The sequence below is a fragment of the Benincasa hispida genome, chromosome 2, assembly GCF_009727055.1.
Source record: "Benincasa hispida cultivar B227 chromosome 2, ASM972705v1, whole genome shotgun sequence".
Taxonomy (NCBI): domain Eukaryota; kingdom Viridiplantae; phylum Streptophyta; class Magnoliopsida; order Cucurbitales; family Cucurbitaceae; genus Benincasa; species Benincasa hispida.
In genome coordinates, this window is record NC_052350.1 from 31,666,365 (window position 1) to 31,738,453 (window position 72,089).

The 72,089-nt window shown below is 35.0% G+C and overlaps 2 protein-coding genes across 5 annotated transcripts; both read left to right on the forward strand.

The window, feature by feature from the left end:
* Nucleotides 1-18,729: 18,729 nt before the first annotated feature.
* LOC120071509 lies at nt 18,730-19,885 on the forward strand. The gene has a single exon (XM_039023832.1). The coding sequence runs from the start codon at nt 18,785-18,787 to the stop codon at nt 19,751-19,753; it is 969 nt and encodes a 322-aa protein (XP_038879760.1). The 5' UTR covers nt 18,730-18,784; the 3' UTR covers nt 19,754-19,885.
* Nucleotides 19,886-42,494: 22,609 nt separating this feature from the next.
* LOC120071350 (GDP-mannose transporter GONST3) lies at nt 42,495-46,734 on the forward strand. 4 transcript variants are annotated; one of them, XM_039023574.1, is made up of 3 exons: nt 42,495-42,646; nt 44,659-44,717; nt 45,370-46,734. In XM_039023574.1, exon 3 carries the CDS (start codon nt 45,370-45,372, stop codon nt 46,513-46,515), a length of 1,146 nt encoding a protein of 381 aa, XP_038879502.1. In that variant the 5' UTR covers nt 42,495-42,646; nt 44,659-44,717; the 3' UTR covers nt 46,516-46,734. The 4 variants fall into 4 exon arrangements, with proteins under 4 accessions (XP_038879502.1, XP_038879504.1, XP_038879503.1 ...); XM_039023576.1 differs by lacking the exon at nt 44,659-44,717 and having other exon boundaries at nt 45,370-45,880; nt 46,004-46,734; XM_039023575.1 differs by lacking the exon at nt 44,659-44,717 and having other exon boundaries at nt 42,495-42,658.
* Nucleotides 46,735-72,089: the final 25,355 nt, after the last annotated feature.

Sequence of the window (72,089 nt, forward strand, 5' to 3'; positions counted from 1 at the left end):
TAACATAACATGATCAAAAGCAACCACCACACGAACAACACAAACACACAACGAACGGCCTCCAAAACCTCGAACTCAATCAAGTTGAGTGAGGAAACCACCACAAGTGCTACCTTGGTATTCTCGGTGTGAGAATCCAAAAGTGTGGGCTCTGTGTGGACTTGGTTAGAGGACGAGACCAAAGGAATAACAATCCTGTAGACGATTGAGCAAGTGGGAGATGAGAAGTGTCTATCATATAGACGAATGTTCAACCGTTTAGAATACAGCAACCTATCGTATAGATAATGCTCAGCGATCGTTTAGCTACGACCAGCTGAATGAACTATCATATAGTAATACTCCACGATCGTTTAGTCTCTCTTTCAGCTATTGTTTAGTGAAACAATTCACTTGATAGAACTGTGAGTTCTTTTCTGAAAATAGCAACTCTACCAAATTTAGGAAAACCTTTTTCCTCTTATCTCACGGTTACCATAAAACCACCAATAACCTCTCACTCAATTGGTTATTAGAGAAAAAGAAATAATTATCCAATAATTAATATTATTATAAATATACATGATAACCAACTTACCATATTATATTTATAACCTATAGTTTTAATATTTCATCTCATGAAACATATAAGCCATAGTTCTTTTTCTATTTCATGGTACTTAATGTAAATCTCACTTACATTAATCCTCCACTTGATGTATCTCATACATCACACCGGGAATATCATATATAATCAAATTTTCTCTTGTCAATTTGAACATTTCAAATCCACTCCAAGAACTAATTCTCAACTTGAATCCATTGAGCTACCAAAGGGACTTATGGACCTGTAGCTTAAAGCTTCAACAGTACGTGAATAACTGATTAGACTCTTTAGTTAGAGGATCCACCATCCGTTAATTGCCAGGAACTTCACTAAATACTGATAGCTGCACTCTCCTTACTTCAAATATATTTTGTGCCCATATCAACCAATCAACAGTGCGATAACCCTACACAGATCGCTCGTAAGTACAACTGGGCCAATAATCGTTATACCCATATAGTTACATTCAAAGAGATTATCATCGTCTTATACCCCATCTTTTTTAAGTAGTATTTCCATTTATTTGTTCAAACGTTTATCATTCATATTGATTAATTTTACTACGTGAAAATAATTAGGACCAATTTTAGTTTATTGATTTAAAATCCCTGAGTTCGACTGTGGTACTCATCAGGATATTCTAATCAAGCTTATACTTTGTACTTGGTTATGAAAAACTTGTGTTAATTCAAGTTAATCTAAGTAATCAATAGTTGTTATGTTGCTCAATCATGTGCAATTCTTCCGTGATAAAACACAAGTTTTCTCTTAAAGAGTCCAAATATAATTGCATTGAGATCTCCTATTGTATCATTTATAAAACCTCTAACTCTATCATTTATAGAATTAGATTAAAAAAAAAAAAAAACTGAGATGGGGCCCATGCACCTTGGGCCCCATTTCCGATTACTACAGCATCTTTGAAAAGATGTCGGTATATGGGGGAGATTCCTTGATAATCATATATACTTTTAGTAAAAAAAATTGGTTCTTTTATAAACAAAAAAAAAAAAGAATTAAATAAATATACTTTTAGTAACAAAACTGGTTTTTAATTAAAAAGGGAAAAAAAAGAAAAAAATGACTACTTAGAGATTCGAATTCTAATTGTTGGTTTTATCAAGGCCATAGTACGACTATTGGATGGAGACACATTTTCTATATATATCTACTTTTTAAATAAATATATTTTTTTATATCTAATAAAAAACTATATATATGTAAAACAACACGAGGTAGGTGCCATCGGCCTCTTTATATACTCGTCCCTACATATATGCATGTAATCATTTACCAGTATTTGAAAAAGTAAACAAACATTTATAATGGGCCGATCTTACATGGGCAAAGCCTAAGATTTTCTGTAGGTTTGGTTGTGTTCCAATAAAAATTGTTAACATCTCGCTTCAAGCAATAAGGAACTATGCACTTCAAACCAACTATCTATCGAAGATTGATGTGCACTCTTAAACATATTTTTAAAGTATTGAAAACGTTAGATCCAAACAATGTGACCAATTGGCCAATGAGAGTGTACAATGGAACTACGTTGACTATCTTGTCACAAGGTAAACTTATTAAATCACACACTTTCTATCAAAATACTAATTTCTTTTCTAACCTAATGTTTTATCCATCTCTTCATTAGGAAAAAAAACTTTTATCCATTTTATTTTGATGCTAAGAAAAGAAAAATCCCTTTAAATTTTCCTAAATGAATAGACAATAATATAATTGATTTGAATCTCACTTTACATAACTGAAAAAAAAAAAAAAATTCACCTCAACAGTTTTGTGGTTTGTTGTTCATGGGCATTGCAACTCTCTCTCTCTCTCTTCCTTTTTTTTTTTTATTTTAAAAATCATATACAAACACATATATTATTTCAATTTTAGGCCACTACAAACGTAATATTAAATTTTCGTCGATATATCGATATTTTCGCGTTTCCATGGATTTGACATTGAATGATTGGTGAGTCGATATTTTCATTACATCGTAGAAGAAATCCACGAAACACAAAAAAATAAGCATCAAAATACCACTAATATAAATATAATATAATTAATAGACATGTTAGCTTATTTGAAAATCATATGTTTATTTAGTAATTTAGATTTATTTTTAAATTTTTTTATAATTTTTTCCAGAAATATCCATCAAAATCGATATTTTATCAATATTTTCATCGAAATTTCCATAGAATTAAGATTTTGATATTTTCATCAAAATTGACATTTAAATGGTTAAAGTTTAGTTTATTTTTCAATTGTCTCATATATACGTATATAAACCTGTTTTTATTTAATATAAAATGCTAATAAATTTCTCTTAAAAAAGGTTTAATTAAGTGTATAAAAGCGCTAACTTATTCCAACAGGGGAAAAAATACTAAAAATCTACCTTTAAAAATTTTGGTAGATGTTTTAAGTTTCATTTTCTTTTGTTTATATTTTTAGGCTGATAGTTTTTCTTTTTCTTCTTTTGAGTATAAGTTATAACAAAATTTGAATGTGAGGCTTTGAATCTCCTTTTGAAGGAGAGAGGTCATCGACTGAGTAATCTTACTAAAGTCTTTTATGAACCTGCGATAGAAACCTGTGTGACCAAGAAACGAACGAACCTCCCTCACATTTGTGGGGTAAGGGAGCTTAGAAATAACATCAATTTTGGCAGGGTCTACCTCTATGCCATGCTCAGCTACTATATGTCCTAATACAATGCCACGTGAGGCCATGGAATGACATTTTTCAAAATTACGAACCAGGTTAGACTCAATGCATATTTCTAACACCTTAGACAAATTAGACAGACAATCAACAAACTAGTCTCCATACACAGTGAAGTCATCCATAAAAACCTCCATGCATTTTTCAATAAACTCAGAAAATATGGACATCATCCAATGTTGAAAGGTGTCAGGAGCATTACATAGTTCAAATGGCATTCTTCTAAAAGCGAAGGTGCCATAGGGACATGTAAAGGTCGTCTTCTGTTGGTCCTCCTGGTTAATTGGGATCTGATAGAAACTCGAAAATCCATCAAGAAAACAGAAGAAAGACTTACAAGCTAACCTTTCGAGCATTTGATCGATAAAGGGAATGGGGAAGTGGTCCTTTCTAGTTACAGCATTTAATTTTCTAAAATCTATACACATCCTCCACCCATTCTGAACCCTAATAGGAATTAGACTGCCCTCATCATTTTTTTACCACAGTAATACTCGTTTTCTTAGGCACTATATGAATAGGACTGATCCACTCACTATCAGGAATAAGATAGATAATATCTGCATCCAAGAGTTTGAAGATCTCTTTCATTACTACCTCCTTCAAGATAGGATTTAGACATCGTTGAGGCTGTCGACAAGGCTTGGCTCCATTTTCCAAAGAAATTCGATGCATGCACACAGTGAGGCTAATACCTTTTATGTCGACCAACGTCCATCCAATGGCCAGCTTGTATTTATGCAATACCTCAACCAACTGCTTCTCTTGTTCCTCAGTCAGGTTCTTTGAAATTATAACAGGCAAGGTCTCAGCTTCCCCCAGATAGGCTTATTTCAGGTGGTTTGGAAGCTCTTTCAACTCCAATTTAGGTGTCTGCAAAATAGAAGGAAGCACCTTGTCTGAAGATTCATCATCAGAATATGAAGACATACCTACCATCTCAATCATAGATAAGGTGGAAAGCTCTCCAAGTGGGATCAAATCAATTGAGTCATCCTCATAGACATCCCATATAACCTCCTACTCAAGAGAGTCAAACACATCAATTTGGCACAAAGAATGCATTTACCCTATGGTGGAAGATTTCATAGCATCGAAAATATTAAACTTAAACAACTCACCATCGAACTCCACAGGCGAAGTGCCCTCATCCACATCAATCTTAGTCTTGGTCGTCTTCATAAAAGGCCACAGACGAGCTTTTTTAAATGTCAAGTGTCACTTTTCTTGATGTTTTAAAAAAAGGTCAAGGAAGCCAGTGTCAAGAATGTTGATTTTCTTGACGTTTAAGTGACACTTGATATTTAAAAACCGTCAAGAAACATTGACACTTGATATGTTTGAAATGTCAAGAATATGAACATTCTTGACAAGAAAAAAAATGTCAAAAAAAAAAATCTTAACTTGATAATGAAAAAGCGTCAAGATATATCCTACTTGACATGTTAGAAATGTCAAGAATATGAGAGTTTTTGACCTGTTAAACATGTCAAGAATATCTATAATCTTGACACGTTCAACATGTCAAGTCTGCTTGTGATTTTTTTTTTTTTAGAAAAATCTGTAATGTTGACATTTTTACTTATAATTGCTTCTGTATTTTGATCCAACAACCACGTTTGGTACATATATGACATACATTCATCAACAAATAAACAATACACGCATTTTCAATCTTATATATCAACTTTTTGTGATTTTTTTTTTTTTTAGAAAAATCTGTAATGTTGACATTTTTACTTATAATTGCTTCTGTATTTTGATCCAACAACCACCTTTGGTACATATATGACATACATTCATCAACAAATAAACAATACACGCATTTTCAATCTTATATATCAACCAAATTTCTACCAATATCTCTTTATAAAAACTTCACTTCTTTAACATTATCAATATTACAATCTCATAAAATGTATTTCTAAGCTAAAAGAATATGAAAATCCCCATATGAACAATTCCAACATTATAATTAACCCCATATGAACAATTTCAAAAGTATAACAACTACCAACCCCCATATGAACACATTTCCTATTGCACAATCAACCCCCATCCCCTCTATGAACGATCGAAAAAAATTACAGCTATCAATCCCGTACGAAGTAATCCTAGCCAAGTCTCGCTTATTATAGCTCTATTCAATTCTCTTGTCGTTCACTTTGCATGTTTGTTATTTTTCAGGCAATGAAACCAAGCATGGAATGATAAGGGGTGTCCTTGAACCAAAAACTTATAGCTATGGATGTAATGGTCAACAAGTTAAATGGTCCTATGTATTTGTTTTTTCAACTTGTGGTGGTTGTTATTTTGTGGAGGATTATTAAGTTGGAAAGGTTCAATCAAATATTTTTGTTTTCAAAGCTTGTTATCTTGATTCTTTACTTCTTAAATTTACATGGAGTTGTCTGCTTTTGTTACTACTCAGTTTATGATGTCTCTCTTTCTCTCCATTTGATTAAAGACTCATGGTTAGTCATGCATTCTTTTGTATTCCTATTGAATGTAAGTTTTTCTTTTGGTACATGTAGCTATGGTATGTGCAACATCCAGAGGAAGGCCCATGGTATGAGCTTTCGGTTATCTCTCTTCGGTAGGAGCTTTTTTGTTTAATATGATACCTATTTCAATAACGGTATGTTGAGGATTTAGTGCATAGTATCGAGCTTATTCCACTTTTATTATCATACTTTCCCATGCATATGTTTAGTAAGGTAATTGGAAGTATTACAAACAAATGATCTAGAAGGTATGTTGAGCTTTTGAAATGTTGATTGCTAGTTGTGCATTCTTTTGTTTAATATGATACCTATTTCAATTAAAGTATGTTGAGCTTTTGAAATGTCGAGCATGTTTTTGGTGTTGTTCTAGAAGATGGTTGTGCTTTTGACCTACTGATAACTTGTAGAAATACAAGTTATTTATGCTGTTTTATTTAGATATTGTGGTTAAAAGAGATAAAAGTTGTGTCGAATGTATGAAAATTGGCTAAGAAATACAAGAATTATAAATTATCGTAAATACACCCACTGACACCATTGCGATGGTAGAAAAGGATGTTTCTATTCTATTTTGTAGATAATCAAGTCACTATATGTGTTCATGGCTCAAGATAAACTAACAACGCATCTACGTCGCATTGCGCCCATCATTCAGGAATGGATAGACGATCAACGCAATGACGGCGCATGCGACAGTCGATCCAGAGCTTAACTTCAACCGCATGCGGTAATAAAAAACAATACCGCATGCGGGCAAACGATCGAAGATGCAAAAGAGCAACGCAATTGCGGAGGATTCAGAGTGTACAGCTGACCATTGTGCATTTCTGACGGGATTGATTGCGTAACAGAAGGAATATTCACTCCACCATTTCCGGAGCTGCCTTAACAATAAAGTGGGGTCCACACTGCAAAGAGTCAAAGCTGAGCCTATAAATAGCCTCTTCAATTCCATTGCAAGATATACTTGATACGGGCATATTTTGATACTTATATATTGAGAGAGAGACTGGTCTGGGTGCTGATCGGAGAAGATCCGGAAAGAATTAAGATACAAAGCCAAGAGGTGAGTCTCAGGGTAAATCCTTTCAATCCTCGCCGTTGAAGCTCTATACCAAGATCAACTCTACCGAACGAACAAACCTGAGAGTGAAGCTCTTCTTTCCATTCATTCCATACGCCGGCAAGCAAATCCACCGTCCAGGTCTGTGTCAAGACATTGACACTCTTCTGTATTTGTTTCTATCTCTTTATCATCAATTGTAGTCATCTTCTTAATATTTATCATTCACAACATGTATCAGATGCTAAATTTAAGTATTGAATGTCATGATCATGTACATCTTCATATTTCTGTGTATTTCCGTTCATCCATGAACCACTTTCTCTACGATGTTTTCTTAATCCCCTGGTAATTAGTATGAATTAAGAAAGTAAATGAATTTGTGCTAAGGAAATAAATATATTTAGCTAAAGCATGCTAGACGGTATCTTCAGAGATGGAAGTGAAGATGTCATTCTGCCTGTCGAGAGAAGGTTAGAAGAATGTGTTAACTAAAGCGAGAAGTACTTCCAGAGATGGAAGCAACCTTGCATTCATTACGTTCATCCCTGTTTCACCACAGAGATGTGGGAATGCGGCCGATCACCGAGAGGTGTACGCCAAGGGAAAGCAGAACCGTAGTTATATCTTTAATGCAATTAATGAACTTGCGATGTTTTTATTAGTTATCTTTTCTATTTCTGACTCATATATAAAGACTTGCCACCATATAACACGACTCTTTGTATAATCTTCACAGTCTATCTCAAACTCAGTATAATATATCAATATCCTGTATCTTGTATCATAATAGCTTAGGTTTACTTTTATCGTACTTTTACTTTATTATCGCAACTTTATTTTACCACACAATTTTACTTTACCGCACTTTAATTTCATGTACAAACCACTCTTTTATTAACTGTAAAACCGGTCGCATATATCACGAATGTAACACATTAACAGAACAATCCCTGTGTTCGACCTCGGATCACTTCGAGAAACTTGTGTTGGAATTATACTTGGTTTCAACGCAAGGAAACTTGTGACAACGCATAGCATACTACAAGATTTTCATTAATAATGCATATCTAGAAGTGAATTAGTTAGGGCATAAAGTATGAATAAGCATAACACATCATCCACATTCCATTTCCGTCCCAAGTCATCAAGTTTAGGGCAACATGAGTTTGCATGATCCATCATTCATCACTATCCATCTGCTTATTTAAGAACATCAAATCACAAGCGTTACACCTACCCCCATCATATTTAGGATAGTTTTTTTTTACGGTCTCTTTAACATGAAATTAAGAGGTCATGATTATATGACATTAATTTATCATGAAAATAGTTATATAGTTGGTAAGTTTTCCAAGTGAATTTGTTATGAAGTTTGTTTATGGTTTCCACTAAGTTGTATGTGTTTATAAGTTTTTTTGTTTAAGTTTATATATTTTGCCAAATGAAAATGGTTGTTATTAGTTCTTTTTTTTTTTTAGTTTGATATGCTTGTTTGGATTGTTAAGTAGTTTCTATTGAGTTGTGTATGGTTTCTATTGAATTCATTTTATTACTTTCATCTTAAAATTCTAGCTTGTTCTTTTCGATCAAAAAATTCTAGTTTGTTCTAAAGTATTGGATTAGATTAAGTGTGGAAAATATATGACTAATTTTAAATAGTGTTTTCCTTCTTTCGGGGACTAAGAACAAACTATTGTAGGTATGAAGCAAGTTACCAAAAGGCTAAAGAATCAGAGGCTCAAGTTGCTTGCTTGAGTTCAAGTTAGGTTTGGTGATATCGATGACTTCATTAGAAAAAAAAACTAGGTGTGGTGAAATTGATAATGAGACTTCATGAAGTATTTAAGCTCAAAAAGACAATTATTTTGGGTCAACAAGTAATTTTAAGGTTGTAGAGTCTTGTACTTATTATGATTACTGATTTTGTTTACCTTTGTAAGTTGAATATAGCTTCTGGAGGAACAAATGATTATATTACTTTTTTCGAAGTGAATTAGTTATTTGTTATGTTTGTTGAAAGTTGTGTATACAAATAGCTTATTACTTTTATTATATCAATATAAATATTTGTTAGTCAACCTTCTTCGATGTCGGTCAATACCCCTATAATTTCGATTTTCGACTGACATTATAGCATGGTTTTGTACTAGTGATAACATGTTTATATATTAAACTGAATATTATTTTTTTAATTATTGAAATATTTTTATCGACGCTCACATATGTTGCAAAAGATACTTGCAATGACCAATGATCCATATTTAGCAACAATCTTATATGTTGCTAAAACTTAACTTTTAGAGACGAATTTTCAACGTCACTGTATAACACAAACAACGACAAAACATGTGTTGCTAAAACAGGTTTTAACGGTGCACAATGAGTATGTCACTAAAACTTTTGATTATGTGGCTACCATGACATTCATAGTGACACGCCTCTACGCGTTACTAATACTTTTAGTGGCTTTTTATTTCCTTTTAGAAACACGTTTTACACGTCACTAAAAGCTATTTTTCTTGTAGTGTAAATGGGGGGTTTTGGTGTGGAAAAGATAAAATACGTGAAATTGAAATAAAAGGGTAAATGTAATCTAGGAAAGGAGTCTATCTAATTTCTAGAGAAAGAGAGAATTTCCTATGCAATTTCTATTATGGAAGTTGATAATTAAACGAATGTTCAATTCTATGCATGCACGACTAGTAAATTGATTTGACTTAACTAATCTTTACAAAGGCCAACAATCAATTAAATAAAAATCAACCTAGCGTCCTAATTATTAATTAAGGTCAGAGAGACCATGCCATAATTAAATTATATGCTCTCAATTCTACTAGGTTCTTAGCAATCATATAGAATTGGAAAATATATGCATAAAGAACTAGGATTCAACTGCGTTGATTAGATGTCAAGAAAAACCTTTTTCAAATAACTGATTTATTCTTAGAATCTGGATTAAACATGCAATACCAAAATTCAAGGACAACCTATAAATCTTAAGCATACACTTTCAACCATTGCTATCAGTGTAAAATCAAGCATAGACAAACTACGAGGAAACGTGTGAGCTCAAATTTAACTAGCGGAGACATGCAATTATAATAGGGTCGTCAGTCCAACACATAGATGCAAATCTAAATTCACCAAGATTCAAAGAAAAACATAGAGTTGAAGAACATAACATTTAATCACAGAATTCTCAAGAAATTAAACATAAGGCTCTTGCTCGAAGAAACTAGATAGAAGTTACCTCTTAATTCATGGAAAAATCAGAGATATGCATCTGTTCCATCGATTACAATATGAAACAAAAAAAAAACTAATCTAAAGACACTAAATTCTGAAGGGAATAGAAGAAGGAACAAGGTTAACCTCGACCTCCATTAATTCGACCCCCAAAAGTTAGCATATTTTGACCAAAAGATGAAGGGTAGTATTTATAGAACAAATCGCAATGTCGCGACGCTAGGAGCAACTTGCAACACTCAATAAATAAGCCATCAACATCAGGAGAAATGTTGCAACGCTGGCGTTATGCCAAACCCGGAGCTTCGCGACGCTAGGGATAGTGTTGCAATGCTCCCCTACATCCTAGCTGTTGCGAAATTGACAATTAAAGAACATAAAAAGGAACGTAGAGTAGGGGAGATCAACACACAGATATACGTGGTTCACTAATAGTGTGTTAGCTATGTCTACGGGAAGAGGGAGTACAATATTATTTCGAGAGAATGTTTTCAGAATTACATCAAGAATGGCGCCTCTAGGTTAGAGAGTTTATATATCACACTTCTCTAAACCCTAGGGTCAAAATCGTAAATAACTGCAAATAAATAAATATGCTGAATATAAAATCTGAATAGGTTGTTCGAGACCCCCGTACTAGGTTGTTCGAAGTGCCAGCAAACAGATTCAAGGCATTTTAACAAATCTCCACCTTGACTTGAATTCTCTCCCAGATAACAGATGTACCAAATGCAACATAAATCAATATCGCCAGACGTACTCAGACTTCTCCCTCATGCCTCAAAGTGTCCTACAAAGGGGACCACTAACAATTCAAAACATTCAGCAAGTCCAAACAATGTTGGAACTTGCCTTGTGGAACCGGTTTGGTGAACATATCAGCAGGGTTATCAGCAGTACTAATTTTCATCATTTTAACTCTCTACTCACCTCTTAAGAAGTGATATCTTACATCTATGTGCTTAGTTCTCTCATGATGAACTTAATCCTTGGCTAGGCATATTGCACTCAAACTATCACAATATACAATAGCTTGATCATGATGCAAACCAAGATCACCAACTAACCCCCTTAGCTATATTCCCTCTTTAGCAACTTCTGTCAAGGCCATGTACTCTGCTTCAGTAGTAGACAAAGTAACTGTTGGCTATAAGATTGCCTTCCAACTAACAACAGAACCACCTAGAGTGAACACATAGCCTGTTATAGACCTTCTACTGTCAACATCTCCAGCATAGTCAGAAGCAGAATAACCAGTCACCAAACACTCTGTGCAACTCCCATAAACAAGACCAACATCAGATGTACCTCTAAGTTAACGAAAAGTCCTCTTAACGGCTTGCCAATGCTCCTTCCCAGGTTGACCCATGAAGTTGCTGACTGTTGACATAATTTTTAATCAAAGCTATAAATCCATGCCATAGACTTATAACGCAAATTTTATGCAATGATATGTGATACTACTTTTAGATATGAGTTATTAATGAATGTTCTTGTAGTATGTTGTGCATTGTCACAAGTTTCCTTGTGTTGAAACCAAGTATAATTTCATCGCAAGTTTCTCGGTGTGATCTGAGGTCGAACACAGGGACCGTTTGAGGTTATTGCATTGTCACAAGTTTCCTTGCGTTGAAACCAAGTATAATTTCACTGCAAGTTTCTCAATGTGATCCGAGGTCGAACACAGGGACCGTTTGAGGTTATTGCATTATGTTTGTGATACATGCGACCAGGGGTTTTTCAATTTATAAAAGAGTTTTGTGTACAAGTAATGTAACATGCGATAAAGTAAAGTAAAGCGGTAAAAATACGATAATAAAGTAAATTGCGATAAAATAAACCTAAGCTAAGATGATACAAGATACAGGTTTCATGATACAAGATACTGAGGTCAAGGCTGGCTGTGAAGATTATACAAAGATCGTGTAATGTGGTGACAAGTCTTATGTACGAAGCAGAAAGAGAAAAGATAACTAATATAAATAACGCAAGTTCCTCAATTGCATTAAAAATATAAGTACTGTTCCACTTTTCCCTTGGCGTACACCTCTCGGTGATCGGCCGCGTTCCCACATCTCTGTGGTGAAACAAGGACGAACGTAATGAACGCAAGATTGCTTCCATCTCTGGAAGTACTCCTCACTTTAGTTAACGCATTCTTCCAACCTTCTCTCGACATATCAGAATGACATTTTCACTTCTGCTCTCACAGGTGAAGATGTCATCTAGCATGCCTTAGCTAAACGCATTTATCTCTTTAGCACAGATTAAGTTACTCGTTTAATCCATATTAATTACCAAGGGATTAAGAAAACTTCATTGAGAAAATGATTAATGGAAGAACGAAAATAGACAGAAGAGTGGAAATGTCAATGATTGAGACATTCAACAAAACTATTTAACGGCTGATACATGATTTGTGAATGAAGAGATTAAGATAATGAAATACAATTGATGAAATAGAGTTAGAAACAAATACAAATAAACGCCAACGTCTTGGCGCCGATCTAGATGGAGATTTGCTTGTCGGCGTGGATGGATCGTGCGGAAGGATGAGCTTCCCTCTCAGGCTTGCTCAACCGGTAGCAGGGATCTAAGCACAGAGCTTCGCGGCTGAGATTTGGCAGAATTGCACTGAGACTCACCTCTCGGCCTTGTCTCTTCTCTTCCCGGATTTCTTCCGATCAGTACTTAGCTCAGCCTTTCTCTCAATAATCTAGCATCAATTAGCCCTCGTATCAAGTATATTCGTATCAAGTATATATGGGGGTATTTATAGGTGAAAAGCTTTGACTCTTGCTTGTGGGGTGAAAAGCTTTGACTCTTGCTTCTGGGCCCCACTTATTGTTATGGAAATTCCGAAGATGGAGGAATAAATATTCCTTCTGTTATGCAATCAGACCGTCAAATTTGCACAACGGTTAGTTGTACACGTGTCGCAATCCTCCGCATTTGAGTTACTCAGCTGCATCTTTTGATCGGTTGCTCACATGCGGTGTTGTTTTTATTACCGCATGTGGTTGACATTCAGCTTGGGATCGACTGTCGCATTACACCGTCATTACGTTAATCGTCTCTTTATTGTTGTTTGATGGGCGCAATGTGACAGAGAATGGTTATTCAGTTTCTCGTTGAGCCTTGATCGCAAGTGATGACTTGGTTTCCTGCAAAACAGAATAGAAATATCCTCTTCTACCATCTTGATGATGTTAGTGGGTGTAATTGCAATAATTTATATTTATTGTATTTTTGAGCTAATTTTCATATTGTCGACGCATATTCCTTCTCTTTTGGCTGCAATATCTAGATAAGGTCGCATAAATAACTTGTATTTCTACAAGTTATCACTGACAATAATAACAGCATGGGTAAGATTAGGCCTAGTACAGACCATAACATACATCAAAATTCCCACTGCACTAGCATAAGGAACTCGAGATATGTACTTCTTTTTAGCTTCAGACTGTGGTGAAAACTCAGATGACAAACGAGCATTTACAGCACTAGGAGTATCCATAGGCTTAGCTGATGACATACCAAACCTGAACAATATTTTCTGAATATATCCTTTCTGTGACAAGAAGAGCTTATTCTTACCTCTGTCCCTATAAATCTCCATACCCAGAATTTTTTGGGCAGCACCCAAATCCTTCATATCAAACTCAACACTAAGAAGATTTTTCAATTACATATAAAAGTAGATAAATCATCGAACCATCATTAGCTTTGTTGTGATATACACAACAATCTTATGGACTCCTGTTATAGCCAAGTCTAATCATATAGCTGTCAAATCGTATGTACCACTACCTTGGAGACTGCTTTAACCCATACAAAGATTCTTCAACTTGCAAACATAATCTTCTTTACCTGGACACTAGAACACATTTGGTTGGTCATATATATCTTTTCCTCCAACTCTCCATGTAAGAAAGCTGTCTTCACATCTAGTTGTTCAAGTTCCAAATTTTGATGTGCTACTATAACTAGTAACACCCTGATAGAAGTATGTCTGACTACTGGTGAGAAGATCTCATTATAATCAACTCCTTCCCTTTGTGTGAACCCTCTAGCAACAACTCGAGCTTTATATTTAATGCCCTCTGAAGGTGACATTCCCTCCTTTTTCTTGAAAACCTATTTACAAGTGACAATTTTTCTCTCCTTTGGTCGTTTAACTAATTCCCAAGTCTGATTTTTGTCAAGAGATTCCATCTCATCCCCCATAGCAACAAGCCATTTAGCAGACTCACCATATGACACAGTTTCTCTATAGGTGGATGGCTCATGAGGATCTACCTCTTCAGCAACCTGCAATGCAAAAGTAACCATATCTTCAAAACCATACCTCACAGGAGGTCCAACACCAACTCTTCTAGTTCTATCACGAGCTATACTCGGTTGATCTACTCGTGATCTAGAATTCTCAGATTCAAGGCATTTCAACACTAGCAATCGCCAATTCTACCTCTTAATTGCTCGGTACCTACAAAATAGAACAATAAACACATAACATACAATAACGAGCCCAAATTAAACCAGGAAAAATAACTCTTTTTAAGAGCTCTCAATCCTTAGTTAGCTAACGAGGGGACCTTATGGAACTATAGATTAGAAGCTCAAATGATAAGAGATTAATTAATTGATCTCTTTAATTAAATTAATCAATATTCATTAACTGCTAGTCACTCTACTAAGACAGACAGTTGCACTTTTTCACACTTTAGATATATTTCTGTGTCCACGGATATAACCAATCAACAGTAAGTTGGCCCTTCACGAATTGCTCGTAACTACAGCTAGATCAAACTATCGTTTTACCCATATAGTTACAACTAACTCCTTAAGTACTATTGATCCCTCAAATGAACAAGTAGTTATAGTCCACCTATAATCTAGATCACTCTCTGGCCAGTGAGAGGGTGAGGCGTCTCATTGTTCAAGACTCAAAATCAGCCCTTAAGAGAGCAATTCATCTACTTACCCTCAAGATGGTAAGGAATGAAGTCCATCTTGTATAGTTGTGTTCTCAGCTCCCTACTCGGACAAATCTCCAAAATGGTAGGCATATTGAGTCCGCGAATCTGGTCGCTCTTACCCATATTGATCAAAAGATCGCCTTCATAGACAAGAGTTCACAACTCACTCAGTATTAAGGTCAAGTCACTTATGGTCCTTCTAATGAAATATTAATCTCTCCAATTAACGACGTTATAAAGAGAAAATAATCATTTCATGGTCCGGTCTTATACAAAAGATATAAATGAATAAAGTAACTTCACGAGACAAAAGATAGAAATGAACACTTCACAAGAGAGAAATGAACTCAACTTCACGAGAGGTACAAGTATCTGTATTGTGTCTCTCGTGAAATTGAGTTCATTGTTAAGTTTGTCTCGTGAAGTAACTTACAACAATGAACTCAATTGGAAGACATCCAATGAACACGAACAATTGGTCGTTTTTACAAAGGAACGAGAGTCTTTGCAATAAGAGATTCCAAAAATGGTGAAGAAAACTCAAGGAAGAGAAGAATAATGGAAAGCCCTAAGTTCCACAAGAAGATGAGCTAGATTTGATTTAACTCTTTGAAATGACCATTTAGTGAGGGGCAAAATTGTCATTTCACATGGTGGGTCCCTTCACTTAAACGTCTGAAAAGTTGGAAAAGAGGGAAACCTAAATCATTTTTTCTAGCCTAACCTAACAGACATTAACTTTAACGAAAAGTATATTATTAAAAAACCATAATTTATAGGCTAATAAATGTTTGACACGTGGCTGGGCTGTAAAAGATAGGAGTAGCCCAGCTTGCACCTAAGTTTTCCTCTCTAAATAATCTACTTGGACAGATTTGTTAATTTAAACAATTCTGTTAAAGAGGACCTTTTAAACTTATTATTGAAAATTTAAGGGCTAACAAGAAAAATAGTGAATTTTAACTTTTCATTTGTAAAAATTGCAAATCATTGGTTCATTCATAAAAATGGTAAAAAAATTAAAAATTAAAAATAAAGAATTTATAAAAGTCTAAACAACCTCCAACTATATAAAATGAGATTGCAATTGACTTATTAAGAAATATTCGTAATTACATTGTAATTAAAACAAACATCTAGAGACTATCAATTGGCCAGGCTCTAAGCACTGCACTAACCTCTTCTCCAACCAAGTTGCCGTCATTTTCCTCTCCGAAATGGGCTCCTCCACCAATAATGGTGTGACAAATTGGTTAATGCCAATACCTTCCATATGCTTGGTCTACCTTTTCATAATGGCTCAATAAGAATCACTTTGGAAAGAAGAGACTCTGCAACCTGAACTCTTGGCCGATGGTTGATTAAGTCGAGCCTTTTTGTCTACGCACCAATGGATTTGATTGATTAAGTCAAGCCTCCAAAGCAGACTTGTCATCGATTGAGAATAAAAAATAAAATCAGTAAGAAAAAGATGAAAATTGAAAAATTAGATAAAATAAAATTTGAAATTCTATATAAGATCAAATATGATATTTGAAAAAAATATATATGTTCGATTTTTTAAAAAGATTACATTTGATTTGAATAAGTTGCAACAGAACTGAAAATTCAGATGGGGGCATTTTAGGGTTAAAGAAAAATTAATTACACCGTAATTCGGATGAAAGTTTGTGGTCATCAAAGATCTTTTGAAAGTTTTTGGTGATGACAGGATATTTATGTGACCTACAAATATAGTTTAATTAGTTTCCAAACTACACCCAACAAATACACTAAACTTAAAAACAAATACACAACAATTGAAAATCATTTAACCAAACTATCTAGATCCCTTTTGAACTTATTCTGTACCAATACTTTTTCTTCGTTCCAGACCAAAATATTAGTTTAGAAAGTGAGGGCTGAATTGATAAAAACTTTATCTAAATTCTATACCAGTACTTCTGTACCAATACTTGTCCATCTATTACAAATCATTTAAGTTATCACTTAAACATATAACTTTGAATATTAGTTTATTAGTTTGTGATTAATGCAACTAAAATATCATATATTTTATAGACAATGAATAAAATAACATATATTTTATTAAATACACAACGAGCTTGTTCAATAATGTTTACAAACTATAGAACCTTGCGAGATTTAAGGCATTAACCCCAACAATATAGTGTTCATGTCAATCGTGGAGATATCATGAATATAAGAGAAACAAACAATATTCGACGATGGTACATCCTTCGACCTTCCTTGATCGAATCTGGGTATAAAACCTCAAGGCAAACAGGTTAATACCAATGCTATCTACATGCTTGGCCTACCTTTTCACAATGACTCGATAGAAGTCACTTTGGAAAGAAAGACTCTGCAACTTGAACTATTGGTCATGGTCGATTAAGTCAAACCTTTCCTCCTTGGATTTGATAAGTTAAGTCAAACCTCCAAAGTAGACTTGTCGTCGATTGAGAACAAAAATTAAATCAACAAGAAAAAGATGAAAATTGAAAAATTAGATAAAATAAAATTTGAAATTGAAGATAAGATCAAGTATGATAATTGAAAAGAAAAATTACATTTGATTATTAAAAAAGATTTACATTCGATTTTTAAAATTCAAAAAGTGTAGGGAGATAATTTAGGAGAAAATCAAGATTCAAACTAAAAAATTTGCAAAGGGCAGAATTAGTTACAGTGTAACTGAAAATCTAGATAAGGGCATTTTAGGGTTAGAAAAATAGGAAGTATTTGCTATAAATTTAATGAAATTTCTGTTTTGCTATTCTTCTCAATAGAATCTTTAAAACAAAAAACAATATGATTCAAGATTATAAAAAAGAATAATTAATAAAAATGAGATTTTTTTTTATATTCCACATCTAAAACAAATTTATAATAAAGATAATCAAATAAACAATTTAAAAACGTAAGATTTAATTATGATTAAGAGAAAATCTACTATAAATATAAAGTTAGTTAGGAAAACTAATATAATAAAAGATTTGAAAATCCAAAATAAGAGAATATTACAAACTATTCAAAAATAAGATAATATGATATTTTAAATTTCAAACTAAGATTTAAAAGTTAGTTGTGGTAGAAGATTCAAATATTCAAATTAACTATTAAATTTGATACAAAAATTCAAAACACGGGTTCAATGCGAGATTTATGTAAAATTATCCGATGTTAGTTAGCGTTGAAAGCTGTTAGAATATAAAGTTGAGCAATTAATTATAGTCTAATTAATAGAGATGTCGAATTAATTATATTGCAATTAAAATAGACGATAAAGACATTTTAGGATTTTACAAAGTTGGACTCATAGGATATTCATGTGTTTTGCTATATTTAAAAGTACTCTACATTTTGCTATTTTTTAAATGATAGTGTAATAATTGCTATATACCTGATTATTGAAAAATTTAGAGACTAAAATGACTCATTTAAAATTTGAGAGACGAAACACCTATTTGGAGAAGACTTCGACTCCTTAAAATGGAGTTTGAAAAAGTGACATGATAATTTAGTAAAAGAAAGATACCCAATTAAAGGCCCACTCGAAATAAATGGCCCAAGTGTTTCCCCAAATTCAGGTATTTAAATACCATGGGAAAGAGATTCACTAAAAAAAAAAAAAACCCTAATTTGTTCTCTGTAAACGTAAAAGAAAGCGATGAAGATTGTGAATTGGGGAAGAGAACTTCAAGAGGATATTGGTGAGTCAATCTTCGGTAGACTCGTTGTCTCCAATTTAGCTACTTGTAGAGTTGTTTGTAAAACTTGGAATTCTTTGATTTTAGATTATTCTTCCTCTTCTAAATTGCTTACAAACGATTTTATTCTCTTTACCCGTGATGGAAACCCCATTTGTGGATCTAGTAGTTTATACAATCCCAAAATGCATTGTTTCCGTCTTGATGATTTGGATGTGGATTCTGATATGGAATTTGAAGTGAATAAATTCGCCTCATTACGCTTTGACGGCGATTGGTCCTTTATCCTACCCATCAGATCCTGCAACGGCCTTCTACTTATTTCCAAATCTACTTTTTACTGTTCTTGTATGGGCATATTCAATCCTATGACCAATGAATTTTTTCGAGTACCTCGTGATAATTTTGATGCTAATAAATATGTTTACGGATTTGGTTTCATCCCTACGACGAAGCATTACAAATTGTTTAGAATTACCATAGAAGACGAACCTAGTTATAGTTCCAGAATGGAGGTTTTGACCTTTGGTAGAGGTGGAATCAACCCTAACCCTAAACAAAGTCAAAACCAGTGGAGACATCTTTACTCCATTCCTTCTGACATTTGCTGTAAGGGGGCTTACTTTAATGGGATCATCTATTGGTTGGGAAGAGAAAAAGATGAACAAAATGAGTATGTCATATATACTCTTGATGTTGAGTCTGAGAAAATTAAATTGAGTGCTGTCTTGAAAGTTGGCCCCTTCTCCCATTACAATAAAGTGTATATACAACAATTTAATGGCAGTGTTTATGCAATTTTTCACATCCTCCCACCAACAACTAATGAGAGGATTCAAGTGTGGAAGATGGAAGAAAAAGACTCATGGATTAGAGATTTTGTTATTGATGATGAGAATCTAAAAGATTTGGGCTCATTTACCCCATGAAAGCCTATGAAAATGGAGAGATATTGTTTATGGTCGGACAATACTTTTTTTGGTTGTATAATCCTTTAACTGGGAGGAAGAAGATCATAACAATAAAGAATAAAAATAAGGTATATATGGGCATTTTTCAAATAGAATCTTTGAATTTTGGCTCTCTTCCAAACATTTTGGCAGGTGATGAAACTAGAATGAGTTAAAGCAGAACCAGAATGATGAGAAGAAAGCAAAAACAAACCCAATGAGAAGCATTCCCCTAGCAGAACTTTGTGTTTTATCCTATTTTGATCTTTAAAATTTTAAAATGTATATTTTAGTCTCTAAATTCTTAAAATGTACTAATAATTAATAGATTTGTGATGTGGCATCTAGTTTATTTTTTTTATTTTTTTAAAGTTTATTTATTTTCTCTTTTCTCTCTTTAAAAAGTTACAAAAACTTCTCCCTTCTTTTTCTCTCTCACAAAAGTTGAAAGCACCTCAAACTCCTTCCCTTTTTATATTTTCTTCAAGATCTTGCAGAAATACAAATTACCCTCTTGAAAAACTTATCTAACAATTGATGGAAACACAAATGTGTGCTCTGTAATTTCTCTTTGAGACTCTTTTTTCTACCCCGAGAAGTCCACCTAAGTAAAATTCACATTTTCGTGGCAACAAATCATGTCCATGAATATTTTGAAAAATTGTTAAAAATAGTACGTTTAGATTATCACTCTACAAAACTAATTTTGTAAAAATAGTTTTACTCGGTCGAGATCGACCACCGATATTTTAATTAAAAAGTTAAATTTTTTTCCCAACTTATTGATTATTTCAGTCCCAAATTATTATGCAATCTTCCCAAATCTTATATCAGATCTTTTATTATTTTCAAATTTTTTCCAAATTCGTTTATGTTTACTAAATATTATATCAATTATTATGTAATTTTTCAAATCTTTAGCATAATTTATGTTTTCATAATTATACAATTTTCCAAAGTACCAAGTGTGTTTTTCAATTATCAAAATAGATTTTTCAAATTGGTTCAATATTTTTAAAATTTGAGAAAGATCAAAATATTTATAAAAAAAATCGGTAAGATTCGGGATATATATAGAAACTTGATGTTAATTATATTCGGTGTTGTTTTATTCAGGATTAACATCGAGATACATATAATCTCGAGAAAACCTCAAACAATAGATAAGTTGGAAAAATTTTATTTTTTAACTAAAATCTCGTGGTCGAGTTCGAGATGGTTGAGAAACTATTTTTACAAGTTTTAAAAAAAGAGCTAGTTTTGTAAGGTAAAAACTTAAACGCATTATTTTTTACAATTTTTTGAATATTTTGTATACATACATATTTTAAGCTATATATCACATCACCAATCTATTAACTAATTAACAAATTAACAGAGAATTAACAAGGACTAAAATGGACACATTATAGAAGTTTAGAGATATATTCTAAAAATTTAGGGATCAAAATATAAAAAAATTCAAAATTTAGAGATCAAAATAGGATTTAAACTTTCAGATTATGAAGATTTTTTTTCTTTAAACAATTTTTTTTGATAATTTTGATTATTGTTTAATCTGTGTAAATTTTGTCTCTCTATATTTATTCTCTTCTGAATTTTCAAAATTGGAATATTAATAAAAAAAAAATGTCAAATTATAATTAGTTACTAGATTATTTTTACAATTTTTTTTTAAGTAATATTTTAATTTTAATTTAAGTTTGAAATTAAATAGGGAATGAGATATATCTTAATCACAATAATTTTTTTTCAATTACTAGATAATACTAACTACTTTTTGAAATAGAAAAACATATATGAAAAATTGAGTTGGATGGCAAATATAATTGAAGAAACCAAGGCCGCCACATGCAAATATGACAAAATGTTTTTTTTTTTAATTTTCAGAATTTTTTAAATAATATTATTTTAATAATTATTAACCAAACAGTTTTGTGTTGAAATTATTGGCAAAAATAAGTTTTTAAATCGTGTATCAGGTACACGATTTCCTTCAGACTCGTGACGGCCATATAGACAGTCGTTGATCAGGTAATTGTGGACGGGGTCCATGATTGCCCTAAGTCATGTACCGGGTACACGACTTAGTGATTGATGCGTTATTTTATGCGATGAAATAATGGTGTAGAATGCGATGGTGGAATATACGTTGTGCAAGCAAGTTTTCTCAGCAAGACCCAAGTATAAATCCTACTGAGAAGCCCAAGGTCGAACGCAAGGACTAAGGAAATCAGTATGCAATGGTAATTTTAGCTCACTTTGTGGTAACAAATAAATCAAGTGTTGGTTGATTTGATGTTTAAGGTATAAAATGTATGCGGCGGATTTGAGGGAAGAGTAATTATACGACAGATACACTGAGTATGTGGAGGAACGGGTTGAGAAGGTCTTTAGCTAGCGTTTTCTGAGAATGCGTTCAAGCTATGCGATCATGCTACACTCATGCGATTGCAATTCATTTTCCAATGCAAATGTGATGACTCCTAATTTTCGGACGCATGCGATGAATGTGATAATGTCTATAGAGCTTATTCCTAAGTCTCTACTTCTTGCCTATGCGATGATGCAAGATGCACACAAGGACAAGGTGACCGCATACCATCATATCCTATCTCTAGGGTGCATGCGTTAATAGCAAATAAAACTTATTCCTAAGCTTCTATCTCTTGATTATGCATTCTAATCTGACTCTCCTGAGCCTAGTGTAAAACCCGAACCCTAATTACTTTAAGTAAGAGTAGGTAATGTGATGTCTTCTAATGAGCTATGATGGAATCATGCCTTAGGAATTATAGAAGAAAGAAGGAAGCCATGATGTGGTAGATGACCTAGATTGGCAAAGTGAATGAAGGGTGAATTGATTGGCTGAATTTCACTAAATGTTGGCTAAGGATGGAGCTCACGTAATGGACTTGGACATGAGGTATCAAACACGAGTTAGTGAGAAATTTTGAATATAGGTTAACTATACTAAGGAGAGAGATTAACTAAAATGTAAAGCAAAATTTGTTGGAATTCCCAAAATAGAGAAAGTGGGAAATTAAGAATTTGTTTCTCTTAAAAGGAAAATGTTATACCCATCAAATAAATTATTAAATACTACATTAGGATATAAAATTTGAAGGAAAAATTTGTTGAATTTCAGCCATTAATCTTCATTAGTGGGCTAAGTAGCCCAAGGAGATTTCATACAAGTAGTTTGGCGGTCGCATAGGAAGAAAGGCCAAATTCATTTGAACGGTTTGGACAGATTACTTGAGCTATTTGTGTAATTCTAGTGGCATTCGAAAGCTCTGTATGTCTACTTTCTGTAGCTGTGCTGCTGGAGGGAAGACTCGCCGAAATAAGGCCGGAGGAGCAAAATAAGGACGAAGGGTTCGTTTCTCGGGTGAATCTAGGCCATCAATAAAGAATTAAAGCTTCAGGACGAATCATGAAGATTTTTGAGCTAAAAATTTGAGGTAATATTGTTAACTCGATTATAAACAACTTTGTAGAATGAAACTTTTTAAGATGAGGCATGGAATTCGAGTTATATATTTTTGAAGTTTGAACTGGAAGTTGTTGAACAAGCAGGCAGCTGCTTGAATTGGGGCCAATGATGAAGGTTTGAATCTGCAAATCAAACGACGGGGAGTTTAAGCTGAAATTTTAAGGTAATGTTGTTAACTTGATTCTAAGCAAGTTTGTAGAAGGAAGTTCCTTGAGATGAGTTCTGGAAATTTAGTTATGAATTGTTGAAATTGAATCTAGAGTTTGATGCTCCAAAATTTTTTTGTGTGGGGAGTATAGGAGATCAAAGGGTGCATTCTTTTAGCACTCAAGCCCTCCAAATTAGCTAAGTGTCCGACCCTATAAGTGAATGGTAGGAGGCACAATGTGATGGTTTGGCATATGAGCTTGATTCATTGAGTAGGCCTAAATGGAAGGCTAATGTAGACACTAAGTAGTATGCTTATACGTGTAGGTTTAACGCCCATTGGAGAAGCCTATCAAGCCTTAAGGAAGCAAACTTGAAGGACCTGTGAGTGACTATAAATGATTTATAAATGGTTTATAAATATTTTAATAATCCATGTTTCATTGACAGTTACTTTTATGCTAGTTATTTTACAAGAAGTTCCAAGTAACCCATTTCCCTAAAGTTTATAAACGCATGCTAGTTACAAAGTTTATGAAATATGCTTTGGTACAATGGTGGAACCATGGTAGTTTTCAAAAGAAGATTCTATGACATATTTAAGTTACAAGTATTTGTATTATGTTTTAAAGTATATGTGCTCTTAATGTTGTTGAGCATGCGTTAGCAAATGATATTTTTACGAAAGCTATGTTTTATGAGATCAAGCTTTCAGTAAGCTTGTTTTATGAAAATGTTTTCCTATCAGGTATTTTCAGGTCAATACTGAAGTACAAGGAGAAGATATCTGAGTTGTACTACCTGGTTTCAGTTATGTTATGATTCTGATACTGAAGTACATAGAGAAGGTATCAGAATAATTCACTCAATTCAGTAATAAGCAGTGCTATCCTGCTTCAGTTATGATCCTTGACGTCAGAATCCAGTTTGCTTTACGTGCACGTATGACAGTTAATCAGTTCATTAGGATTGAACCACGAGGGTTCTTTCCTAGCATTGGTTGAAAGGTGTTGAACAAAAGGGTTCTCACCCCGACCCAGGTTTATGTTTGAGAGATTGAGCAAAAGGGTTCTCTCTTAAACAAGGATATCCGACGTTGAGAGATCGAGCAAAAAGGTTCTCTCTCAACTGGGAATCAGTTCAGCTATTTGTCTAGATACACTGGTTTTAAAAGTTTTATGTACACATTTGCTTGGCATGTTTTAGTTCCAGTATTCTGTTTTCTAGCTTCCAGTTTAAGCATGAGATTTATGTTTTGATTAAGTCACTCACTGGGCGTGTAGCAAATTCTTTCAAATATTTTTCTTCTCCCAGATAGTGGTTATCTCCCTAGAGGTTAGCTGTCATGCTGCTCTGCTACTCAAGGACTCCAGTTAAAAGTCCAAAAGTCTAAAGCACAGTTTTAGGTGTTTATTTTGTAAATTTCTGTACATATGTGTTGCTCATATTAAGGACTAGTAAAGTATGTTAGGACCCACTAAACTCTGTACCTATTAATATAATGTAGTTATGTTGTTGTTGATCCCTGGTGTTTTGAGGTTATTTTTAAAGTTTCATTAGTTTGGTGAATGTTATATATGCATTCCAAGGATCTAAGCAAGTTAAGGATGTTAGTTAGACAATAAGTGCCACAAAAGAGTTGGTAACTACTGTCATCACATTCACTTCTGGATTAAGAAGGGTAATCTGGGAGGGGGTGTGACACCTAGATTCTAATATGACTTTTTCAAGCCTAGATTCTATCCTTAGACTACCCTCCCGAGTATCTCTAATGGACGAATGACGCATACATAATAGAAGATAATCACATAGAATGAAGATCTCAGGTTATGCTAGCTAAGTGCTTCTCAACCCATTCGACAGATTTAGCTACTCATGTGTAATGTACAGAGAGTGAACAGATATAAAGATACGATTTCTAGTTTATAAATAGGTTCAGAGTACAAAATGACAATGGAAAATAAGGGTAGAGAGCTTGGTAGCAATATCTTATTTCCCAAGGCTTTTACACCGTGTTATCTCTACTCTGCCCAAAAGATGTTCTTGCTTCCGTAAGAGTTGGCCCTCTCTCTGATTTCGACGCTCCTTGCACTCTTCCGAGTTCACCGGGACGATCTCTCGGTGTAATCTCCCTTCACTCGCTTCCGCCTTCTAAGTAAAAGAAAAACTATGAACAAGGCTAACTTTTATCTATATGGTGAATTTTGTATCTGTGCGAACTCCTTCACTGATGGTGGCCTTTGGTATTTATAGAATTTAAGGGTGAAAAGCTTCTTCTCTCTTATGATTGCACTAATGGGATGACATTAATTCTCTGTCTGATGCGCCCAATATTTATCATCGAAAAGTTGAGTGTACTTGTTACAGTAGGTCATTAACGGCTTGTCAACTTAATTCGGAATCGATCGTCATCAGTTTTCTGTCCCATTATGGTTTATTAAGCTTTCATCCAGATGCACCCACTTTGATGTGTCGACTCTATGCGGCCACCTTCTCGAGCAGATTTTCGTGAGCGCAAACGATCGCATAGCCTTGTGGCCGCAATCTCTTAATGCGCTCGAACGTTAATTTCTTTGGATCGCATTTCTGCCTTTCGTCAATGCATTTTCTTGCATAAAATACATAAGTTAGTTGTTTTAATGCGATAGACACATGCGATCGCAATGTTGTGAACTTAATGCTTTTGGACGCAATATTGTATATTTTTACCATCGCAATCCTGCATTGTTTTATAACTTTTCACTGTAATAACGTGCATTTCTGTCCGTTATCAGTGGTCCCAATAAACTTCACGACCCCTCACCTTTCCTCCCGAACCTTTTCAACTTCCTTCCTCTATAACTGTTGTCGATCACCTTCTCCATCACTGTGAGCTGATCTACCACCTGCCTTAGGTACTATTTGCACATGACAAGTGTACTTGTCCACAACGTACATTAGATGCTTACTCTTCAGGACTTTGTTTAATGGAATTTTAATTTTTATGTAATGGAATTTTTATGTACAACGTAAAATGTAATGTAATGGAATTTTATTTAATTGAATTTTATTTTTATGCAATGTAATATAATTTTATTTGTCATGTAATATAATTTGAACTTATTAGGTAATGGAGTCTGATCCTTCTAATCTTGTGCGACTATATCAATAAAATACCTACCGTTCCCAATCAATATGGGATAGTTCTTCTACCGTAGTTTTGAGTTGTCGGAGAAGGGAGACATCTACATAACATACTATCCTATGTGATCCACGGATTACTCCTTACGTTCAATAGCTCCTTGCACGCTCCTTGCACCTCATAACTACTTTAGTATAGTATAGCGTTAGAGACCAGAAACCCATACATTTCATCTGCCTTGTGAGGAATGTACAATTACATTGCAGAATGTTGCTATTCGGTTTGGGTTATGAGTAAATGGAGAACCTTTGACAGGTTCATTACAATATGATTAGAAAACTTTTTGTGACGAGCTATTAGGCATTCTACCAGATGATCTGAAAGACTCGAGATTGAGTATCCCATGGTTAACATCCCAATTTCCAAAATTGTCTCTTGATGTCAAAGACATTAGCATACGTAGGTATGCACGAGCATATATTATGCACCTTATTGGAGCACTCTGGTACATCTTATGTTTATCCCTCTACTGTCTGATTTCGAGTGGTGGTGCTTGTCTTGCATGGCTTTATAGAGAACTTTGTCAATCTATTAATGCAAAAGCGTTGGAAATAATGTGGCCACTGATACTACTATAGGTATGGGCTTATGATAGATTTAAAATTATGGCATCACAAGCCCAATTACAAGCCTCAGGTCATCGTCCACTCAGTGCCAGGTATTATTGATTTTTATATATTTATTTCATTATTACTTTATGTAAGAATATAAATTAATTATATTTTTTTATAATTTTAGATTGAGTGGTGTATTAGTTGTCTCTTAACAGTCGACAAATATGTTGTTGTTGGGTTTTATGTCTTAAAACTCGCAGTTTGTAAAATGATAAACATTTTTTATAAATCAATATACTTATTATTGATTTCATAAATTGTATGAAAGTCTAAATCCAATCAACTAAGACCCATGACTATTGCATGAGTACTTGAACTTTATGTGGGGACATAAGAGTGGATCAGGTTTGAGTAAATAGTCAAAATGATCTATGGTACATGAATAAGGTTGGGTACCTTATTCTGGTAACACCATTGGATGCGGCCTACTCTGTAGTTGCTACAAAGAGTTGTAAAGTGCTACATACGATGTGATCCTAATTCGTACATGTTATGACATGAGGAGTGCGGGCATCCTATGCAATGAGTTTGCATAAGATCGGACCAAGAAATAAGTTACTCTTACTTTATAACGTTGTTTACTGTATAAGACTGACTATTTCACCTAGATGACCTAGGTAACTCGATCTTAAACTTGAGCTAACTATGAACTCCTGTTTATTTGGGATTGTCCCTAGATTTGCATAGGTGAGGGTTGGCTCAATAAGATTCCCATTTCAAGGGTAAGACCTAATAGATATCTGGGGACATAGGGTACAAGATGGAGTTCACGCCTACCCGATTTAGGGATAGGAGAAAGGTTGTTCTTTCAAATACTGAACCAGGTCTTGAACAAGGGGCCCCACCCTCTCACTTGGCTAAGAGAGTTTGGTTTGGTGATTGGATCACAAACCAATTGTTCATTAGAGGATCAGTAGGAACTTGAGGAGTAAGACGTAATCTCGGGGAATATTTGACCCAACCATTATTACGAACAACCGGTCGACTTGCTGATTATGGTTAAATCATGTGGACATAATATATCTATAGTGAGGGGAGTGCAACTATGGGCTTTAGTGGAGTGACCCATTAGTTAACAAATGAGGATTAATCTGGTCTAATGAGTTTAGCCAATTAATCTCGGATTGTTGGAGCCCATGATCTGTAGGTCCGCGAGGTCCCTCTACTAGCTCGTAACAGACTAGCTCTAGAATAATGTGTTAAGTTAATTTGAAACGTTCAAATTATAATAACGGAATTAGTATTTATATGAAATATAATTGCGTGTTTAATTTGAGAATTAAATGGAATAAGAGAATTTATATTTAAATATGATTTAAATATATAAAGATGGATGTATGTAAAAATTAATTTAATATTTGATATTAAATTAATTAAATTTTGTTTAAAAATTAATTTATGAAATTAATTTTTATTTTAGTTTTTAAAATCAAAATGGATTTTAAATCAAGGTTTGATTTTTGGTAAAATTGGAAAATTAGAAAATGCAAAATACAAAATGAAAAAATTGGTTTTCCATTATCCATCTTCTACTTGCTCACACAAAAGGCATCAACTTTGCCTTGTCTTACTCCAAACATGAGCTGCAATTCATGCAACTCTCTCCCTTGTATGTTGATCTGCAATATAATGAAGAGGTTTGGAGATAAAATTCGAGATGCAATTAGCAAGAGGAATTTTAGAGAAATTCGTGCTGAAGAAAGTTTCTTTACAAATTGCTGCTGTGGATTTTATCCGTCATCCCTTGATTTCAAGCTTGTTTGAGTCCCACAACTCAATCTAGAGCACCAAGAGAATAGTGGGAAGATCTTGAGGTGATCTACAACAAGATTTGGAGAAGATTGCAGTTGGAAACAAACTTTGAAGAAGTTCTACAGGCTATGTGTACTCACTTGTTCTATCTTTTTTTTTGCCAAATTAGTGAATTAAGTGCTTAAAAGATCCTTGTGCTTCGTTTGTTGTGATACACCTATTCACAGTTGCTAGATATTACTGACAAATATTTGATAGACTTAGTAATAAATGTATATTAAATGATATTTTAAAATTTTTTAGTTGTATAATTATCTTTCTTTTTTTTTTTTTTTTTGTCAGATTAATTGGATGCCATACGACAAAATCATTTGGTCATCACTACCTGATTATTATCATGATGGTCAAGACATCCGGTTGACCGATAGCCCTCTTATATGCTTCCATATAGTAGAGTGACATCATTCAGACTATGTGTTGAGACAGTTCGGTCTGCGACAAACGGTATTTTCGTTGTGTTATACACACTGGACACTACACTAGATTGATTTGAGAGGTAAGCACGACCAAGACTGGCGTCGAATTCACGCAAAATATATATCCTATTAGCGTGCATTCATGATTGTTGTGCACAGGGAGAAATAAAAAATGGACCAGTTGTATCAGATGACTATTTTCCCTCGTACAATTCAATCACGAGGCGATTTATCCCACCTGGCGGCACTTACTATTACTGCATGGTAAGAGATTATAATTTTACATTTCCCAAATATATGATATGAATATTATTTAATATTATTTTTTTCATCATACAAAATAATTTTATTGAAGATGTACAATAATATTCAGTACAACACAACTTACCAGAGTTGGGTACAATGTGTGACCAACCATTGGTTAACGTAGAAAGTATTATTCAACAAACAAAACGACTGACACTAATCAAAGACGTATTCGTCGTAGACGACAATGGTATCAAGACGAAGCTAATTTAGAGGCACATAAAGACAACCCTGTGTGGGGTAAGCACTAGGGGGGTTGTCTTAAACTTCATGTAAATTTCTATTTTGAAATTAAAGAACTCATTTCTCGTTTATCTATTTTTTTTATTTGTAGAGAGATGTACTACTTAGTCAAGTCAAAATTTTATTTTTAATATGGGTGTAGACTAATTAAGTTTTCATTGCAGATTATATATATAATTAAGTTTAGTAATGAAGAAATTTGTTAGTTAAAAAATAAAAAAAAATCAAAATCGAAAAAAAAAAAAAACACAAAGGCAAATCGTGGACCCGGTCTATGGTATGTCTTTGACCGGTCCATTGATGCTGACATGGTGCTGACTTGGTGCTTAAAAGAACTCTAAATTTAGAGAACCCATGAGTGGAAGCAGATCGTTCCAAATCCCATTGTGAAAGAACATGAACATTTACATTCTAACAGAATAGTTATGCATCGAATCTAAATTACAACACTTCAAGAATAAAATACAAAGTATCAGGTGAACATACCTTTGAAGAACTATTTCTTCTAGTGTTTCCTCGATCGAACTCAGCAATGTGTCCAACAGCGCAACGCAACATGAGCAAACCAGTGAACAACACGAACTGTAAGATCCTCGATCCTCAACCTTTGAATGCAAACTCGATACTACCATGAGGCTACCTTGGTATTCTCGGTGTGAAAATCTTGGAGGTGTGGGCTCTATATGGATTTGGAAGAGGGAAGGAGGAATTGGACAATCAAGTAAACGATCTAGTAAGTGGGAGAATGAGAAAGTCTATCATATAGACTTGGGTACTCGATCATTTAGTAGAGAATGACTATCGTATAGGATACTCGTTCCTTGATCATTTACTCTCTCAAAGCTATCGTATAGACTTGCTTTATTCACGTTGGATTACGAAAAAAATGAAAACGTTTTTTATTTTATCCATCAATTATAAAAAACTGATTATAACTTCCCATTAAGTTTGTTATTTGAGAAAAAAATAACAAATTATTTTAAAATTAATTTGTTATAAATAAATATAATAACTAATTTATCATATTATATTTATAACCTATAGTTTTAATATCACATCATATGTAATATATAAACCATAGTTTTTTTTCTCCTTTATGGCATTTAAATAAATCATATTTATATTAATTCCTTCATCCAATTAATGTATCAAATACATCAAATCAATTATATCACATATAATTAAATTAATTTAATTATGTCATATATAATTAAATTCCCTCTTGTTAATTTGAACATTTCAAACTAACTCAGAAACTTATTCTCAACTTGCATTTAGTGAGCTACCAAGGGGACCTTTAGACCTGTAGCTTGAAGCTCCAACAGTACGTGAATAACTGACTAAACTCTTTAATCACGATATCCGCCATCCATTAACTACCGGGCACTTCATTAAAGACCGATAGCTGCACTCTTTGCACTACAGATATATTTCTGTGTCCATCGAATATAACCAATCATGGGTACGATGACCCTTCACAGATGCTCGTACGTATAGCTGGACCAATTTACCGTTTTGCCCCTACAGTTACATTTAAATCCTTAAGTACCACTGATTCCTCTAATGAACAATACATCATAGTCCCACTATGAGTAAACCCTTCTTGGGCCATGAGAAGATATGGTGCCACATTATTCAAGCCCTGAAATTTGCCCTTAAGGGAGCAATTAATCTATTACCCCTACTTCGGGGAAGAAGTGAATTCCGTTTTGTGTAGCTGAGTTCCCAACTCTCCAATCAGACGAATCCCCAAAGTGGTAGGTTTGAGTTGGTGATTTGGCCACTTGCACCCATGTAAATCAAAGGACCGCCCTCATAGGCAAGAGTTCCCAACTCACTCAGGATTAAGGTCATGTTACTTGTGGTCATCCTAGTGAAATGAAAGTCGCTATCATGAACGACGTTATATAACGTGACTAAACATTTCGTGGTCCGGTCTTATACAAACTCCTTTATCTAGAGCATCCCCGCTCGCATGTCTAATACACGAATGGTCTAATCCAGACCATTTGTAGCACTTTACAATACTTGTAACACCTACAAAGCGGGTCATACTTGTAGTGTCACCAGGATAAGGTTTCCCTCCTTTATCCATATACTATAGACCATTTAGGTTATCACTTAAAGCATGATCTACTTGTATGTCTCTACATATATGCTTAAGTTACAACGATAACCAGGGATCTTAGTTTATTGGTTTGTGGTTAATGAAACTAAAATATCTCATATTTTATAGATTGAAGTGAATAAAATATCTCATATTATAAATCACAAAACTGTTTGTTCATACAAATGTTTACAAACTACAGGACCCTACGAGATTTAAGGCATTAACCCCAACAGTGCTGACTGGATTGAAAGCTAATCATGTACTGGGTACACGATTATCCTCCCCAAAAAACTATCCTATTTTTTCAATACTTTCCATTCTCACCTATTTTTTAAAATTCTTTCCTATCTACCATTTTTGTCATTAGTTTGAAAAATCACTATATTTTTTAATTTTACCCTAATTTTCGTTTATTGTTTATTCTAATTTTTCCCATTTTAGTAAACAAAAATCTTTTCCTATTTTTTTCTCTCTGCTTTCCGTTTTTGTAGTATCACATAACTGATATACATCATTTTAAAAATATTAATTGATTGATATAACTAAATATCAATCTTTTAATTTTCCTTCTTCTTTATCATTTATCTCTTTTGTCTTCCTTGATCATTGATGCTTGATTTTATGGAGTGAATTATGGATGATATACGATGGTGAAATTGCGTTGAGCACTCAAGTTTCCTCAGCGGAGTCCAAGTGTAAATTCCACTGAGTTTCCTGGTAAGTCCAGGGTTGAACTCAGTGATTTGTGAAAACAGGTTACGTTGGTAACTTTTATGAAAACTTTGGAAGAACCGGATAAATAAATAAATTGTTGGGATTGTTGTTTGCGTTAATGAAAAATAAACAAATGCTGCAAATTTGAGAAAAGTCAGTTGTAAGATAGATGCACTAAGTATGCGGTGAACGGGTTGAAAAGGTCTTCAGCTAGCGTTACTTGGGAATGCGTCAAACTATGCAATCATGCTACAACCATGCAGAGCAAGTCATTTTCCAATGCAAATACGATGCTCCTAAGTTTAGGATGCATGTGTTGAATGCAAAAGTATCCATAGAGCTTATTCCTAAGTCTCTACTCTTTTCCTATGCGATGATGCAAATGCATAAAGGCAAGGTGACCGCACACAATCATATTCTATCTCTAGGATGCATGTGATGCGTTAATAGCAAACAGTGTTTATTCCTAAGCTCCTATCTCTTGATTATGCTTTCTAATTTAGCTCTCCCAAGCCTAGATTCTAACCTGATCTTCCCAAGCCTAGATCATGTCCTTAGACTACCCTCCCGAGTATCTCTAATGGACGAATGAAGCATACATAATACAAGATAATCATATGGAATGAAGATTCCCTAGTTGTGCTAGCTAAATACTTCTCAACCCATTCAACTGATTTAGCCTCATGCGTAAATAACAGAGAGTGAACAGATATAGAGAAGTAGATTCCATTTCAATAAATGAGTGGAGTACAAAATAACAATGGAAGTTAAAGGTAGAGAGTCTGGTAGCAACTCCTTGCTGACCGAGGCTTTTATACTGTAAATCTTTATTTTGTTCCAAAGATGTTCCTGCTTCCACAGGCGTTGGCCCTCTCCCTATCCTTGCAGCTTCCAACACTCTCCCAAGCTTACCGGAATGATCTGTCCTCTCTCACGTCCGCCTTGAAGTAAAAGAAAATCTAAGAGCCAAGCTAAACTCGTAAGATGGTGAACTCATGAACTGATGGAACGATGAACTCCATTTCTGAAGGATGCCTTTGGTATTTATAGAACATCCAGGGTGAACGGTGGCATGATTGCACAAATGGGACGGCTTTAATTCCCTGATTGATGCGCCGAATATTTGTCACCGAAAAGCTAAATGTACTTGTTATCGTTAGCGGCTGTCAACTTAATTCGGATTCGACTGTCATCAACTTTCTGTTCCATCGCGATTAATTAACCTTTCACCCAGATGTGCTCGCCATGTTGCGTCGACCAAGTTGCGGCAATCCTTCTTGAGAAAATGTTTGTGAACACAATCATCGTAAAGCCTTGTGGTGATGCTGCGCTCAACCAATAATTTCCTATGATCGCAATTTCTCCTTGCGTCATCGCATATTCTGCACAAAAATACAAAAATCAACTGTTCTAATGCAATGAACGCATGCGACCGCAATATTATGAATCTGCTACTTTTTGGATGAAATTTAATATATTTTATCAACGCAAGCCAATATTGTTTAAGAACTTAGCACTATGATAACATGCGTTTCTGCCCGTTATCAATCATCATCAAGTAAGTATTTTTAATTTCTCATTTTGACTAATGTAATTCCATTCTCATTTCAATTTGGCAGCTATAGATTTACATTCCTTTTTTAATTTCCTTCATTCATAAATTACACACAAAAGAAAGAAAGAAGCCACAAATAAAGATGTCGGAAGGCAAGGACGCCATGAAAGAAATTGACATGTACGAAAAAATGTAGATTCAGGCCATGGAGTATGCATCTACCTTTGATCTCTTTGTCATCTCTGATTCCTCTTTCTTGTTGCCTAAATCAAGAAGAAACACTATACAATTTCATTTCATTTCTTTTCATGATATAAAATAAAATATAATTAATTTATTAAGATTTTGAACAGACTTATGAAACTGGTTGGTAATGCGAGGTGGATTCCAAGTTTGGCTTCTTATTCAATAAGATAACAATGTGATTTTGAAGAGATTGAGGGTGTACATTTCGTTAATAGGGTCTTAATTTTGGTTTTATCATTAATAATCATTATCAAATCGTGATCCGTCAATAATTAAATAGTAATCAATATCATTAGCAATCAATATTATTTGGTAATTCATACAACAAAACTTAAAGAAAAATCGAAGGACTAAGGAATTTGTGTGCGTAAAGCTATGCGCTTCTCTCTGTACGGTTGACTTCATCAGGCAATATCGAGGAGGGGGGAGGGAAGGAGGGGTTCTGAAGAATGGTGAAATAAAATTGCGAAAACGAAAAGTGCACAATGCAAACGAATGTGTGGATAATCAATCGAACAAATTACTTAGCTTGGGTATTTATGGTTTAATTCATTCCTCATCAACTCTATCATAGACTATTCAAAAGATGCATGAAAATATTCGAATTAAAACTTAGCCTACTCAATTGGAATCCTAACCTGTAGTCCCAAAAATCAAGTTAATTAATAGGAAAAGCGAGAATCCTCAACCAATCAATCAACAAACAGGCATTAAGATTCAAGGTAAAGCTAAGCCAATTAATCGATTTCCATCGTCTAACCAATTAATTCAGCGAGATTTATCTAAGTTAGAAAGTAAATGCTTGCTAAATGAAATCTCAATTTCATACAACAAACTAACTTAACTCATGCTTCTAGGTGACAACTACCTAACGATTACAAATTAGAGCCAATCAAAGTAATCAATTAAACATGCATAACTAATTTTTCAGATTATCCCATACACAAAAATTGAAGAATATGCTCAAGATAAATCTCATAAATTCATAATAAACTCACAGAATTACAATACAAGTCTCAAGAATTGAATTGGAACGAAATTAAACTAACTAATTCAAGCTAATTTCTTACCCCTTAGCCTCAAAACATGTTCGAAATCAATACAATTGGCAAAGGGGAAGAAATTTTTACAGAATTTTAGTGCAAAAGGGAACTAAAACAAGGTTGGAACAAAGTGGCAGTGCTCAAGATCAGGTGTACTTGGTATGATGTAGTCGGCTGATCCAAATTGTTCTTTTATAAAACTGTCGCAGTGTCACAACATCAGGAAAAGCGTTGCAATGCTGCGACGCAAATTGGCCGAGCGTTACAGCATTTCCTTGACGTTATGTTGCGCGTGCACTAAGGTTGAATGCCCATCAAACCACGTAGTATTGCAACGCTCTAGAGGAGCATTGCAACGCTGTCTATTTTGTCTTAGAGTGTTGGAAGGCGGTGTTGGTGAGCGATTCAATGGTGGCATTGGGGATACAACGGTGGCATTGGGTTATCTCCGGAGCGTTGCAATGCTTGGGGCAATGCTGCCCTACATCTGAGCATTCTGTCCAATAGCATTAAGTTGGCATTGGACTTAGGTTTAATGAGAGCATTGCAACGGTTGACAAGACAACATCCTTCATTCCTTCGCCATTTGATCAATTTAGCTCCCAACTTCATCATTTTAGCGCCTTTTTGTCTCGAACATTTAATCCAACTATTTGTACACTCGAGTCCTACAAAATAATCAATTTAACCAAATTAAGTAGCTAAACAACCTTGAGTTAAGCAGAAGAAGATAGCACATTTTTAGTGCTATCACTTATCTTAGGAGTGGAGCTTATGTTGGCTAGAAGAGAATGAGGAGAAAAATGGATTAAGTGTTAGTAGGATAAAGTTGGATGCATGGCACAAAGGAGTCTGGCAATTTGATTAAGTGTTAGTAGAGAAGGAGTGAAACTTAAATCTTTATTGGGAGTATGGACAACTTCAACTCTAAAGGAAATCGGATTCGAGATTTCCATGAGCAGCAGAAACAAGATTATTCCAAATCACAATGAATGAATATTACATTTACAGTCAACTTACAAACAAGCGGTTATACAATTCTTACAGAAATTACAGCATGAAAAATACAAATGCACAAAGAACAAACTCTACACACATTTGAAGATGCATCTCCACGCTCCTTCGTGCACGACCACTCGAACAATAGCAACCTCGAACACTTGATTTACACGACCACAACACAGCACGAACTCTTTGCACTCATCCTCAACGATCGCCTCGGTCACGAACTCCTCAGCAACACGAACGGCTTCCACAGCACCACGAATGGCCTCCATAAAACCTCGACAGTGTCGAGTTATGTATGACACCACCAACAAGTCTACCTTGGTATTCTCGGTGTGAAAATCTAGAGGGTGGGCTCTGTTCGGACTTGGTATGAGGCAGACGAAGGAGGAAACACCGATCGTGTACACGACTGGGAAGTGGGAGATGGTGGAGACCTATCGTATAGGTCGATGCCCAATTGTTTAGATAAAGCTAAGCGATTGTCTAGCAAAAGTTATGTGATCGTTTAGCTCAGTTTGTTGTCTACAGACATTACAGGATCGTTTATTTTGGGCAAGCAATCGTCTAGTAAAACTATGCGATCGTTTGGTAAATACTGTACGATCGTTTAGCTCACCACTACACGATTGTTTAGCTCGCCCTAGTCATCGTTTAGTAAATCTGTATTTACTTAATGACTCCGTGAGTTTCTTTTGCGCGAGAGAGAAATCTCAAAAACTTTTTGGGAAAAACTTTTAAGCCTTTGTAAAACTTTTTAAAATTAGGAAAACCATTTTCCTTTTAAACTCATGGTTACCATGAATCTAATAACCACCCACTCATTTGGTTATTAAAGAAAAAGAATTAATTATCCAATAATTAATATTATTATAAATATAAATGATAACCAACTTATCATACTATATTTATAATCTATAGTTTTAATATTTCATCTCATGAAACATATAAACCATAGTTCTTTTTCAATTCCATGGTACTTAATGTAAATCTCATTTACATCAATCCTCCACTAGGTATATCTCATACATCATACCGATTATATCATATATAATAAAAAAACCTCTTGCCAATTTGAACATTTCAAATCAACACCAAGAACTAATCCTTAACTGAATCCATTGAACTACCAAGGGAACCTCATGGACCTATAGCTTAAAGCTCCAACGGTATGTGAATAACTGACTAAACTCTGTAGTTACATGATCTATCATCCGTTAACTGCCAGACACTCCCTAAAGATTAACAGCTGAACTCTCCTTACCACAAATATATTATGTGTCCATCTTAACCAATTAGCAGTGCGACAACCTTTCACAGATCGCTCGTAAGTACAGTTGAGCCAATAACCGTTATGCCCCTGTAATTACATCTGTCTCCTTAAGTACCACTGATCCCTCTAATGAACATAAGTCATAATCCTACTATGACTGAGTCTTCTCTTCCAAAGAGAAGTTGTGGCCACTATGTTCAAGCCCCGGAATCAACCCTTAAGGGAACAATCTCTCTACTTATCCCTGCTTTGGGAAAGGAGTGAATTTCATCTTGTGGATTGAGTTCCCAACTCCTAGATCAGACAAGTCCCCAAAAAGGTAGGTATATTGAGTTGGCAATCTAGCCGCTTTCACCCTACTAATCAAAGGACCGCCCTCAAAGGCAGGAGTTCCCAAAACACTCAGTATTGAGGTCGTGTCACTTATGGTCGTTTAGGTGAGATGCAAGTCTCTAGTATCAACGGCGTTATATACAGATTCTAGTCATCTCGTGGTTCAGGTCTTATACAAACTCTTTGTATAGGACACCCTCGCTCGCACGTCTCCACATGAATGGTCGGATCAACCATCTGTAGTAGTTTACAACACTTATAAACCTCTACAAAGTGGGTCGTATCCATAGTGTCACAGGATCAGGTATCCCACTTTAATTCTTATACTACAGACCTATTTAGGTTATCATTTAAGGCATGATCCACTTGTATATCACATATACATGCTTAAGTTCACATAAGATAACCAAGGAGCTTTGTTTATTGGATATGAGTAAATTCTAGAATTAAATAATACTTATTTTTATTGATTAAACAATGTGTACTCCGGGAGAATTAGGACACCAATCCTAACAATTCATCATCCTAAGGTTGGAAGCGTAGTTGAGAAGTTTTGGACTCATACCTTGTAGACAAAGAAAATGCTCATCTAGGAAGCTTGGTTGGACATATGAGGGGAAATTATGACTGGAATCTTAAGTGTTAAGAGTTAGTTAAGTGTTGGGCACATGATAGGGCAATTCTAAGTGCATAGGACTCTACCTAGGACACATGATGGGACACTTTGAGCACTTGATCTTAAGAGATTGGTCTTGGATACTTCATCTAAAGGAATGATGCATTGGGAACATAGTTGGGCGCATAGAAGGAGCGTTGTGGACACATGGTTGGTTAAGAATAAAAATTTGGCAAAGTGTTGGACAGAATAAGAGTATGATCAACTCATTAAACTTGGTAAATAAATAGAGGGTTGTATAGTATAACTTTGAATGCACGATTGGATGCATAGAAGGATATTCTTGGACAATATCTTGACACATGAGAGGTTAACAAGTATAGAACATCTACCTTGAGGAGAGTTGTACTATGAAACCCTAAGTGAAGCACTTGGATGCATACTTGGAGAATATATGAGCTTAGGCGCATAGTTTGGGAATGATGCACTAGATATCAACATTAGACAAGAGAGGGGAGGTCATCTTAGATGCATGACCTCAAGGGGTTAACTTTGGTATGTCTTGGACACATAAAGACATCTTGGACGCATAAGAAGACTATGCTTGGGCGCATGCTTAAAGAATAAGGAGGATGAGTGTGCTTGGACACTTAGGAAAAATAAATAAGGGAGAAACCATGTGTCGAAAGGGAGGAAAAAACCAAGAAAATGAGAAAAAATGGAGGGTGGACGCATGGTATGGACTATGCGTCCAAATTTGATCACTCAATCGGGAATTGAAGCCATATAGGTTGGAGTTGGAAGTAGAAGGTGGCAAAAGGAGAAGAAAAATTGGCTAAGTATAAGAGAGGTGGTCGACTCTGAGGTGATTGAGACTTAGAAACATGAGTTGGTGCATGCAGGTGAAGTGGCTAACTCTGGGGTGAGAATGCTTTAAGAGTTGACGCTTAGACAAAATTGCTAGGAGCTATCAACCAAAGAGATGAAGAAAAGGTGACAAGGATGACTTGGAAAAGTCTATAAATACCAAGAAGGAGAGTTAATTTTACTTCATAATCTCGTGAAGCCCTTGAGAAATTCAAGAGAGAGGTGTGAGAGGAAGAACTTAGGAAATTGAGGTGAGAAAGAGGAGGCAAACCATCACTGACATCATTTGTCGACAAGCTATGCGTTTCAACTAAGGAGCAAGAGGCATCCAACAAGGCGAGTATAAGCTAAGGTCGATTAAGCATCCAACTGGAGGAGGGATGTGTCCAACCTAGTTGGGGAAGACTGACTGCATGTCCAAAAGGTCTGAATAAGTCCATCTATGTGCCCACAACTGTCTTGGGTTGATAAAACCCTAGTTTTACATTCATTGGAGTTGGTAAGCTAAAGTTAGGGCCAATAAGGTATTCTAAGGTTATTTTAGCCTTAACTATGGGATTCTAAGAAAACTTTTGATAAATTCAGGAACGTTGATGATTGGAGAAAACCGGGAATTCAAGAGTAGACTAGGAAGCTAGGAAGACTTGGAGAAAGAAGAATCCTCACCAATAAATAGTGAGTTGTTTTACTTTCAAATACTTTAATCTATATTCTATGTATATACTATTATAGTAAGTATGTTTGAGGAAAAACTTGGCATGATTTATTTTACATATTTCTCTACTGATAATATGTTTTATCTCCGAATATGCAAGAAAGCATGTTTTACAACAAAATTTACCTACTATTTAATTTCTTTCGAAATAACGATTTGGATTAAAGTCTCTTGGTTTGGTTTGAAAACTCGTATTTATGGTGGTTTTTAAAATGTAAAAATGGTTTTCAAACTATGTACCTTAAAATAAGGATTCCCTATACTCAAGGACGAGGAAAAGGTATAGAGGAAATGCAGAGCTCCCGATACTCAAGAAGATAAAGGTATCCGAGAAGTACAGGGCTTTGGGACCCACCTTAGTACAAATGTAGACTTTAGAACATGTGCAGGGGTTTTTAACCTTTTGGGGGCATGACCATGTGTATGTAGATCGAGACATTGACATTGGTGTAGTGGATTCACTCTACCCCAACTAAGATTTGGGTATAAGGCTTGTTATGGTTTTCGTATCCTGTATAAGATTTATGTGGATTTGATTCTTAGATATGTTTGAGTAAAGTTACAATCACATCATTTTACTGTTTGCAATATTTTATATGTTGATGCTCATATTTTGGGATTTATCTGGCTACTTCAATATTGGGTTGCTGGTTTACGTTATGAACGATTTCATAAATGTTTTTGAAAGAAAAACCTATGTTTGTAATAAAATCACCACTCATTGGACTTCCCAGCTCATGTTTTCCAAATGTTTTGTTTTTCCCCTAGGTAGCGGAAAGAGTTGATTTTCATGCACCACACAAGGATGAGGTCTATCACACCATAAAATTAATGTTCTTTTTATAAGTTTTATGGGAAGTTTGGGTAGTGTGAAGTTGGGTTTGGAGTTCGTAAAACAATTTGTACGAACATATAAGTTGTGTAAACTTTAAGCTGTCTATAATAAAATAATTAATTTCCAAATTAAGTTATCTACTTGGTTTTATAAGTTGTTGGGCAAAACAGATCAAGGCGGATAGTAAGTATCACAAAAAAGTGGTATTTTCTTCACGCCTCCTCTTAGGTGAAAGAGGTAAATCTGAAAGGGGGTGTGACAAATTATAACAATTTCCATCAACTTCAATCAAGTTTCTCGAAATTTCCATCAATATCGATATCTTTATAAAATCGAGACCTCGATATTTCGAACCTTGGTTGTAAGATAATTTTTTCTCATTTCTCTTTTCTCCCTTCTTAGTTTTGTTTTCAATTCTTAAGAAACATGTGTAATTGACAATAAATTTTTGCTTCTCGTCTCCTTAAGAAAATGATTATCAAGATTGAATGCAAAATTTTTAATCATGAAATCCGGGTTTTTCCTGTGTCCTATTTCCAAATATTCAAAACATAAATAAAAATTGTGTATAGGTGTGTTTTTAAAAAATTTAATTAATACGCACCACACAATTTTTCGTTAAATAAGCACTCGTATGATAATCATTTCGTTATTAATTTATCAATTTTAAATAAAAAAAAGTTGCATTTTTAGTTAAATTCTAAGAATAAAACACAAATTTTTAAAATTTCGGGTCAAAGTGCAGTTCTAACGAACAATATGCTATACCTTTATCTTTTGTCTTGGAATGAAGAAAAAAAAATAGTTTTCATTTAAGCAATGCGCTCATAATAAAATAATAATAATTTTGTAAAATTACCTAACTAATTGAAGAATACCTGCATGACTCATGAGATTATTAGCACCAAATTCGTACCATAATTGCTCTCAAAGCAGTAGTCATTCTACGACACACCAACGATTTTGATCAACATACAGTTCTAATAAATAATATGCTATATCTTTATCTTTTGTCTTTGAATAGAGAACAAATAAAATTACCTTTTATTTAAATAATGCATCCCGAGTAATTTAGGTTTGTAAGAAACTGAATTGCATCGAACCGGACCAGCCGATATGGTCGGTTCGGTTCAATACTTCGACCGGCCCGCTTATACGAGGGTAATGGAGGGATTTGTCTCCTTCTCACTCAGTTGGCAACTTGCCGACTGCTCTGTTACCATTGCCTCTCTCTCTCTCAGCTTCCGTCGGCCGCTCGCCTCCGTATGCCGCTTGCCTTCCGTTCGGTCTTCTTCCACTTCCACTTCCACTTTACTCTTATCAGCTAGATAAGAGGATTTTCTAGGTACCCAGTTAGGTTATAATTCCGTTCCTTATTCAATTCTTTTGCATTTCTGAGTGGTTTTGGATCATATGGTCTCTTGACTTTCATGGATTACTATCTTTTCTGTTTTAGGGGATGTGGGTTTGAGTTGTTCCTAATGAATAGTTTTCAATGATGATTGATTTCCCTTTTGCCTTATGTTTCATAGCGATCTCTTGCGATTTGGGTCATGCTTGGATTTCAATTTTATTTCTGGGTTTGTTTGATTGTGTAATTTTTCTTCCAATTCTTTCTGAAATTTGAGGAAAATGGGGGAAGAATTTGTGGGATAACTGAAAACAGAGAGAAGTTTAGATGGTTCAAGATGAATACCTCAGTGTTTATTTTCGATTATTTTATTGATTACAATTGAATTTAGCTGTTTCGTATTGGAATACGATTTTTTAAAATGAAAATATGAAAGAGATGAAGGAGTAGAATGCAAAGGAAGAAAGACTGAAATGGAAAAGTTTAGAAAGTAAAAGAAAGTAATTTACATTAATTGATTACCAGCTATGTTAATCAACGTTTATGTTCTTATCCTTACTGTGTTTGTATCTTAGATTTGATTAGAAATAACTTGTTATTGTGTCTATGTTGTATCATATTCATGTTTGTATCTCGTGTCTGTGTTCATGTTTGTGCTGCTTTGTCATAGATTTTGACATCTTAGTTAAAGCTTTAAAAATAGTGTGTTTAATTTTATTTTTTATTGGATGACTTGATCGTTTGCAAATGAGACTTCAAAACAAAGTCATTCTAGTCCAGTAAGATTGTTAGGAAAAAGAAAACCTATTGAGCTAGCTTCATCGGGATGAGAACATTTTATAAAGTAGAAGGATGTGTTCCTGAATATCCTAGGGTTACTTGTAAGTACTGTGGGGCTACACATGCTTGTGATTCGAAAAGAAATGGTACAACTAATCTAAAAAGACATTTAGGAAAATATAAGAAGTATACAAATAAGTCAGAAGATTCTGTTCAAGGAGAGGGAAATTCTGAAGGTAGTTTGGTGGCTGCATCCTTCACTCAAAAAAATTGTAGAATAATGCTTGCTTGTATGGGCATATTAGAGGAATTGCCATTTAGGTTTATAGAAAGTGAAGGATTTCATAAATTTTGTCGGGCATTAAATCTGAAGTTTGTAATTCCATGAAGAGTGACTGTTACTAGTGTCTTCTAAGTGCAAGGCGCACCTCAAGCGATAAGTCTCTTGATCGCCTGCAAACGAGAGGCGACAAAAAGGCGTGAAGTGAGGCACAATAAATAAACAAATAATATATTTATAGAGAACATAAATTATATAATATAGACATGTAGACTATTAAAACCTTAAAGATTAATACTAAATAGTAAAAATATCCAAATGTCAATAAAATCTGGTAATACTAAAGTTGTTAAGATGAACAATGAAAAAAAACTTACTTAGAAACAAAATAAAAAATCACCTAGATAAAATAAAATAATAGAAACTAAAGTACTAACCTTTTGAAATTGACCTAGATGCAACTGTTGAAGAAGTAACATGCAAAAAAGTTTCAATATGATGTTTCAAATAAAATATTGAGACTAGAAACTAAACTTAAGAAATTTCTCAACCCTCCCACTGGAAATGAATAAAATAATATATAATATAGTACTATAATATAATTTTCTAATTAAGAACTTCACCGAGAATTCAGAATCACCCCACCAACTACAAGAATATATAATACTATAATATGATATTATTGTTATTGGTGCAAATCTAAGCAACCTTTTAAATATTTGAGTCTTTCTTATTTAGTTTCCAATTGGAAATCCCTTTATTTTATTATTTAAAAACTTATGTAGAAATCAAAGTATGAAAAGTAAACACAAACAGTGAAAAGTATAGTTAATTCCTGATTTTCCTCACCACTGTCTACAACCGCTCAACCATAGACTTTCCAGCTAGTGGTAGTCTATCAAAACCTTATAATTGCATTGCTCTGAAAGTACATATGTTCTTTAAGGTGTAGGCCAAGTAACGGTTTTGATTCAGCCAAACAAGCATTTGATTGTCCCCTGAAAGGTAAAAATTTCTTCCAACTGTTTATGCTACTTTAAAAGCATTGGGATCTAAATCTGTCACTTTCTTTTTACAATCTCATTGATGCCAAATTCCTCTACAGATATTTTAACATCTATAATGTACATTTCTGGCAATACTCTAGATTTTGTAACCAATCCCTAAGATTGAACATGCAAAATATTGAGTTGAGTTGATTACAACTCAATTTCGAGATTGAAAACTTGCCAACTCCTTGCATGTTCGTTTTAGGAACACTGTGAATGAGTTTTACAGTATTCTGGCAAAACATTAGCTCATGCCATTACTATAGCCTTTTCATCTCTAGAATTAACTTCGCATGTGACAATTGACAATGTGCTATCGACCCATATCATTTATACCGTAAAATCTTCATTTGTGATACTGCAACTCTTCTTATCTTATTATGCTTATGTTCAGTCTTATCTTATATGTATGTGGTCATTTGTCCAAAACTGTTTGAACTTGTAAGATCTCTATGATTATATCTGAACATGTTATATTGAGATACTGACTTGAAAACTGTATTCTGCAATTTATATCCATGAGGTTTTGGCATATTGGGCTAAGGGTCTATGTTTTTCCTTCGTCTCTTAGTTCATCTCCATCACTCTATGTTTCTCATTCTTGATAGATGTCTAATAAAGATGATATTGAGAGCTCCAAAGCTGATATGGTCCAGGAAGGGCTAGGGGCTTCTGCATTATCGGGTGAGAGCCCATCAAACTGGTACGCTATTGTTCTGCAGCAAGTCTCAGTATATGGTGTTGCAGTCGGGTACTGTGTTTCTGCATCCCTGCTTTCCATCATCAATAAATGGGCAGTCATGAAGTTCCCTTACCCAGGTGCATTGACTGCCCTACAATACTTCACTAGTGCAGCTGGAGTTTTTGTTTGTGGTTGTGCTGGATTTATTGAACACGATCGTCTTGATCTCTTGACAATGTGGCGGTTCCTACCTGCTGCAATTATATTTTATCTTTCCCTATTCACCAACAGCGAGCTTCTCTTGCATGCCAATGTTGATACATTCATCGTTTTCCGCTCGGTAGTACCAATTTTTGTTGCCATTGGTGAGACCCTTTTCCTGCACCAGCCTTGGCCATCAATGAAGACATGGTTCTCACTTGCTACGATCCTCGCTGGTAGCGTTCTTTATGTACTGACAGATTATCAATTCACATTGACTGCTTACTTTTGGGCTTTGGCTTATCTCATAAGCATGTCCATCGATTTTGTATACATAAAGCATGTTGTTATGACCATAGGGCTGAATACATGGGGCCTTGTGCTGTACAACAACTTAGAGGCACTTCTTTTGTTTCCATTGGAACTTCTTATCATGGGTGAACTCAAGAAAATCAAGCAGGAAATCTCAGATGAATCTGATTGGCACTCGTTTGCGGTGGTTTTGCCTGTTGGGTTATCATGCTTATTTGGTTTGTCGATCTCTTTCTTTGGGTTCTCTTGTCGAAGGGCGATTTCTGCAACTGGATTCACTGTACTTGGGATCGTGAATAAACTCCTGACTGTTGTGATCAATTTAGTAATCTGGGATAAGCATTCAACATTCATTGGAACCGTGGGGCTGTTGATATGTATGTTCGGTGGAATCTTGTACCAACAATCAACAAGCTCAAAGCCGAAGGCAGCCACGAAAGAGGTAAGAGTAGACGAAACAGTGGACGAAGAGCAACAAAAACTACTTGAAATGCAAAGTGTTTCAGATAGCGACAATGCGGAGAACAAAGTTAGCCAGTCAGAGGATGGGAAATCATGAGGTGTTTACAAACGGTAATGCTTTTATAGAAAATTGTATTTGGTTGCATTTTGGGATTCAAATTTATCACTTGTAACATGGCAATTTAGTTTTTTACAAGGCTCTTTGACAGCAGTTAGTTGCATTTGATGTATATCTTATTCTATTCATTGAAATTGTTCTTTTTTCCTTCAAAATCCTACATGGAAGTGAATATACATGTATCTTAATATTGCATGAGATGAGTTGATGATGCTTGTTTAGAACTTAAAATCCCACTTTAAGTCTGTTGCCATTGCCATTTTTTTATCAGCATTTTTTCTTTCTAGGAGAAAGACCCTCTAAATCTTAGTTTACCTGTCTAATTCAATCTTTTATCAGAGCAGTTACCAAAGATTATGAATGAATAAGATTTAACAAATGTACAGGGACTAAGATTAAAATTTAAAATGCAAAGGTCAAAATGATATACCAAGGAAACATATAGAGAAAATGCATATAATTCAATCCTATAATTTTACTTCAGTTTATGATTTTTCAGGAAATGGAAACTAGAAACAAAAAAGTTCGTTGGGAAATGATGAGTTAATTTCATCATCAAAAGTTTTGAAAATTTTTGGGTAATTTTTAAATCTATAGTCGGTTTTATTAGTTAGATTAACATTGTTGTCTTGCAACTTGTCATATTTGTACTAGTTACGTTAATGTTGTTGTCTTGCAACTTCTAATATTAGCTCAACTCTTTACACTTTTAATTAATACTAGAAAGGGCAACTAGATAAATTACTATATTTAATTAGACATTTTTTTTAAAAAAAAAGAAGTGTAAGAAAGTAGGTTGATATTACAATTAATAAGCTAGCTTATGAGACACATGTCTAGTCCAAGGTAGCAACAGCTCTTTGTTAAAGATTATCAATGTTATCAGAATGAAGAATAGTTTAGTCGATTCGAGCCTAAAAAGTTAATAAGATGGATTTGAGTCTAAAACATTAATAAGATTTTATTATAATTGGGAAATTATACCTTAGTCCTTTTCTTTTTTCTCATTACAAAAAGAAGTATAAAAGCGTGCTTGGATTAGGTTTTGAAGTGTTTGAATTTGTGGTGATCGAGAATCCTTATGAAATTTGATATTATATTAAAAGGACTAAAATACCCCTCGAACTACCCTCATCCTTTCATCCTCATTTTGACCAAATGAAAACCTCTCTTCTTCTGTTCTCTTTCTACTAAGATTTTACTTATGTGGCTTCCATTTAAGGTTAGTTTTTCTCTATATCTTATTCTTTCTTATATTAGCTTTTGCTTTTGTTGAAAAACTCATGAATCATAAAAAAAATACACATAACATACATAATAGGGAAATTATAGTAGATATTAAAATCGCGTAAAAATAATTAAAGATATAATCCATCTTTAAAATATTTGCAGATATATTACAAACTGATCTATCAACTTTTAATTTTTTTAAATATTATAAAATTTGCCCTTTTGTCTCCCTAGCTTCCCTCACCGATTGATCTCCTTTTACATGATTTTATCTTATTCTCTCTCTCTTTCACTGATTTTATCTCCTCTCTCTCTCACTCTCGATTTTATCTCCTTCTCTCTCACTCCTGATTCTGTCCCCCAATTTTATCTCCCTCTCTCCCTTTTAGTTCTAACTAGGGGTGAAAACGGTTCGGTTTGGTGGTCAAACCAAACCGTATATATGTGGTTCGGTTCAGTTTCAAATCCGGTTTTGGCATTTTTTAAAAAACCATGTTTTATTCTTTTTTAATTAAAAACGGTTCGGTTCGGTTCGTTTTAAATTCGATTTTGTTCTTTAAATTAAAAGCGGTTCGGTTTTAAATTCGGTTTTACTCTTATTATATATATATATTAGTTAAAAACGGTTCGGTTCAGTTTCAAATTCGGTTTTCGAAAATGAAACCGAACCGAACCGAATTAATTCGGTTTCAAAATATCTTCAAACTGGATTGAACCGCATTTTTCGATTTCACTGAGTTTTCGGTTCAGTTCGATTCGGTTTTTAGAAATGGTACGATTTTTGCAGTTTGAATGACCACCCCTACTTCTAACTTCTAGTTTTATCTCCTTCTCTCTCCTTTATAAAAGCATCTTTCTTTTTTTCTTAAAAAGTAATTACTATCATTATTTTTTTAAAAAAATAAAAAGACAAGTTTTAGTCTTGAACCAAGATTTAAGAGTTTGTAATCATTTTCACAAGTGCTTTAACACCAACGAGCCAATTATTGAATTTTATATTTTAAAAAAATATTAAATATAAATACCAAATAAAAACGAATGTGAAAGAAATTACTTATTTTTAGTTATCAAACTTGCACATTTTTTAGAAATGCTTTTCAAAATTTTGAAATAAGAAACAAAATAATATTGATCAAACAAGTTTGTTTCTAAAAAAAATGAGAAACGAGAATATTATCAAACAAGTCCATAATTTTTAGTTTATTTTTCTTTTTGTAGGACTTTAGAAGTAAGAAGTCTATTAGTAATAAACTATTATCATTAATAGCCTATGATATCACCGATAGACTAAGTCATAGTCTCTCAATGATAGGCTTCTATCACTAACAGACTACTTAACTGGTAGCACGTTATCCGTGATAGAAGCTACCACTAATAGCATATTATCGGTGATAGAAGCTACCACTGATAGCATGATATCAATGAGATCATCGATAGCATGATATCAGTGACATCATTGATGTCATCTTATTAGTGATATTATCAATGAAAAAAATATCATTGATAACCACGATATGAGTGATATTAGTGATATTAGTGATATTAGTGATAGAACTTAGGTGATAACTATATATCGAGTTTCTTTCAAAGTTCAAAACTAGTTGTAGAAATCTATCATTGCTAGCATTAAGTGTTAATATTTCAAGGTTGATTCTAATTGATGAAAGTTTATCGGTGATAGTGACTAATAGCTGCTATCAATGATAGCCATGATAGAAGATTATTAATGATAGCTATTTGTTAATTTTTCAAAGTTGATAGTCATTTATGAAGGTGTATCAGTGATAGCCACTAATAATTTTCCATCACTGGTATAGCTCAATCTTTCAAAGTTGTTGGTCTTCTTTCAATGTTGACAACTACTTATAAAAGTCTATCGTTGATAGTCACTGATAACCTTAAATGTTAACATTTCAAGGTTGATTCCAATTGATGAAAATATATCAATAATAACCACTGATAACTAATAGAAAATTAAAAGCTAATATTTCAAGATTGTATTAATATTTCTCAAATTAAAACCTACCACTGATAGCAACTCTCAGTAATAGCAATTGATATTAGCTATCAGTGGCTATCATTGATAGTTACTATTAATGATAGCTTTCAATTTGAGAAATCGGGAAGAAGCGAGCAAAATGGTGGCTAGGCATGAGTTTTTTAGTCTTTTAGCATTTCTTGTTCTATATATGCAATTATTTTATCCATGTACTACATATTCTATTATTTCGGGCTTGAATTCCATTTATGCAACTAATCCTAAATAATAGACATCTTAACATGTTTAAAAATTATAAAATATTAATTTACTATTATAAATTAACTTTTTGTTTTAATAATATCCATCAAAATCAACATTTTATCAATATTTTCGAAACTAAGGTCCCGATATTTCCGTCGAAGTCAACATTTTAAACCTTGATTACGCCCATGTTATCATTTGAGTTCTTGACCATTACCAAAAAAAAGTATTGCCATGAACCTAGCGATGGAGATTGGGATTAGCTGCTCTAGGCTCAAAGTAGAGAAGAAAAAGTATAATTTTGTTGTAAAATTGAGGAGTACAACCGGAACACAGATATGAAGAAAATATAATATAATAATAATATATATAAATATAATAAATAAATAAATAAATATAATATAATATTATAATTAAATAATTAACTAAAATTATGAAAATTAGATAATATGAAAATATGAGTGAAATTTCGAAGTGAATTTTCTCACCAATGTGTGTGTTTTTTAAGATCTACAAATGCCACTATTTATAGTCAAAGTGGCAAGTAGAATGTGGTCTTACATGGACACCAAGCATGAATAACTACAAGACACATGGACAACACGAAGATTGATACATGGCTTTTAGGACACTAAGCATTGGACATCTATTTTTATAATATTTATAATACTTCCCCTTAGATGCCCATATATATATATGAAATATACCTTGTTAAAATCTTACTAGAAAAAACCCAATAGGAAAAAACCATAGTAAAAACAAGAGTACATATTTCATATTATATATACTCCTAAAAGAATACAATATATTTACTCTCCCTCACGAAAACATCACTTAAGATCTCTGAATCGTCACATTCCAATGTTGTGCACCAATTTTTCAAAAGTTGCGGTTGGTAATGCCTTTGTAAATAAGTATGTTAGGTTATCCTTCGAACAATCTTTTTGTACAGTGATGTCATCATTTTCTTCAAGATCATGAGTGTAGAAATGCTTCGGTGAAATTTGTTTTGTTCTATCTCCTTTAATATATTCTCCTTTGATTTGGGTTATTCAAGCTGTGGTGTCTTCGTATAATATTATTGGAAGATTTTTATTAGAAGACAAGCCACATGTTTCACGAACTGTTGAGTCATTGATCTTAGCCATACACATTTTTTACTAGTCTCATGAATTGCAAGAATTTCAGCATGATTTGAGGAAGCGGTCATTATGGTCTGTTTCACCGATTGCCATGATATAGTAGTTCCTCACATGTGAACAGGTAACCTATTTGAGATCTAGCTTTGTGTGGATTAGATAAATATCTAGAATTTGTCACTACAAGAAATAACATATACGACAACTAACGAAAAAAGCTATAATAGACTTTTTATAGCATTTTCCGAAAGTCCTAACAACCCATGTTATTAAAAGTCTGAGACTTTTTATAACGTTTTTCTAAAGATGCTATTATAAAGTATGAAGATACAGCTTATATACTATGCTATAAAAACATTTGATAGCATTTTTTTATTAAAGTTATAATATGTTTGTATGGCTAAAATAATGTGCTATCTTTAACATATAATAACCTTTTTCCAACGCTATAATATAGCATTTATAGTTGTAATCGTATGATATAGTAATGTTATTTAATCCTTTCCAATTATTATAATTATTATAATAACCTTTTAATAGCATTTCATTTTTGTTATATAAATCTTTCTATAACTTTAACTCATGGTTGTAGAAGAGGTAACCTTTTTTTTTCAAAAATAATTTTTTAGTTAATTAGATTTTGATAAATTTTAGCTCAAGTACTCAATTTTAGTTAAAATATACGCACATAATATACTTCATAACATAATAAATAATGATAACTTCCATTCATAATCTATTAACATTACAAATAAAATATTCGATAATTTCCTAGAATAAAGTTGTGTCTAAATGATACAAGCTAGATAAAATATTTAGTGACCACACCAACAACATAAGTTAGCCCTTAAAATACAAAGTGTTCCAAATTGACCAAGTGTTCAAAATACTAAGTATTCAAAATCCCCAAATGTTAAAAAATATGTAGTTGAGCTGTCATTGTTGGTTCTCTTATCCTCTAGTAAGGCATCGTTTCATTCACCTACATAAATTTATAAAATCTATATCAATGTACAATTTTGTATACACGAACAATAGTGAATATTAAAATAAATATAGAAAATCTTTTAATAAATGTAGATAAATAAGCTTAGAAAATAACATACCAATAATCACTTTATCAGATGGCCATGCAACTATACTGCTCAAAGCTTCTTCAAATACATGTCATCTCAGATGTAGGCCTCCACAAATATGCGTCGGGTTTCTTTGATCCATCAACCCATACTCTAACTGCATGCAGATCAATAGGAATGTGATGAACAAGAGCAGCTGAATCATTAGAAGACCATCGTTCTTCTGCAACAATCTCTCCTTAGCCATACTAATCTAATAACTTGCACTTAATTTGACTATTTTTTATTGATACTCCATCAAAAGGAAAATACGAGATATTAGAATGAGATGATAATGAAATCAAGAATCATTCTCATTACATTACAAATAAATTTACCGATGAAGATGATATTAGAAATGTTGAATGAATTTTTGTTGCCTTAGGTACATTGCAGTAGCATTTGAAAGTTTCCCACTTGGTTCAAGCTATGATAATTTCATATGAAACAAAAAAAAGGTAACCAAAAAAAAAAAAAGAATGCAAGTGACTTAAAGAAAAACGATTACCTGTTTCTTTATAAAACATAACATAATTGTTTTTATTTCTATCAGTTCATCTTTTATTGCTTTCATTCCTATCATTTCCTCCTTCATCGTCAAATATTCTTTTTCAAGAATCTTGTACTTGTTATCTTGTTGAGACAAGAGAGAGTTTTGTACGAGTCACACCAAACCCAAATCCTCTTATATGACCACGGTTAAGGCCAAGAACACTACTCAAAGCATCATCAACCACGTTAGTTGTTGAAGTTGTTGTCTCAGCCTCAATTTTTTCAATGCGCTCCTAGCTTGTTTATGCAAAATTATATAATACAAATCCCACATTTTTGTCTATCCTTTACCAACAAGTCAATGCTCTTAAACCTTTTCACCCTCCCCCTCCCCCCCTTCCCAACAAGTCAATACCAACAAGTCAATTGTTTATGCAAAATTATATAATACAAATCCCTAACAACCTTTTTAAGAAAAAGAACATAGTAATGTTTAAAGATATCACTTTCAAATAAATTTCACATACTCTATAAGCATAATATCCCAACAAAGTCAATGCTCATATACTTTTTCAACCGCCCCTCCCCCCCTTCCCATCCCCTCCTCCACCATAAAACATAATACACTTCAATCAAATCATTCTTCAATGGAAGTTCACAAACTCCATAAGCTAATTATCCTAACAAAGTATATTCTTAACAACCTTTTAAGAGAAAGAACATAGTAAAATTTAAAGATATCATTTTCAAACAAAGTCAATGCTTATAAATTTTTCAAGACCCCCCTCCCCCCCTCCCACCATAGCTAAAAAGGTAAGTAAGAAAACATGCGAGTGTCTCAACAACTTGAACGTTCACCGGTTATCCGTCCTTCTTTTTGTGTGCTTTAGTCCATAATGTAATCCTTGTGACTGAAGTTGGACTGAACTACATTTTTTCTACAAAATAAGATTAAAAAAATGAACTCACATACAATATGAAAGCGAAATTGAAATGTAGTAATAATGATGTTTACATCTCTTCAGCCAAACGAACATACCCTTTCCTACTACATGTATGTAGGAGCTGTTTTTTCTTCATGACTTTGTATTTTTCACTTTTCAACTACTCAAATAGAAGATATTCAATATTTTTATCAAAGTAATAATAGAAAAATGCAAATATACACGTTTTGAAGTAAAGATTTCCATACCGTGAAGTTTGCACTATTCTTTTCACTCACAAAGTCCATCCAGTCATCTAGAGATTGCAAATTATCGAGCATTAGCTTCAAAAGTGCATCCTTTGTTGGGGCATCTTGAATTTGTTTCACTAGTCGAGATTTTCTAGCCCTCTATAGTCTACCCATCTTTTGGAAAAAAAAAACTCTTTTTGCTAATCTTCATCTACATTGTACCTTGACTAAAGTTATGAATAGTTAGAAGTAAATCATAATGATATGTGCGTTCAATTTGAATTATTTAAATGAAATAAAGTAACTTTATACCTGGATAGATTTACATAAGACTATTTTCAATATCATAGGTAGTTTTTTCTAATTCTTTAAATTCACTAGTACAATGTCTCTCTCACTAATCCTACCGATTCATCCCCAGTGGTTGTCCATATTCATTGAAAACAAGATTCACTCTAGATTGTTTATTAACAACTATTGTCTTCTCCTTTGTAGGGCCCCTTGTTCTTTTTGGCAGAGCCTTGTTTCAGATGGGGGTTCATTGACTATATGATCTTCATTTTCAAGTCTGTTTACATTAGAAGTTGTTGTTTGCCTACAAACTGCTAATCTTGTTCGAGCAGCCGGTGAGTCTAATGTAGGAATTGAAATAGGATTACATTTAGTTGTCTTCGCATTAGGATTGGGTGAGAAATATTCAAGGTGGTCATTTGAAAGAGGAAAACTATTATTATCATGGTTAGACGCATTTGAGTTTTTCCTCTGGACCCCTACCTCTTCTAGTTGGGGGTCATGCAATATTTCATCACTACAAATCTTCCTTTGTAGAGACCTTTTTTCCTTTGACTTTTAGTTCCGAGGTATCTTGTATGTGTTGTATAGTCTGAGGTGGTAGCATATTTCCCTTCATCTCAACCTAGAAACATCATTAATAAATAACAAATAGGAGTCATATCCTCAAAAAATAATGAACTCTTTTTACAATATAAATATTTACCATCATTCGTGATCTCACTATAGTGGAGGTGGCTTATCTAATGACATACACATTGATATTGATACAAAGTTATGAAGAAGTATTTATGAAGAAAGTTAATTGAAAGTAAATAACTTACATCAATATATCATATTTGCCAAAGTGGTTAAAAAGTCTTTACAGAACAAAGGTTAGATCATGTAATCAAAGCAACTTTACAAAATAAATATTATAAAGTATAAAAATCACAAACAAGCATTTAGACAATGCATCAATCTGCTCCTCAAATCAAAACACCCTCACAATCTTGTCTTGCATAAGTAAGCTCATCACTTTCGTCAATGTCAATCTTTGAACTGCGAATTTGTTCATTACTAACCACAATACCATCATAATTCTCATCGTACATCTCCAAGTCATGAAATCCTTTTGGTGGTGCTTTTAATAAGACATACCAACTTGAGATGTCATGTTCTCTAACATAAAACACCTATTTGGCTTGCGAGACAAAGATGAAAGGCTCTCGTACAAATATTCTTTGGCTTTATGTAAATCAACAAGAGTGAATCCTTCCTCGACTTTTATTCCATTACGAACATTCTCCTAGTCGCGTCAAAAGATTGGAAGTTGGTAGACATAATAATCTAATAAGATGATTTCTTGTAACACCCCATAATAAGGAACTAAGTTCACAACTTGAGATTGATCTTTTGCACTAGATGTACATAATGTTCTAGCATATACAACAACACCACTATTTTGGGTTGATTTTTAAACACTCTTTTATGTGAAATTGTTGCCCATATATGATGTATCTAGTGTAAAACATAGCATTTTTCTAAGGCCCATTTGAAAGCCATTTTAACAAGTTAGAGTAACCTTCAAAGGATGAATCTAATTCAATATGCAAAGAATAAACATACCTACTTGTTAATGAAAGTATATTATGGTTTTAAATATTCATTCGTTATTAAATAGCTAGTATTACCTTGGATTTCAACCATGATGGAAATTGTTCTATATGAACCTTCCAAAGTAGATTAGAATCTTTTGCCAGTCTTTTATCTAAGATCATGAGTTTATTCATATGCATCCTACCCAAATAAGCTGTCATTAAATAATAGTCTTAAATTAAACTAATTAATATTGTTACACAAAATAACTCACTCGATAAATGGTTCCATCTCTGTTGTATTGAATAGTGTTGGGTTCTATGTCATAAAACTCGCAGTTTGTAGAATTAAAACATATTCTATTATCAATAAAGATGTTATTCAACATTTATTCAATAAAGTTATTATTAAATCTATTAATTTCATTCATAAGGTCTAAATCCAATAAACTAAGATCCATGGCTATTACATGAATACTTGAACTTTATGTAGAGACAAAGGATTGATAAAGTTCGAGTAAATAGCCAAAATGGTTGATGTGTGTAAATTTGTGATGTGTTATGGTGTGAGTTTGTGATGATGTGTGTTATGCAATGATCATGCAAGTTTTCCCAACAAGACCTAAGTATAAGCCTTCTTAGGTTTACTGGTAAGTCCAGGGTCGAACACAAGGACTACTAAGTAAATATATGTCAGACTCTTCGATTCTATTGCGGTGGTAAATAAATGAAGTGGGTATTGTTTGAGTAAGATTTTTTCCTATGCGATGGAGTTGAACGCAGAGTTGATGAACGCGTAAAGTTATAATGAGTATACGATGAAGGAGTTGAGAAGGGGTTTAGCTAACATTTCCTAAGATTGTGCCCAAGTTATGAAATCATGCTACACACAAATAACAACACTTCATTTCTCAATGTAGAATGCCATACATCCTATTTCTAGGACACATGCGATGTGTATACGAAACAATCGATAGGACTTATGTCTGCCATACGTCCTATTTCTAGGACACATGCGATGTGTATACGAAACAGTCGATAGGACTTATGTCTAAGCCTCTACTATTGTCTGTGCGATGATTAATGATGCACACATAAAATAAGGTGACCGCATACAATGATTCTTATTTCTAAGGCACATGTGATGTGTAAATAGTAATAGAGCTTATGTCTAAGTAAACTTCTTGCTTATGCAATTCTTATCCGACTTTCTCAAGCCTAGATTCTAACCTGACTCTCTCAAGTATATCTAAAGAGGGAATGATGCATACATAAGACAAGATGATGGCATAAAATGTAAATCTTAAGTCATGCTAGCTAAGTACTTCTCAACCCACTCAGAAATTTAGCTACTCATGCGAGATATGGAGAGAGTGAACATAGATTGAAATGAGATTTTCATTTTCTGTAAATAAAGTACTGAATACAAAATAACAATGGAATTGAGAGATAAGAAGCCTGTAAGCAATGTCTTGCTTCCCACGACCTTTTACACTACTCTTTTTCACTCCAACTCTGTTTTAGATGTGTAATCTTGCCTCGCAAGTGTTGGCCCTCTCTCTTTTGTAACGCTTTCCGGTAGTCTCTCGATCTATCCAGTAATGATCTCTCGGCTCCCTCGTCTCCTTGCTCTTCTCCGTCCTCTAAGTATATGTATGAGTATGTGCGTGAATAGATTAACGAATTCTCTAACTCTCTAAGCTTTGTAACCCCATTTTACACTGGTGGCCTTCAGTATTAATAGAGCTCAAGATGAAGCAACCTTTCTTGCTAATGTTTGCAATAATGGGCGGCATTAATTCCCCTGCTCTAATGCGCCGATTAATGGTCACTAAAAGTTAAGTGTATTGTTTGGCACTTTTAAATTGCATATATATATATATATATATATATATATATATATATATATATATATATAATATATATATATTAACTGATAGAGGTGAGATGCGGTGCATGCAATGCGATACTACTACTGAGTATGCGATGTTTATTGAGATTCGGTAGTATACCCTGTTGTGTCACAAGTTTCCTTACGATGAACCAAGTGTAATTCAATCGCAAGTTTCTCGGTGTGATCCAAGGTTGAACACGCAGAAATACGATACCGGTTTAATGCGGTGTTTTCGTGATGTTATGCGACCGGTTTTTCCAATTCTTTGAAATGTGTTGTGTACAAAAGTAATTACATAAAAATAAAAGTAAAGTAAATGCGGTAAAATTACAGTAAACCTAAACTAAATGTATTCGATACAGGTTACATGTACAAGATGCTAAGATTAAGGCTAGCTGTGAAGGCTGTGCAAGGACATGGTTTGCGGCGACAAGTCTTATGGGGATAAAAGAAAAGAAAGATAAGTGTACAAATTATCGCAAGTTCTTAACAAAAGTAGAGTTACAAATACTGTTCCATTTTTCTCATGGCGTACACCTTTCAGTGATCAACCGCGTCTCCCGCATGTCTGCATTGAAACTATAGTCTGACGTAATGAACACAAGGTTGCTTCCATGTCTAGAAGTTCTACTCGCTTTAGTTAACGCACTCTCCTGACCTTCTCTCGATAGATCAGAATGGCATCTTCACTTCTGCTCTCATAGGTGAAGATGTCGTTCAACATGCTTTAGCTAAACGTATTACATAACTTTAATTTACATTAAGCATTTAGACATTTATAGTACTTATCGAAAGATTAAAAAAAACATAGTGAAGAAAGTGAATAACGGGTGCACGATGGAAGACAGAAGATGAATAATGAATTATATTGAAACTACTAATATTTCTATTGAGAGTTTGATACATGATGAATGAATAGAAAGATAGAAGGAACATGAAATATGTAGAAGGGTAGAAAAAGGAAAATCAGGCGCCAATATCTTGGTCACTGATTGATGAAGATCTACTTGCCAGTTGTGCATGAATAGATGGTGGGATGAGCTTCCCTCTCAGGCTAGCTCCTTCAGTAGCAGGGTCCTTGAACAGAGCTTCGCTGGGGGATATTGCTAGGGTGAACGGAGATTACACCTTTCGGCCTTATCTCTTCTTCTGCCCGGATTTTACTTTGCAGCACTCAGCTAAGCTTTTTTCTCTCTTTAATCTTACAGCACTTTGCCCAGATCGAATAGCATAAATTTTCATTGAATCCTCTGGGGTATTTATAGGCAGAATAACTTTGACTCCGGCCAAGTGGTCCCCACTGTTGGTTATGGAAATTCCGAAGATGGAGGGATTTTATTCCTTCTGTTATGCAATCAGATCGACAATTGTGCACAACCGTTAGCTGTACACGCGTCTAAATCTCCCACTATTGCATTGTTCATTTGCATCACTCGATCGCAGATTCGCATGTGGCGTTTGTTTTTATAACTGCATGTGGTTGTCATGTGGATCAGAATCGACTGTCGCATTGCGCCATTTCTTCAATGAATGTCTATGCGATGACGTTCAATGGCGCAATGGTGATAGAGATGCGTTGATGAGGTTCTCTCGAGCCTTGGGCCCAAGTGGTGACTTTGGTCTTCCTACAAAACAGAGTAACTTTTCGCCATATTTTCCATCTTTTGGCGTTAGTGGATTTTATTGCAAGCATTTGAAATTATTATCAAAGTAAGTTAAGTTACATACAATTAGCGCATAATTCTTCACTTTTGGCCACAATATCTAGATAAGATGGCATAAATAACTTGTACTTGCTACAGTGTGGCTTCTAACGGCTTGTTAACTAAATTCGGATTCGACCGTTATCAGCTTTCCATCTCATCATGATTTATTATGTTGTCACCTTGATGCACAGTCTTTATACGGCCACTTTTTTAAGAAACTTCTCACGATCACATACGATCACATGACTTGCGATCGCAATCTTTAAGCGTGCTGATGCCTTGTTCCTTTGGATCACAATTTCACTTGTGCCATTGCATTGTTCCTGCATAAAATAAGTAAATTAATTGCTTTTATGCGATGGGTGCTTGCGATCGCAATTCCTTTCAGTTTAGTGCTTTTGGAAATGATATTGCTTATTTACCATCGCATTCTCTCATTGTTTTACTTATTTGAGCTATAATAACTTGAATTTCTACCAGTTATCACACTCCCAAATTTATAACAATGCTTGTCCTCAAGCATAAACTAATAATTCTCTTTTGAAAAGTCAATCGCTCTTACCCTACCTAAACTTCTCAAGGTGCCTTATTCAAATTTCATGAACCAATGCCCTCTTAATTTCTATCCTGGTCTCTTCCTAAAATATTTCAAATCTTTCAGGACCACAAGTTTATCCTTAATAAAAAAAAAAAAAAAACTTTACTCGTTTCCAGGACATCGCATGATTTATTTCAAACTTTCTTCAACCAGGGTGTTCCAAGTGATTTTTTGTGAAACCCGAATTTCCATTTTTCCTACTTAAGCAGGTTTTAAAAGAGAATCAACTAAGTGAAAGTTGAATCCTATGTGAAAGCAAGAAAAATTGACTAAGTGTTGGACTAAGCATTTCTATGTGAGTAGCTTTGAGTTAAGCTTAAATCCCTAAAAATTGACTAACTGTTGGACTAGGCATTGCTATGCATTGGGCACAAGATCTTGGAAAGAGTACTTGGGCAAAGGGAAAATTTGGAAATTTGGCTAAGTATAGAATTTTGTGTGGGATCCGTTGGAAGGAGGAAAAATTTGGGAGAGTGGAGCAAACCATGCGTTGGAGCCAAATCCATGCGTTAGTCATAGTGGACGCATTGGACAGTGAGGTTTGAGGAGGACGCATCAAATTGGGACGAGAAGATCTCTCAATCTACTCGTGCGTTTGGAGTAATTCCAAAGCCACCTGAAAGCTCTGAAAATCTAGTTTTCAGGATAGGGCTTCCGGAAGAAAAGCTGAAAGGGATCAGGCTGGAAACTGAGAAGAAGACAAAAGGGTTAGGCTGTCGGATCAGCTCGGGCCAGTCGTGAAGATTCTGTGATTCCGGCCAAACCACGAGAAGTTCTGAGCTCATATTTTAGGGTAAGCTTCTTGAGACATTTTATAATATGTTTGAAGAAGGAATCATTTTGTGTTGATGTGTTGGAAGGGACCAATGCATTGGAAGAAGTTGTGTTGATGCGTTGAAAGAGTTTGTGGACGCATATGAAGGATGAACTCATGGAGGATGTCATCCGGACATGTGTCTTCTTGGGAGGAAGCCTTAAGCCTTAAGTAAAAGAGGTGGCAGCATAAGAAGACATACAAAGTCAAGGGCCATGCGTTGGTGAAAGGAGAAGAAGACACATTAGGTTGTGCTGATACAAGATTGTGTTGGTAGTGTGTGGGAGCAACACTTGGCCATGCAGCCAAGTAGGTGGTGTCGACTTTGGGGAAGGTTTGGACGCCTATAAATAGGACCAAAAGCTTCATTCTTCAGATCACAACTCAAAATACATTTAAGAAGAGTGGAAAAGTTGAGGAAACCTTGCGTTGAGAGCAAAATCCATGCGTTGGACATTGAAGTTCAAAGAGGACGCATTGGACAGTGAAGTCTGGAAAGCAGCATCAACTTCGAACGAGGATTTCTCCCAGAATACTCGTGCGTTTGATGTGATTCTAAAGCCATCTGAAAGCTAAAAGAGTCTAGTTTTCATAATGTGGCTTTCGGATAAGAATCTACAAGGAATCGAGCTGGAGAATGAGTAAAAGACAGAAGGGTCGAGCTGTCGGATAAGCTGGGCCAGTCTTGATGTTTTGATGATTTCGGCCAAACCACGAGAATTTATGAGCTAATATTTTATGGTAAGATTCCTGAGAACTTTTAGAACATGTTTTCAGAAGGAAGTGTCTTTAAATAAGGTCTGGAACTATGTGTAATCTAAGCTGAGATTTGAATCTGGAATTTAGGGTTCAAAAGGGAAACCAAGGAAACCTAAGGAAAGTTCCTAACTAACCAAGGTGATTTTAGTGGAAAACGTGCTGACGGTGAGTGTTTACGTAGCTTTATGATTTGATATGTGAATAAATGCATATGCAATACATGCTTATGATGTTATGATGATTGCCATGATATTGTTTGTGGAATTGCTATGGAAACTGAGATTATACCCTGATTACATAGTTAGCATACTTAACAAAAGGTGCTTGGCGGAAAAATATAGTTGGCCTCGGTTGGTGGGAAATAATAGTCGGTGACGACCGGAGGGAAATATAGTTAAGTACCTAAGCATGACTAGCGGGATAAAGAAATAGTCAGTGTGCACATTGGCGGGAAGTGGGCAATAGGAGGTTTCATAGGTAAGTTGTGATGATTGATAGATATCCATTTGATAAGGCAGGCCACGTATAGCATGGATTGAAGAATGTGTTTGATCAGAAGATGAAATATACTTATCATGCATAAGTTATACTGAAGATTTATTAGTGTAAATTGAATTACCTAAATTATATTTGCAAAGTGATTTTATTTTAAGAAAGAACCATTCATTGGCTTTAGTAGCTCCACCTCTTCAAATATTTTTCTTATATCCCCCCGTAGTGGAAATGAGGAGTTCCAGGGTAACTGCTAAGGTCAAGGTCGCCACGTGCCACAGTTACATTTCCGGAGGGTTTTACAGTTTTGTAACTTGTTGTTTAAGTCTTTGAGTTGTATAAACGTTACATTGTTTTATAATATAAGATGGCCTAAGAAGGCTCCGTGTATATATGAGTTATTCCATGGTTATCAGAGTATATCCTGTAAGAGCTTTATGGCAGTAAGGGTCGCGAAAGGGTTTGATAACTGCTGCTAGTTCGGCATCTCTCTCCCTGGAGGTGGTCTGGGCGTGGGTGTGACATTTTACCCTTGCGCGATTCAGATATTCTTTTGTGACGGCGCGCTATTTTGGAAGTGCCCAACCTCGATTTGGCTTGCCCCCACGGTGTTCATGCAGACTATCCAAGTACGAGCAATTGTGCTCTTTCTCAGTCATAAATCATGGCCCATTTCTTAATGGGGGGCAGCGGAGTGCGATCACTAGTTTATGCATTGATCACAATTCCCACCTTCGTTTTGATTTGCCCCACGGGTGTCATGCGAACATCCAACTACGAGCAGGATCGTATTTCTCAACGTTATGAGAATTTTTTTTTTAACATAGATTGAATTTCTAAATGTAGCAATGGTTGAAAAAATAACATACTAGAACCACCAATTTACACACTACGCATTGTCCTCGATTCGCTGATAGACGAAATATCATGCGATGGACTAGAAAATTTTCATAAAAATTAGGCTTTTGAAGGAAAACTGGTAGATGATTAACTTGTAGAAATACAAGTTATTATCCACCTTACAGATATTGGCGGCCAAAAGTGGAGGAGTTATGCTCATTTATTGGGTAAATTAAACCTTAGTTTTAGAAAATTTTCCAAATGCTTGTAATAAAATCCCACTAACGCCCAAAAGATGGAGGTTATATGGCGAAAATTTACTTCTGTTTTGTTAGGAAGACCAAAGTCACCACTTGCGCCCAAGGCTCGAGAGAACTTCATCAACGCATCTCTATCACCATTGCGCCCATCGAGTGTCATCGCACAGACATTCAGTGAAGAAATGGCGCAATGCGATAGTCGATCCTGATCTCCATGACAACCGCATGCGGTTATAAAAACAAACGCCTCATGCGAAACTATGATCGAGTGATGCAAATGAGCAACGCAAGAGTGGGAGATTCAGATGAGTGTACAGCTAACAGTTGTGCACAATTGACGATCTGATTGCATAACAGAAGGAATAAAATCCCTCCATCTTCGAAATTTCTATAACCAACAGTGGGGACCACTTGGCCGGAGTCAAAGCTATTCTGCCTATAAATACCCCAGAGGATTCAATGAAAAATTATGCTATTCGATCTGGACGAAGTGCTGCAAGATTAAAAAGAGAAAATAGTGCTGCAAAGTAAAATCCGGGAAGAAGAAAAGACAAGGCCGAAAGGTGTAATCTCGGTTCAACCTAGCAATATCCCCGAGAGAAGCTCTATTCAAGGACCCTGCTACCGGAGGAGCCAGCCTGAAAGGGAAGCTCATCCCACCATCTATTCATGCACAACTGGCAAGTAGATCTTCATCAATCGGTAACCAAGATATTGGCGCCTGATTGTCCTTTTTCTAGCCTTCTACATATTTCATGTTCCTTCTATCTTTCTATTCATTCATCATGTATCAAACTCTCAATAGAAATATTAGTAGTTTCGATATAATTCATTATTCATCTTCTGTCTTCCATCGTGCACCCGTTATTCACTTTCTTCACTATATTTTTTTTAATCTTTCGATAAGTACTATAAATGTCTAAAGGCTTAATGTAAATTAAAGTTATGTAATACGTTTAGCTAAAGCATGTTGAACGACATCTTTACTTATGAGAGCAGAAGTGAAGATGCCATTCTGATCTATCGAGAGAAGGTCAGGAGAGTGCGTTAACTAAAGCGAGTAGTACTTCCAGACATGGAAGCAACTTTGTGTTCATTACGTCGGACTATAGTTTCAATGCAGACATACGGGAGACGCGACCGATCACTGAAAGGTGTACGCCATGAAAAAACGGAACAGTATTTGTAACTCTACTTTCGTTAAGAACTTGCGAAAATTTGTACACTTATCTTTCTTTTCTTTTCTCCTCATAAGACTTGTCGCCAAACCCTATCCTTGCACAGCCTTCACAGCTAGCCTTAATCTTAGCATCTTGTACATGTAACCTGTATCGAATACATCTAGTTTAGGTTTATTGTATTTTTACCGCATTTATTTTACTTTTATTTTATGTAATTAATTTTGTACACAACAATTCAAAGATTTGAAAAATCGGTCGCATAACATCACGAAAACACCGCATTAAACCGGTACCGTATTTCCCCGTGTTCGACCTCGGATCGCACCGAGAAACTTGCGATGGAATTACACTTGGTTTCATCGTAAGGAAACTTGTGACACAGCAGGGTATACCACCGAATCTCAATAAACATCGCATAATCAGTAGTAGTATCGCATTGCATGCATCGCATATCACTTCTATCAGTCAACAATTATATATATGCGTTCAAAGTGGCAACAGTAGACCGCTAAATTTTAGAAATGTTTCATGAATTGACTGTCCAGAAATTAATTTGACTCTAGTACATACGATAAGAAATAAAGGCAGGAATTTCATCATTGAAGTCATGATTGGTACGGGGCGAATGCGGTGACTAGATAAAGTAATCATAATTTCAAGATTTAGTCAAACTAAAGAAGATGCGATAATAGGATTTAGCAATATTAACTTGAAATGCGAGAGGTGTAAAATTGAAATAAAATGAGTCAAGGAAAGACACAACCCCCAAATTTTCTCTATTGCCCGCATCATCTGTGATCGCATCCTTTCTTGCAGTGGGCTGATTCCTTGATTGCGATGTGTTGATTGAACCGGTCGTGTGTTTGAGGTTATTGCATTGCTCCATCGCAATCGTTCACTACGATCAGTGCTAAATCTCGAGAGGATAAAAAGTATGAAAGAAAGAGTTGGTAACTCTAAAGAGTAGTGGTTATACAAAAAGTATGATAAATTCATGAAAGAAAAATATCAAAAGCATACTCAAAAAAAGGATTCGTCCGTGATGAGTGTATGTCGCATATCAACGTAGGGACGACTCGTTTCTTCTTCATTCTGGATTCCTCAGGTCCACGGAGGTTTTCTCGTTATGAAAGTCTCCTCCATGACATATCTTGACTCTTTGTCCATTGACCTTAAATGCATTGGTCCCTTCTTCATTTGTTAATTCGACCGCACCATGCAGGAATACTTCATTAATTATGAATGGTCTGGACCAACATGATTTCAATTTGTCCGGAAAGAGTCGTAGCCTAGAATTGGATGGAAAGACCTTCTGACCAACCTGGAGATTCTTTTCACGCAGTCGCTTGTCATGCCAATGCTTTGTACGTTCTTTGTAGATCTTGGCATTTTCATATGCTTGAATTCTCCACTCATCCAGCTCGAGTAACTGAAATTTTCTCTCCTACCCTATGGTCTTTAGATCAAAGTTAAGCTTCTTCACTGCCCACAACGCCTTATGCTCTAATCCCAGCGGTAGACGACATGTCTTCTCAAACATCAACGCATATGGAGACATGCCTATAGGTGTTTTATAGGTAGTTCTATATGCCCACAAGGCATAGTCAAGCTTCTTGGCCTAGTCCTTTCGTGAGGGATTCACCACCTTTTCTAAAATCAGCTTGATTTCTCTACACCTCGGCTTGGCCGTTTGTCTGCAGGTGATATGCGGTGAAGATGTTTCTCTGTAAGAATCTGGAGACTGTCGCCGTATCGTTTGCGACGCATGATACTGCTTCGATCCACTTGGAGATATAATCAACGGCCAACAGAATGTACTTGTGACCATTTGATGGTGGAAATGGTCGCAGGAAGTCTATGCCCCAAACGTCGAAAAGTTCCAATTCCAATATAATGTTCATCAGCATTGCATTTTTCTCCGAAATGTTTCCAGTGCGTTGGCACTTATCGCATTTCATAGAATAGTCTCGCGCATCCTTAACTAGAGTTGGTCAATAATACCCGTTTTGTAAAACTTTTGCTGCTGTGCATTGTCCCCCTAAATATCCACCATAGGGTGAGTCATGGCATTGAAAAAGTATGTGCTGAAAAGCAGTCTCTGGCACATAGAGTCTCAAGATTTGGTTTGGTCCTCTTCTGTAAATATTCGGCTCGTCCCAGTAATAGGATTTACATTCATGAATGAGTCACTTTTTTTTAGTGGGCTGTGTAATTTTTCGGAAATTGCTTGCAGACCAAGAAATTGACAACATCCGCGTACCACGGTAGTTCTTCAAGTTTAAACAACTGCTTGTCTGGAAAGGATGCGTTCATCTCCGACTGAATACGATCTACTTCAGGATTCTCTAATCTCGATAAGTGGTCAGCGACCTGGTTCTCTATTCCCTTGCGATCGATAATCTCCATATTAAATTCTTGGAGCAGGAGAACCCATCGGATTAGCCTTGACTTGCATCTTTTTTGGTCATTAAATATCTTATTACCGAGTGGTTGGTGTGAACTATAACTTTGGATCCCAATAAGTAAGGTCAAAATTTTTCAATCGCAAAGATTACCGCAAGAAGCTCCTTCTCTGTGGTGGTGTAGTTTGCGTGCGCGGAGTTCAATGTTCTGCTTGCATATGCGATGGGGTATAACATTGCCTTTTCCTTCTGTGCTAACACTGCCCCCATTGCATAACCGCTGGCATCGCACATCAGCTCGAATGGCTTTATCTAGTCGGGTGCGATCAAAATAGGCATTGTAATCAATGCATCCTTTAGTACTTTAAATGCGTTGAGGCATTACGAATCAAAGTCAAAAGTTTTGTTAGTCTCTAGCAACGCACTCAACGGTCGAGCTGTTTTAGAGAAGTCCTTCATAAATCATCGGTAGACCCTGTATGTCCCAAGAAACTCCTTAGAGCCTTCACATTTGCTGGAGGTGGAAGTTTTTCAATGGCCTTAATTTTTTCTTTATCCACCTCTAGCCCCTCCTTGGAAACCTTGTGCCCGAGCATAATTCCTTCATTAACCATGAAATGGCATTTCTCCCAATTCAGCACCAAATTGGTCTCTTCACATCTTTTTAGTATCTTCTCTAAGTTCTTCAAACAGACTTCATATGTTTGCCTATAAATAGAGAAATCGTCCATAAAGATTTCCATTGAGTCCTCGAGATATTCGGAGAAGATTTCCATCATGCACCTCTGAAACGTGCTCGATGCATTGCATAATCCAAACTTCATGCGGCAAAAAGCAAACATTCCATACGGATAGGTGAATGTGATCTTTTCTTGGTCTTCTGGTGCAATCATTATCTGGTTGTAGCCCACATACCCATCAAGAAAACAGAAGTAGTCATTCCCTGCTAATCGGTCTAGCATTTGATCAATGAAAAGTAAAGAGAAATTATCCTTCTTCATCACCGCATTGAGCTTTCGGTAGCCCATACAAATCCGCCAGCCAGTGACAATCCTCATGGGTATTAACTTGTTTTTTACATTTGGGACTACCGTAATTCCCCCCTTCTTGGGAATGCATTGCACGAGGCTAACCCACGTGCAATCGGCGGTAGGGTATATGATGCCAGAATCTAACCATTTAATGATCTCCTTTTTTACAACCTCCTTCATCGCAGATTCAGTCTACGTTGAGGTTCGATAGAGCCTTTCTCGTTTTCTTCGAGCCAAATTCTGTGCATGCATTATGTTGGGCTAATTCCTCTTATATCTGCTAGCGTCCACCCGATTGCTTTTATATACTTCTTCAAAATGCTGAGCAGCGCATTTTCTTGTTCTTCTGGTAGCACAGAGGATATTATTACCAGCAAAGTTTAATTTTTCTCAAAGAAAACGTACTTCAAATTATTAGGTAGAGTTTTTAGCTCCAAGGTAAATGGTTGTTCTAAGGAAGGTTTCTATGTTTTTCTCTCTTCATTCAAATTCAATTTTTCTTCATTGTTTACTATCACAGTGATTACATGGTAGGTTTCTACGGATGTTGTCGCATCCTCTCTTACTTCATCTTCTTCTTAAGACTCCAACTCTTCATCGCAACTGTGTTCATCGTCAGATTCTGATAAGCTTTCATCTTCTGGATACTTCATCGCTTTGACAATATTAAACTTGAGCTTCTTTCCATTTATGATCATCGTGATCTCTCCTTTGTGCACATCAATTTGAGCACGACCAGTAGATAAAAATGGTCATCCCAATTGAAGGATCTCATATCTAAGAGTTCCATGAGCATGTTCAGATCGCTTTGATCTCACAGTGACCAAAATACAAACATATACATTCAACACATACAATTAAGCAAATAAACTTTAATTAACGGCATGCTTAGAACAAGATAAATAATAAGGGAGAGAGTTCCATACCAGTTGAAGACGTTCTTCACACTTCAGAACTCCAACGCAGCGGAAACCCTCCACAAGATCTACCAACGCCCAGCAGCAACGTCAACAATTGTAGAACGAATGACGCGAACTCACGACCACAATGGAGACGACACCACCTGATAAGCGTCTGCCATGCTTGTTGGATGCAAAGCTAGAGGTCCTTCTAGGATCCTTGCAAACACTCACAAAGAAAGCTACTTAGATCGAACTTAGAATCTATGATGGTCACTCTTAGATCTTAAGACAACTCACTCCAGAATTAGTTTGATCAAGACTAATCCAATGAATTGATTTAAAGATCAAATCTAAAGCAAGATTTGAAAGAAAAAGACAACACCAAAGGATTGAATAAGCACAAACTTTTTACTATTGATAATCTGAGTTTTGAAGAACATAACAAGCCATTTTATAAGACAAATGGTCATGAATGCAAGAAACTCAAAAATCATTCAAATACAATTAATTGCAAATTGTAGAAAATAATACCTAGAAACTTGAAACTTAATTGCATACTAAATTATAAGTCCAAATGCAAATCTAGGAATGTAGAAAGTCTTCAAATTGCCTTAAATATCTCCTCTAGAAGGTGGCAAAGTAGATATGCACGTTTGACAAGGTTTGACATCACATTTTCCCATGCAGTGCATACTTGACAACATTTTCTTCACAAAATCTGCACACTTTTTTTTACCACCATGTCATCTTCCAAACTATAGGAATTCTCCCATGTCATCTTGTTGACAATTTATTTGATCTAATGCTACAAGCTCATGTCCCCGTTACCAGTTCCCCGGCAACGGCGCCAAAAACTTGTTGCTATCTTTTTGATTGATTATAATCCGATATATCGGAACATGCAAACGTGCCACAGATATGCTATACAATGCACGCAAGATACTAATCCCTATTATGCGCTACTACTCTGGCCTTATGCGATATTTACTTTTGATGCGGTAGTATGCCCTTTTTGTGTCACAAGTTTTCTTACGATGAAACTAAGTGTAATTCCATCGCAAGTTTCTCGGTATGATCCGAGATCGAACACGGGGAAATACGATACCGGTTTAATGTGGTGTTTTCATGTTGTTATGGACCGGTTTCTCAATTCTTTAAAAGGTGTGTGTATGGTACAAAAGCTGTAAAGTTGCGATAAAGTAAAACAGTAAAGTAAATACAATAAACCTAAGCTAGATGTATTTGATACAGGCGCAATGTACAAGATGCTAAAGAGTGGGCTAGTTGTGAAGTCTGTGCAAGGACATGGTTTGCGATGGCAAGGCTTAAGGCGAGAAAAGAAAAGGAAAGATAAGTATACAAATCATTGCAAGGTCTTAAAGAAAGTAAAGAGACGAATATTGTTCCGTTCTTCTCATGGCGTACACCTCTCAGTGATCGGCCACGTTTTCGATATGTCTATGTAGAAACTAGAGTTAAACGTGATGAACGCAAGGTTGCTTCCATGTCTGGAAGTACTACTCACTTTAGTTAACGCACTCTCCTGACCTTCTCTCGATAGATCAGAATAACATCTTCACTTCTGCTCTCACAGGTGAAGATGTCGTCCAGCATGCTTTAGCTAAACGTATTTAGTAAGTTTAATTTACATTAAGTCTTAGGATACTTATAATGCTTATCGAAAGATAAAGAAAACATGATGGAGACAATGTATATGAGGGAAACAATGATAGACAGAATACAGAAGATGGTCATAATCAAAACAACTATTATTTCTAGCAATTGTCTGATACATGATGAATGAATATATAAAGATGACAAAGATATGGAGTACAAAGAAAGAGTAGTTAGAGACGATCAGTGCCAATGTCTTGGTCCCTGGTCAGTGGAAATCTGCTTGCCGCTTATGGTTGACAGTGTAGGAAAATCTCCCCTCTCGGTCTAGCCTTTCGATAGCAGAGTCCTTGAACAAAGCTTCACTCGGGGATGATGGATTGAGGCTCAGAGATTACACCTTTCGGCCTTATCTCATCTTCTTCTTCCCAGATGAATCGTTATGCACTCAGCTAAGCTTTCTCTTCTCTTTAGAATTTTGCAGCACTTTACCCAGCACCAAATAGCATATGACTGGATAAAACCTAGTTCTATGGAATCCCCTGTCACTGAAATTCCCTTCACTGGAATTTTACCCAATACTTTCACTGAATTCCATGGGGGTATTTATAGGATGAATATCTTTGACTCCAGCCAAGTGGTCCCACATTTAGTTATGGAAATTCTGAAGATGGAGGGATTTTATTCCTTTCCATTTTGCAATCAATCCATCAATCGTGCACAATCATTAGCCGTACACGCGTCGTGATCTTCTTTACTTGCATTGGTCACTCACATCACTCGATCGTTGGTTCGTATGCGGCGTTGGTTTTTATAACCGCATGCGGTTGTCAGGAAAAACAGGATCGACTATCGCCATGCGCCACTCCTTCACTACTTGTTTTATGCATTGACACACTAAGAGCGCATAGATGATAGGTATGCATTGATGGAATTCGGTTGAGCCTTGATCGCAAGTGGTGACTTCGATTTTCCTGCAAAACAGAGCAAATATTCGCTATATTCTCCATCTTTTGGCGTTAGTGGGTTTCCTTACAATCATTTGGAATTATTAACAAACTAAGCTAATTTCTATACAATTGGCGCATAATCCTTTACTTTTGGCCGCAAATATCTAGATAAAGTGGCATAAATAACTTGTATTTCTACAAGTTATCACATCTCCATGTCATTATCTTCTTGACTCATTGAACTAACATTATATAAAACTTTGGTCTCAAAGTTATTTGTCGGTTCTTGTGAATTTGCTAGTTTTTTAAGATGTAGTGTGAATGCCTCTTGAATCTTCTTTGTCTTGCTTCTTGTAATTGATCTTTTAGGCATATGCAATGGTTCAATGGTTGAAGTCATATCATCCCCCCTTTCTTTAAAATGATTTGTCCTCAAATTGAGGTCTTCATTCCCTACATCAAAAGGAGTCAGATCAGCCACATTGAAAGTAGAACTTACGTTGTACTCACCTCGAAGATCCAATTTGTAGGCATTATCATTGATCCGCTCTACCATTTGAAATGGACCATCTCCTCTTGGTTGAAGTTTAGACATCCTTTGATCTGGAAACATTTCCTTTTGTAGATGTACCCAAACCCAATCACCGGGTTTCAAAATCATTTTCTTTCTCCCTTGGTTCTTGCTATTGACAAGCTTTTGATTATGCTTTTCAATCCTTTCTTTGACTTCTTTATGCAAATTTTTTATGTATTCTGCTCTTGAAATAGCTGCATCACTAGTAACATATTAGGCGGCAAAGGTGACAAATCTAACGGAGTTAATGGATTAAAGCCATACACAACCTCAAAA

Bases quoted from the DNA above. Each gene is read 5' to 3' on its own strand.
- LOC120071350 (XM_039023575.1), top strand. From the start codon at position 45,370: ATGTCTAATAAAGATGATATTGAGAGCTCCAAAGCTGATATGGTCCAG.
- LOC120071509 (XM_039023832.1), top strand. From the start codon at position 18,785: ATGAAGATTGTGAATTGGGGAAGAGAACTTCAAGAGGATATTGGTGAG.